Genomic DNA, 70965 nt, shown 5'->3' on the forward strand with positions numbered 1-70965 from the left:
ACACCCCGCTGTAGAATCTACGATCTGATCAATTCGTGGCAAAAGAAAGGGAACCTTCGGACATGTCTTATTTAAACTAGTGTAATCCACACACATCCTCCAGTTTCCACTCTTTTTCTTCACTAATACTGGATTAACTAGCCACTCGGGATGGAATACCTCTTTGATGAATCTGGCCGCCAGAAGTTTCTGCAACTCCTCGCCGATCGTCCGGTGCTTGAGCTCGTCGAAGCGTCACAGGCGTTGCTTCACCGGCTTGGAGTTGGGTCGGACATCAAGGGAGTGCTCGGCGACCTCCCTCGGTATGCTAGGCATATCTGAGGGGCTCCACGCGAAGATGTCAGCGTTGGCACGGAGAAAATCGACGAGCACCACTTCCTATTTGCCGTCGAGGGTGGCACTAATCTGTAACGCCTTGTCGTCGAAGTGGCTCGGATCGAGGGGCACCTTCTTGGTACCCTCGGTGGGTTCGAAGCTCCCGGCATGTCGGTGCGTGGAGTCCAAGGCCTCGTTTGCCATTTTGTCAAGGGTGGCTGCGAGGGCCTCGTCCTCCGTTTGAGCTTCCGCGCGCTCAACGCACTCAACGTCACACTCGTAGGCGTGCTCGAATGAAGAGCCGATGGTGATGACGCCCTTTAGACACGGCATCTTGAGCTTGAGGTAGGTGTAGTTGGGGACGGCCATGAACTTGGCGTAGCAAGGACGACCAAGGATGCCATGATATGATCCTCGAAACCCCACCACCTCGAAAGTGAGTACCTCCTTGCGGAAGTTGGCTACTGTGCCGAAGCACACAGGCAGATCAATCTGGCCGAGGGGTTGGACTCGCTTCCCCGGCGCAACGCCATGGAATGGCGACTTGCTGGGGCGAAGCTTGTCCAGTTCGATCCCCATGAGCTCCAAGGTGTGGGCGTACATGATGTTGAGGCTGCTGCCTCCGTCCATGAGCACCTTGGAGAAGCGGGTGTTGCCGACGATGGGGTCGACAACGAGCGGATACCGTCCCGGATGTGGGACGTAGTCGGGGTGGTCCTCGCGGCCAAAGGCGATGGTATCCTTCGACCAATCGAGGTAGGATGGTGTGGCTTGGGTAACGGAGAAAACTTTCCGGCGCTCACGCTTGCGCTGCCGAGAAGTCATGTTCGTTGTTGCTCCTCCAAAGATGAAGAAGGCGTTCTCCACTGGGGGGAACTCATCATCTCCACCTTTGTTGCCTGCATCCTTCTTCTTGTCTTCGTCGCGATGCGTGACGCGGTTGTAGTATTTCTTGAGCATTTCGCACTGCTCGAGGGTATGATTGACCGGGCCCTTGTGGTAAGGGCACGGCTTCTTAAGCATGTCGTCGAATTGGCCACCTCCACCTCGAGGGGGGCCTCGAGGTCCTTTGCTATCTGGGGCGGCAGCAAAGGCCTCCTCGGAGTCCTCTGCCTGCCCCGACCCACGCTGGTTCGGTGGGACCAGCTTCTTTCCCTTCCTCCCCCACTTCAGTTTCTTGGCGGGGCGTTGGGCTTGACGTTGCTGCCCTCCGCGGGCGCCTCGTCCTTGCGCTTGCTCGATTTGTCATCGAAGATGGCACCAACAGCCTCCTCGCTGGTGGCGTAGTTTGTGGCAGCGTCGAACAACTCATTGGTGTTGACGGGTCGGCTTCTCGCGAGCTCATGCACCAGGTTCCTGCACGTCGTACCCTCGAGGAAAGTGTTGATGACCTCGACGTGGGTGACGCTGGGGAGCTCGGTGCACTGCTTGGAGAAGCATCGCACGTAGTCACGCAGGGACTCACGGGGCTTCTGGTGACACCCTTTGAGGTCCCAGGAGTTCCCAGGGTGCACGTACGTGCCCTGAAAATTGCCCACGAAGATATGGACCAAGTCGGCCCAGTTGTGGATCTGATCCGCAGGCAGGTGCTCGAGCCATGTTCGTGTGGCGTCAGCAAGATGAAGAGGAAGGTTGCGGATGATGACCGCGTCCTCCGTCGCACCGCCTAGCTGGCACGCTACGCGGTAGTCGTTGAGCCAGACTGCAGGATCAGTCTCGCCCGAGTATTTGACGAGGGTGTTGGGTTGTCGAAAGCGCGGGGGAAAAGATGCAGTTCGGATCTCCCGGTTAAACACCTGGGTGCCCGGAGGCTCCGGTGACTCATCCCTGTCGTGCTCGGTGACGAAGCATCCACCCCGTCGGGGGGTGTACCTCCTACCGTCGATGATGCAGCGGGCGTCGCCATCGCTGGCATGCCCGCGCATGTCACGGATTCGCTCCCTTGCGGGAATTCTCCCGATGCGTTCGTGCACCGAGGGCACCTTCGCGCCGGGCGCTACGGCTGCCTTGCCCTTCCCTGCTGGTGGTGTGTGCACAGATACCTCGCGGTCCTGGTGTGCAGTCCCACCAGGCTGCTCCGGGGCTTTCGAGCGTATACGAGACGCAGAACTCTCGGCCTGCTGCACGGCAGCTTGCTCGATGAGCTCCTGTGCCTCGCGGCGCAGGTGGCGACCCGAAGGCGTCGATGGCTCGGGCATGGCTTGGAGTAGATAGGCCGCAGCGACGAGTTTTTCGCCGGCCGTCTTCAGTTCCGGAGATTTGTCGACGTCATCGGCCAGGATGCGCTCCCGGGCAACACGTCTCACCGCCTGGGCGTGTGCACCACGTGCGGTACGCTACTGCTCGAGTGTGGCGCGTAGCTCCTGGGTTTGTTGACGCTGCTCGTCGAGCTTGGCTTGAAGCTCATTGAGCTGCGCCAGCTGAGCTTGTCGCGCCGCCGAGCTTGACGAGGAAGGGGTTGCAGGCGGGACCACCGGTTGGTTTGCCTGCGCGTCCGCCCCGCCGTCCCCGCCGTCGCTTGGGGCGTTGTCGTTTTGCTCATCCGCAAGGTCCGCCATGAAGCACTCCTGGGAAGGATCGAAATCCCCCTCGCTGGAGTCTTCGGAGCAGGTGAGGCAGTAAGCCGTCGCCAGCTGGAACGAGCGAAGTGTGTCGGGGTTGCGAACACCGGAGTAGTCCTCGGCCTCCTCGGCCGTGAAGTTGTTCATGAAGAAGTTGACGTCGTCGGCGATCGAGCTCGCCGTCTCGGTGTAGGATTCGTCAGGAGACGACGCGATGAGGCTGCATATCGACAGAAGATGATGACCCGGTAGATCCTCATGCTCGATGAAGTTAGCGCTGGTTGACGAGGCGTGGGCGGCAGCATTGCGCATCCCGAAGGGGAAGAGCGACGCCGAAGTCGAGCCCTCCCTGTGAGGCACTAGTGCTGCAGCTGGCGACGATGCCGGCGCAGATGGCGCCGAGGCACGTGATGACAAAGCGGTGGCCCCGCTAGTCATGATGCTGAGTCGCGACATGCCAGCCTCGACCCACGTGGGGGAGTTGTGGCGTGCCGCGCGACGCCGCTCCGCCCGTGCCTGTCGCGAACATTGGCCCGAGCGCCTGTTGCGCCGGGCTGGTGAAGTCGGGGTGACGGGGTTGCGTCCGGGCGAGAGGAGCTGCATGATGTAACCGGTGCCGATTGCTCTAAACTGGAGACTCCCGAACCGGATCCTATGTCCCGCCGGGAGCAGATCCGAAACACCCATAGGGTACGGGTTGGATCTACTCGCCATCCCTGGAGATCAAATGGGAAAAAGAGAGAAAATGTCACGTGGCCCCCCTACCTGGCGCGCCAACTGTCGGTGTCCCGACCCGGGGGCCCGGATCCCAACTAGTAAATGCTGCGTGTTTCCTCGTCCCAGATGATGATGCAAGAGGCAACACAGTAACGCACGGTTTATCCTGGTTCCGGCCGCGGGGCCGTACGTCCAGCAAAGGGGGTGTGCGAGGGCACTGTATTATCTTGCACCCGGAGTGCTTGTAGTAGGGGATACAAGCGAGGCGAGAGAGGGAGGAAGGCTCCCAAGTCTCTGCTAGAAGTGGAGTCGGTTGAGATGAGTGCTCAGTAGTCCCTGAACATCCGCTTGGAAGTGAGAAGCTAGAGAGACCAGCCTTCCTAAAGGGAGCCCGCCTCCTCCTTTTATAGTCACAAGGAGGGGCGGGCATACATGATTGGGGGCATGTAAGTCGTCGTTTTCCCCTGAATCGCGGGGGTATAGTGGTCGGACACTGTAGGAAGTACACTGTAGGAAGGCGGCGTGCATCACAGTCGTCCTGGACATCATCCTTGGTCCTGCGAAGATCGTGCCGGTCGTCCTGCCAGCCTCTGCAGTCGGCGTGGTCGTTGTTGGTGCATGATCCTCTATATACGGTGCGGTGGCATTCGGTGGGCCCTGCGGACTAGGGTCCTGCATGCACCAGCGGTAGTGGTGGTGCGCGACGGCCCTGGACCCCTGGTCAGAGTGCGGACGTGCACACTAGAAGGTCCGGGGGACACGTGGAAGTCCCGGACTCCTAAAGGGGGGAGGTCCGGGACTCCGTCCGTGTGTGCTGGGCGCCCCTCTCGGAAGGACACGTGACGTCGCTGGACCCCTTCCCCAGTGGGAGGCGGGTCCGGATGGTCGGTGTAGGCAGAAAAGTAACAGGAGCAGTGCCGAGCGTGTCTTGTCCCGCGTCGCAGGTCCCAAAGTGCTGCTAAAGCATCCGGGATGGCGGAGCGGTGACCGGAGTCAGCGGATGGGACCCCGGTCACATCCACTGTGGGAATGGCGGCCTGACGCCGCCTGTCCTGGGCGCCGTGGTGGAGTGGCTGGCCTTTAATGCCTTCATACGGCGAGCGGTTGGGCGGCGGGGCCCTTTGTCCCTTGTGCCGAGAGATGGCCTCGAGCGAGGCGGAGATATGTTGCGCGGTCGAGGGTCCCGAGGGGAGCCCTCGAGGGAGACAAAGATGAGTCACTCACTTGAGGGTAGATCCACCACCCTCGAGCGAGGCGGAAGTTGTCCAGCGGGCCCGAGAGGGACCCTCGAGCGAGGCGGAGATCGTTCCGCGGGTTCGAGGGGGATGCGAATGGGCTGCACGCTGGGCTTCTTCGAGTCCTTTGCTTTCTTCCAGGCTAGAAGGAGACCGTGGGCCATCGTGGGCCCAGCTGCCTTAATAGGTGTTTGCGTTTTTTAAAGCGATACCCGACAACTAACACACACAATCTCACAAACACACACACACTATCTCTCAAACTCACACACTACTCATTAATATCATGAAATTGCTTAATTTTATGTAAAATTCACTTTTTAAACGTTAATATCGTGATAGAATCCACTTTCTGTTGAAAAGCAACAGTTTGAAAAAATTTGTTCACCTAATATATTTTTGCAAGGTCAAAATAATAAATATGATTTCAAAAAAGTTAGATATTTCGTTGACCCAATCACTTGAATGAAAATTAATTATTTTTGTTGCGTGTATCAAGTTTATATAGAGATAAGAAATTTTGTTCCATAATTTTTGGAATCAAAATTTATTAACTGAATTAATAAATGAAAGCCTATTTTAAAAGAGAAGTAAAAAGAAATAAAAACAAACATAAGATTTTGCGGGAACGAGGGAAAACGGGCCCCTTTTGTCCCGGGTGGTAGATCCACCTGGGAATAAAGGTGGGCCGCAGGATGGGAATTTTTCCGGCCTGCCCAAAAACTCCTTTTGTCCCGAGTGGAGCCACGACCCGGGACAAAAGGGGCCTTTTGTCCCGGTGAAGCCACCACCCGGGACAAAAGGGCCTTTTGTCCCGGGTCGTGGCTCCACCAGGGACAAAAGGCCCCCCATATATCTCCTTCCTCCTTTGCTCTTCCCCCAAACACTTGGTTTCTTGATCTGCGCCTGGTGCCCCCACCGCGCGAGCCCAACGTCCCCGAGCACCGCCGCCGTCGACGTCGCCGCCCAGAGCCCCGCCGCGCGAGCCCAATGTCCCCGAGCGCCATCATCCCTGTGAGCGCCGCCGATGTCGATGTCCGCCATCCCGGCCCGGCCCCTGCCGCACGAGCCCAACATCCCCGAGCGCCGCTGACCTCACACCGCCGCCCAGAGCCCCGCGTGCTCCCCGAGCACGCCGTCGTCCTCCTCCTCCCCGACTTCGTGTACTCCACCGCCGCACCGTCGTCCCACTCCCCGGTGTGTCGTCCTCGGCCCTCGCCTCAGGGCTCCGGCTCCGCCTCGGCGTGTCCTCGCCCCTCGCATCCGGCTCCGCCTCCCCGACGTGTGCTCCGGCTCGCCCCGCCATCGCCTGTGCATGCCCTTGCCGTACGTGCGCCGCACGCCGCCCAGGCCCTACCACTGCAGCCCCCGGCCGGTGCCGCCCTAACCCTAATGTGGATTATTTGTTTAAATTTATTTAGAAATTGGTTTAAATATGGATTATTTGTTTAACTTTAAAAATATGGATTATTTGTTTAGAAATTATGTTGTAAAATATAGATTATTTATTAATTTGTTTAATTTTGATGACAATTAGGGTGTTAATTACTTTTGAAATTATATTATTTAGAGTTCATGTTATTTAGAGTGAAATCATAATTTGTTGTTTAGAGTGAAATTATAATTTGTTGTGTAAATTAAGGTATATTTGCAAATTTTTAAATGTATGTATGTATGTATGTATGTATGTATGTATGTATGTATGTATGTATGTATGTATGTATATGTAAAGTGAGTTTAAATTTCTTTTAAATATTTCATGTATATTTCTTGAATTACTTAGAGAATATTTCTCGACTTCATCCATCGATCGTTACTTAGTGAAAAAACCGTCTAGAATATTTCATATATAGATGATTTCAAGTTTATTTCTTGAATTACTTAGAGAATATTACTCAACCACGTCCATCGATCGGTACTTAGTGAAAAAATCATCTAGAATATTTCACGGTCGAATACTTAGTGAAAAAACCATCTAGAGTATCATGTAGAATGGAGATACAAACTTGCAGGAGAAAGGGATACTCTCACCTCGGCTTCATCGACCCAATTACTTGTAATTGGTGGATTCTACGCGACACTTCCGATGAGCTATCCCAAAACTTGTTCAAGTACATAAGCATTCATCACAACAAGCAAATGATATTGTTTCCTTACAACTTTGCGTGAGTGATTCCTTCCGTCTAACTCTTTCTATTCTGTAATCGAATTGTTTAAACCTTAACTACCAAGAACTGCCTCCGTATAATCTTGCATGAACACTGGGTCCTAATTGTCAGAATTTCCGAGAAGAGCCTACTCGTGGTTATGGACTCATTGAGGAGTAATCCAGAACAATACGAAAATCTTCTTAACATGATGAAAAAGTAATTCTACCACTACTCCATCGATGACCGATAATTTGAATCACTTTGTTACTTGACTATAATTGTTCTAATCATGCACAGGATTTGGAAACAATTCGCTAAAAATCATACAGGCAAATTTGACAAGGAATTGAAGATCAAGACAGATTTTGCGGTACGCACTTGGATGATTTGTTGCACGATTCATTAGTTTTATTATATATTAATGTAAATACCTGATAATTTCTTCTCTCTTAAAGTGTATGAGGCAGAAATAAGGCACTAATTTATGCGCATACTATGTATGCGAGAACATCCATGGTCTGGTAGGTCCTCCAAGGGCCTGGACAGAATGGGAGGAGGAAGTAAGTAAAAAACTTGTTAATATTTGAACTCGTATTTTAATTAGTCGGAATTAATTATCCCTTTTTCCATAGGTCGAGGAGATGCGCGATAAACTCATGCCGGAGGAAAAGATTATGGCGATTCAAGAACAATTGTCCGGATTTATTGTTGAGCAAGTCCTCGATCCAAAAGGCGAATTCTACTATGATGGACTATCTAATATTGACAGTCGCAGCAAATATGATAATATACATATATATATAATTAAGAACGAATATACCTATGTAAATATATATGTGTGTATGTATTATATTTCTATTTATGAGTATGTATGTATTATATATTTAAGCCCTCCAATAATATATATGTGTATATATATGTTTATATATGGAAACTATCTAGGACAAATATTATATAAGTAACTATATATATGTATATATTAGTGGAGATCTTACACACTGAATTCCAATACATAAGTTTAATTGAAATGTAAAAGTATAATCGAAATAGAAAAACAATTGAGAAAAGAGGAACAGAAAAAAAATGGACCAATTACCAATCGGGACAAAAGGGTGCGCCAGGCACGTGTTACCAACCGGGACAAAAAGGGTGCTTTTTGTCCCGGTTGCCAGACCCGGGACAAAAGGGCACCCCCTTTTATCCCGGCCTGGCGTTCCCGGTTGGGAAACCGGGACAACAGAGGTTTCCCAACCGAGACAAATCAGCATTTCTGTAGTAGTGGGTGGACGTTCTATGTGCTGCCCATGCTAACATTACAGTACTAAACCCAGTAATAGCGTAATGTTGAACAATTTTGCATGCTTTCCCCATGTATCCCATTCCCAATTAACCAAGTATCCCCACTCCAACTTCCTCATCAGATCCCCCTGATCATTATGCATTCCATGCAAGAATTCCGTAAGCTTCTGTTCTCGTATGTAGCTAACCAAAACTACTCATCACTCTATTTATGAGCAAATTAAAGATATAGGTAGTGCCGAGGAGCAAGGCGCCTCGGACACTGGGGCAGCCACCTTATTTAGTGCTTCGCCGACCACGAACCAGCAGAATAACATTGCTCACAACATACAATGCATTTAACCATCTAGTAATATTTTTGCTGCACGCATTGATGCATATATGGCTGCCAGTTTGGAGTACACGCACACTTTGGGTAAACAGATTTACTTTTTTTTTTTGAACGAACAGGCACGAGATTGTGTCTATTTCATTGATAAAGAAGAAGAGTACAGCCGGCTAGCCGGAAGGGAGAAAAAATAAATTAATCTCGCATTAACAAGAACTCTAAATCTTTTGCCCCAGCTAGGGCCCAAGCACCCACCTCGTTCTGAATTTTTGCCGGTAGACCTGGGTCCGATGTCTCTCGAACTCTTGCATTTCGTTCACACCAAATCTCCCAGATTACAAGGAGAGCAAGAGATCTGATTCCTTTGTGTGGCACGTATTTACAGGAGGTGATATTAGTCCACCAGTGAAACATATGATCGCTTTGTCTCCAAACTTCAGGGCGTAAAGTGGGCTGCGCCAACCAATCCGCAATGAGGTTCCATACCCTCTGTGTATACCGGCACTCTGCAAGCAGGTGAAGCGCAGTCTCAGGAGCGTTACGGCAGAGGGGGCAAGAGGGGCTGTGTGGCAAACCTCAGCGCATCAGCCTGTCCGAAGTCCAAACCCGGTCTTGGGTTACTAACCACACAAAGAATTTGCATTTTGGCGGCGCCCAAGCTTTCCATATCGTCTGAGCCTTTGGCACTTTGACGTTCCCAAGAAACTGTGCATTATAGGTTGAGGCCGTAGTATACTCTCCTGAAGCGGTGAACTTCCATTTGATCTGATCTTCTTGGTTCTCATCCAGCTGTGTATCATACAGTAACTCCCAGAGAGTGAAAAATTCTTGGATGTGGTCAAGTGTAAGTCCTCGACTTCTTCTGATGTCACGTATCCAAGTATTTTGTTGGAGCGCAGCTGCCACTATTCTGTTTTTGTGTCGACAGATCGCGAAGAGATTAGGTGCTATATCCTTCGGCCTGCGCCCTTGTAGCCACCCTGAGTGCCAGAAGCTCGTCTTTTTGCCATTGCCAATTGAAATTGTTGTGCACGCAGCAAAAAGAAGACGGTCAGTGTCATCGCACGACATTGCAGTTCCGATCCAAGCCTTTTTCGGGGAGGTCCATTCGTGCCAAAGCCAACGCAATCTGAGAGCCCTTGCAAACCTTACCAGGTTTAGGATGCCTAAGCCACCATTCTCTTTGGGACAGCTTCATCTTGTCCAGTTGACTTTGCATTTTTCTCCTGTGAGTGTTGAGTCACCTGCCTAGAGGAATTTCTTTCATAATTTGTCGATCTCTTCAAGAATCTCAATAGGCGCTTTAAGGATAGTTAGCAGGTAGACCGGCTGTGAGGAGAGCACCGATTTTGTCAGGCAGACTCGTCCAGCCTGCGTGAGGTGTCACCTTGCCATCCCGAAATCTTGGAAGTTGCTTTTTCCACCAGAGGTTGAAAGTCAATTTTCTGTAGTCTTCTCACCGTAAGTGGTAAACCCAGATATTTAATAAGAAAGCTGGAGCGCAGCACCGGGAAGCCCGAAAGGATGGCTTCAAGGTCGATCTCATTGCAGGTGATGGGTGTGACACTTGTTTTTAACAGGTTGGTCCTTAGGCCATTGACCTCACCAAAGGAAGTTAATAGGAGCGCCAAGTTGTTGAGGTCGTTGCGGTCTGGTTTTACAAAGATCGCTGCATAATCCGCGTACATGGAAATCCTAAAACGAGCCACTCGACCTTGCAGCTTGTGCAAAAGTTTGAGGTTTGTGGCCTTTGTGAGCAGCGATCCAGAGGGTCGAAGGCAAGGATGAATAGTAGAGGTGAAAGGGGATCACCCTGTCGTAGTCCTCGACCTGCAAGATGGGGTCGATCGGAAAACCATTGACCAGGATTCTGGAAGTGGAGGTGGAAAGGGTGGTGGCAATCCAGTTTATCTAGCGCTGGGGAAGCCTCTATGTTGCATCAAGGAGAGTAGATAGTCCCAGCGTACCGAATCGAAGGCCTTTAAGATGTCGAGCTTCACAAGTAGGGAGGGTGTCCCGTTTCGGTGGAAGCGCCTTGCGGTTTCTAACGTATAAAAAATTGTCATGGACGCTTCTTCCCTTAATGAAGGCACTTTGGCAAGGGGAAATTAGTTCGTGCATTTTCGGCGCAAGTCGTAGAGCTAGGATTTTGCTGATGATTTTTGCAAAGGAGTGTATTAGACTGATCGGCTTGTAGTCTGTGACCGAGTCTGCTCCATCTTTCTTGGGAATCAGGACTATGTTTGCTTTATTCAGCAGGTTGAGATTCGCACAGCGCCCCATGTGAAAGTAGTTGGCCCAACGAAAGATAATACGTGTGTGCAGGTGCAGCATTTTGCTCAATGAGTATGAAATAATACTTGCATTTTCTTATGAAAACTTTGCTATGCACCAAGACATGCATGCGTTATATCTAGGTACATAGCAAATACTATAAAAAATCTAGAAAAGTCAAAACTTTTTGAAATGCGGGGGCCGGGGTGGGGTGGTATTATATCCAGCCACCGTGCTTGGCAACAAGTCATCAAAAAATTTCACTATTTATCAGAAATTAAGGTTTCGTAATAACTCAGTCAACAGTGTCTGATGCAACATAAGGCTAGAACAGTATACATATGAACCACACATTTCATTGAGTTGAGCGGTGAAGGTTCGTAGCACATCTCGTGGCAACGAACTACCAATTCAAAACAACTTTTTAGTCCAAAAAGAACAAAGAAGAAACAGAAAAAAAAAGATTGTCTCACATCAAAATTAATAGGAAAGACTTACTGAAATTAGCAAGATCAGAAGAAGAAAATTGATGTGATTAATACAATTATCTCCTCATGCCACATTCGGCGTGGAATACCTTGTCCCAGGAGCCCTGATACAGCATCAGATTCTAGAAGCAACAATGCCTGGCGCGCCTCCTGCCTGATACAATAAAGAAGTGACAACCAGCCATTCATATCACGCTGGTAGCCTAGCAAGACTGCTAGACTGGGCCAATTGAGGGGACTGCCACACTTAGTATAGCTGGGGTCATGACGGCTCATTGTGGTCACTTCACTCCGATGCAGAGTACGTGAACCTGAGTGAACGTGTTGATGTCATGCCAAAGTTCAGACCAGCTACATACCAGGAGAGTTGAATTTCTATTGCCCCGTTTCCAATAACTGAAATCACTTCAATAAGAAGGTTACATGATATATTATATACTAATATGGCAAATATTAGTGTTGGGTCATGCCTAGACCCTGTACTAATAATGATTGGGCGATTGTTGAGCTCAGCACCGAATCCTTCCGCAATGGCCTATATCATCCAATTCCAAGGGCTACTTCTAGCAACGTTTCAAAAAAAAAAAAACTCGTATGGGATGCTCACATGGACCGTACAATCCATACCCAGGCTGTCCTCTATTTCTCTAATGTTTTCCTTGTCCCGGTTGCTTCTTGTGTTTCTGTGATCATGCTCACTATGTTCGTGTTGTCGTGTCAGGGCTAGCCCAGGTACGGTTTAATTTGGATGCTACTGGATCTCTACTACTGAAATTTTCTGATTCATCATTAGATCCATGTACGCTCAGATATGAGTTAATTACTTGTAGAAAGATGGCCATGATCACTCCTAACGAAGCACCTATTACGTAGTCAATGTAATAGAGATATATGCAAATTGTGACACGCTGACGCTAATATAATCGATATAGATAGTAGTTGCTGAGTGAAATTTCACACCCATTCATTGTAAGGTGCCAGCCATGTGATTATTTAAGCATCAAGTACCCATACATTCGAAGGCACAACACCTAACTCATACAACCATTTCCCCCGCCACTTGGGTTTATATACCAGATACCTTATATACAATGGGCCAACACTCCTATAATAATGTGTTGGCTCAACAATCTGAATTCTCTCAACCCATTCAGCCCAAAGGCAGCCTTACATATATATAGACTCCAACTGCAGCATATTCTATGAAATATGCTCCTAGACACTTAATAGACACATAAGCAGCCACAGGAGGCTAGAAAAACCTTCAAGTGATCCCATCGATGGTCGAGATCTCCTAGGGGGGGGGCTATACCTAGCCCTATCTAGTAGTATAGATAAATACAGGGACACACTATTGTGAGACTTATCTAACAATCTCCCCCTAAGTCTCACACAGTGGTCCGAGTTACGCGGTGGTCGCCGTGGACATTGGAGAACCCGCCAGAGCTGGTGAAGAACTCCACGGCATAGATGGCGACTCGGATGTTGGAGTAGGCCGGCTCAGTGGCTAGAACAAAGCCACCTCCTCCTCCTCCTCCTCCTCAGCCTACGCGATGTGGGCCAGGCCGCGCCTCGGCTGGGGGCACTTCCTAGCCCAGTGGCTGGTCCTGCTACAGTTGAAGCACTTATTGTCCAGTTTGTCATCACCCTCATCGGCGTTGGCGTCCTCGGTGCCTCCTCGCGCCTTGGACGACTTGCGCAGCTTGTGCTTGCGGTTGCCGGTCGAGGAAGAAGACTCCCCCCTTCTTCCACTCCTTCTGGCGGGCGAGCCACTCCTTCTCGGTGAGGTGGAGCTGCCCCCCGATGGTGACCTCCCCACCGGAAAGAGGCTCATCGCGGTTGTTGACTGCCTTGGGCCGCCCCGTCACCTCCTCGATCGTCAAGGCCTGGAGATCGACGAGCGTCTCGATGGAGATGGCCAGCTGTGTGTACTTCATCTTGGGGACGATGCGCAGTAGCTTCTCAATGGCTTTCTCCTTGTTGATGTTGTCATCGCCATACCTCACCACCCTGCGTCATCAGGATCGAGAGATGGAGGGCAAAGTCGTCGATGTCCTCGCCCGGCTTGAATGCCAGACGATCCCACTCTTGTCGAAGCTTCTGCAGTGTGGACCTGCGGGCGCGGTCGCTGCCGACGCGGGCCGCCGCGATGGCGTCCCAGGTGTCCTTGGCAGTCCTCTTCCCCGAGAGGACGGGGGCCATCTCCCCCAGGACCGCGGCAAGCAGCACCTCGAGCGCTCGCCGGTCCTCGTGGAAGTCAACGTCGCCGTTCCGCACCGCGGCCCACATCTGTGGCACCTGCAGCTTCACCTCAATGATCGAAGACCACTCCGTGTAGTTTGTCTTCATTAGCATCGGCCATTGCGTGGTGCCGACGAATGTCTGGATGACGGGGGAGCCGCGGGGCCGCTCCAGGGAAGAGGAGTCGTGGCGAACCCTTGAAGTGTCCCACGTCCTCATGCTCCGCACGTCGGTGCTCGAGCCAGGATCGGAGTCGATGACGGAGGTCGGAGTCCCTGGTCGACGGTGTAACGATCCGGGTTTCCGAGAGGAGAACCCGAATCCCTGTATCGTCGTGATAGTCTCTGGATCAGTAGCTATCACATACAAAACTCATTTCAAGCAGTAAATCAGTTCATACTCACTTAAAAAGGTTCAAACATGGATTTAAATATTACAAACTCTAGTGGATTTGCAGTACGAATCTTTTATTACAAGCCCATTGGGCTAACTAAAACAAACAGAAAGCGGTAGCGGTAGCTAGTCTTCGGGCCTTCCTTCATCTTAAACTCCATCTTCACAGGCAGCGCTTGAGCCTAGCCGGCTTCTAAGCTTCAGTCGTACCATCCGTCGATGTTGGCGTCGAACTCCAGATCGGATCCTGTGTCTTGCCAAACTATCTCCAAGGACGGGACAGGTTCACGTCACCATCCGTATGCAAGCTTTGAGTGGATGCAAAGGTGTAAAAAGTAGCCAATGGATAGGCTGATGTTTCCTAAGCAAGCAAATACATATATAACCATATCATATCTCTCACCCATCCCAGGTCGGTGCAGGAACTCTCTCTCCTCTACACCTCAACTGACTCCACAGGGGGAAGTGGACTAGAGGAAGGTAGAAATGAGGGTTTACTACTCTAGATAAAGCACCAAAAGAGTAGGAAATGTACATGACCGAGTACGCGGCTATACATATAGTTTTCACCCTGCAGGGGTTGTGCACCTATACCCACTCGCCCCTTCGTTAGTCAAGGATCAGCTGACTAACTCCGAAGCACCGGCCTACCGAAGCACTCCGAAGAGCGAGACTAACCGCTACGGTACCATCCTGTCCCCCCAGGTTGGGATGCAACCCCTCGTGGTTGGGGCGCCCTGAAGTTGTGTGGCCCACCCCCTGCCATCCGGAGTTCTACCAGGGCCCATGCTACTCCCGCATCGGCCCCCCTCCGCACAATACCCTATTGCTGGCAGGTCTAGTGACGCATATAGCTAGCTCGGACCGGATCCACCATCACAGTGGGTAAGTGGCGTGCACGATAAGTCCTACAAATCTTAGTTACCGCATATGTCCATAAGAGCCCGGGCAAGCTCTCCTCACGCAGTCCTCCGCAAAGGTCCGCCAAAGGCACCCATAATAGGTATTGCCTCTCTCCTGGGGCAACCACAACAGGTACGCCCCTCCTCCTCCTGCACCCGCCATAGGTGCTTCCTTAGGATGTGCCCAATTCACATCCCCGGCCAATTGCTCGTCACTGCTAAAAAGCCCTATCTCTGGCTCCTCACAAAGTGGGTCTCACGCATGCCAGGACTATCATATCATGATTCTCATACCCATTCTCTCATAGTAGCCAAAGCATACGTGAATCAATCAAGGATTCATAGGGGAGCAAGGAATACGGTAAACAATAGGCCATGCAGGCTTATCTCACACACACAAATAGAGCAATAGCAAATTCTAGCAAGCAATGCCTAATAGAAGTTCAAGTCATAGATGGACGTGAACCTGAGGTCTCCTCATAGAACTCCTGGTCGTCGGTCTTCTCTTCAGCAGCAGGACCTATTCCTAATTACAAATTACTATAGGGACCAAAGTGCAAGAATGCACAAAACTATCCAAATAAGATCCAAATCACAACAAAACCTACTCTAACGCGTAGAGCATGATTTTAGAAGAATTATGAAACTGGTTTCTTAATTTCGGAGCTCTAGTTAATTTATTATGAATTTTTGAAGCTTAAAACAATTTCTAGAATTAATAAATAATTTTTGGAAAAAGAAAAACACACAGACTGCCATGTGGCAGCACAAGAGAGTGCCACGTGTCCTGCTGATATCAGCACGGGTCCGCGGATGCTGACGTCAGCGTTGACTTGGTCAACATTGACCAAGTCAACGGTCAACGGGGTCCACGTCTAGGTGGGGTCCAACTATCAGCGACACTGGGTCACTGACCGGTGGACCCCGCATGTCAGCTCGGGTTAAAGGAAAAAAGAAAAGGGGCGGCTGGGTAACTGGGCTCAAAGAAGGATCGGGCCGGCTCGGCTTGACTTGGTGACTGGACTGAAAGGGAAAACAGGCTGGCTTCAAGGCCCAACTGCGGCTCGGCTCGTCTTGGCTTCTGGGCTCGACGGATTGGGCCGGCGGCCCGACTCCCCTTTCTTCCCTCTTCTTCTTTTCTTTTTCTTCTCCGCCTGCTGACAGCTCTGGCCCACCCGTCATCCTCCGCGGGATCCCGTGCGGCCCCTTCCGGTTCTGGTGTGGCTCGGTCTCGTGTGACCAGGCGTCCACGCACCTCCTCTGCATCGTGCCGAGGCAGAACAGGGCAAAGCTAGGAGGTGCGGCGGCGGGTCCGGGCGACGGCGAGCAGGGGCAGACCGCGGGCATGGCCGTGGCCTCCAGCGAGCACGACGACGGCATGGTCAGGGTGGCCATGGCCGCGGCGAGGGCGAGGCGGAGACAACAGCGAGGCAAGGCGGGTCAAGGCAGGGCGGCGGCACAAGCAGCGACACGGTCCGCTGCGGCAGCTCGGCGGCAGCGCGGACAGCGCAAGGGCAACGGCGAGGCGAGGGCGCGTCCAAAGGGCACGTCGCCAGGCCTGTGCGTGCCCGGCATGGCCGGAGTGGTGTGCGCGCAGCCGAACCGAAAAGCGTGGCCTTCGGCTGGCGTGGGCGCGTGCGTGCGAGGGTGCTGTGCATGAGTGCATGTGTGAAGTCCGGCGGCGGAGCGAGCAAAGGCCGTTCTCGGGCTCGCGCGTGTATGGGAGAGCCCAGAACACGGCAGCCGGCCGGTCGTGTGCGAGCGCGCGTGTGCGTGCGTGCTCATTGTGCGTGCGAGCGCCTAGGAAGCCATTGTCGCGGCGAGGTCAAGGTAGGGCGGTACCGGGGGCGCGCGCGCAGACCCTCAGCAAGGCCGAGGCTGCGGCGCGGCGGAACGACAGAGCACGTGGGCACTCGGGAAGCCGAGGCCCGGCATGGTCGCGGCGCACACATGGCGACACCATGGCGAGAACATGGTGGCGGCGATCGAAAACGGCGGGGAATAGGGAAAGGACGGCGTTGGGCATCCTGCAAGCAAGGTTGGGATAGAGGATCCTAGGGCCGGCTAGGGAGGTCTTATCGGCGGGCAAGGCCGGACAGCAAGGAGAGGTTGGACAGCGAGGGAGGGCGGCGTCCTATCGAGTGGGTTGGGGAAGAAGGAGGCGGCACTGTGACGAGGTGTTGCCATGGCTAGGCGTCGCTGTGAAGGCCACGCAGCTACGTAGTTGTCATTGTATGGGTCGCCGGCGTGATGAAGCTCTAGAGGTGGCGGTCCTTCTTCTCCTCTCCCTCCTTCTACTCCTTCACCAGGCGGCTGTGGCGCTCGATTGGGGGAAAAGGGGAAAGTGGCTAGGGTTCAAGGATGGAGGCCGGGGTTCTTATAGGGGAGGCATTATGGTTTGGCGTGGCTTGCCGATTGGGCGCGGACGCCGAGGATGGAAAGCTCGGCATGGAGGGGGCGTGCGGGGGGGGGGTAACGTGGCGCGCATCGGGGCCTCTGCGATGGGGACTTGGCACGCAAGTGAGGGGACAAGGCAACGCGATTTGTGGAGGGCATCGTGGCGCGGAGCCGAGGCCGTTTCCTCGCTTTGTCGTGGAGCGATGAGGGGCGCGCGAGCGTGGGCGAGGCGGAGCGGAGCAGGTGAGGAGGGCTGCGCGGCGTCGTCCGCATGAGGGAGAAGAACAGGGGAGAGGGGAAAGCTGCAGGTGGGGTCTTCCTGTCAGCGGGTGAGAGAGAGCGGTGAAGGGGTGCGACGGGAAGGTGGTGATGGCCTGGGCTGCGTGGGCTGGCTCGCGCGGGTCGAGCGCGTTAGCGGGCTAGGCGGAGGCAGGCCGTAACGGGTTGGCGTGGGAGGAGCGGATCGGGCTGGCGGCAGAGGAAAAGGAAAACAGGCCGAGGTCGAGGCAGGTCGGTTTGGGCCAGTTTGAACTGGGTTGGCTGGTTGGATAGGTGGGTTTGGTTAGTGGGCTGGTTAGTTGGGTTAGCATTTGAGTTTGAATTTGATTGGCTTAAACAAATTTAACTCCACTCAATTCAATCAATCGAACTCGAAATAATTTGGATAAGATCCAACAAACAATTTTAAAACAAGATAGATTCAATAACGCCAAATAAATCCGAATAATTCACACAAACAATATTGTCCTTGTATAAATTTTTTTATTTACTAGAAATTTAGAGAGAAAAAGAAGACAACCTTAAGTCATTCCAGCTATTTTCACATCCACACAAAAAGTTTTTGAAAATTAACATTTTTTGAGTTTATAATGTTTCGTAAAAATTACGGGATGTTACAGACGGCCACCGTCCTCCCTGGGAGCCTCCGGGGCGGCCAATGCCGCGCGTAAGGCCGCCACGGCATCGGCCACCTGGCGCCGCGCCTCGGCGATGCGTGCCTCGCGTGCCTCTACCGCCTCCGCATTGCTGCCGCCTGCTCCTCCCCCGCTTCCTCCTCCTTCGCAGCCTGCTGCGTGACCCGACGCAGCTCTGCCGCTGCCTCGGCCGCCGCTGCAGCAACCCGCTCCGCATCGCGCGCCTCGCGCTTACGCTCCCAGCTTGCCGCGCGTCGCTGCTCCGCCGCCTCCATCGCCCACTCCTCCTCGCACGCAGCTTCTGCACGCCACGCCCTGCGCCGCCGTGCTGCTGCCTCATCCTCGTCTGCCACCCTATAGCGCGACGCGCTCGAGCCGTGGCAGGAGGCATGCGTGGCACGCGAGCGGCCTAAAGCTTGAGAAGCCACACACGGTGGAGGGGCACCAGGTGTCGGTGGCGCGCCGGCCGCTGCATCCGTGCCACCCGCCAGGTCGGCACCGCCCGCGCCCTGCACATCCGCGCCGCCGGCAGACCTGCGTGAGCCGACCATGGGAAGTCGAGGAAGATCGGGGAAAAAGCTGCTGACACTCGGCGCCCGCGCTGCACCTCCGCACGCCTGAGCCGAGCTGCCCTACTCCCGCTCCTCTGCTCCGCCTCCTGCGATCGGGACACCGTGAACATAGCCTGCTCGCACGCTCGCTCACACCCTGCGCGAGTGTCCTGTGTGCTGCTACCGCTCCCGCGCCGCCACCTCGGGCCCACGCATCGCCGCCACCTCAGGCCCTCGTGCGAGGGTGCTATGCATGCCAGGACTATCATATCATGATTCACATACCTATTCTCTCATAGTAGCCAAAGCATACGTGAATCAATCAAGGATTCATAGGGGAGCAAGGAATACGGTAAACAATAGGCCATGCAGACTTATCTCACACACACAAATAGAGCAATAGCAAATTCTAGCAAGTAATGCCTAATAGAAGTTCAAGTCATAGATGGGCGTGAACCTGAGGTCTCCTCGGAGAACTCCTGGTCGTCGGTCTTCTCTTCAGCAGCAGGACCTATTCCTAATTACCTATTACTATAGGGGCCAAAGTGCAAGAATGCACAAAACTATCCAAATAAGATCCAAATCACAACAAAACCTACTCTAACGCGTGGAGCATGATTTTAGAAGAATTATGAAACTGGTTTCTTAATTTCGGAGCTCTAGTTAATTTATTATGAATTTTTGAAGCTTAAAACAATTTCTAGAATTAATAAATAATTTTTGGAAAAAGAAAAACACACATACTGACATGCGGCAGCACGGGAGAGTGCCACGTGTCCTGCTGACGTTAGCACAAGGTCAACGGATACTGACGTCATCATGACGTCAGCGTTGACTTGGTCAACATTGACCAAGTCGACGGTCAACAATCACCACGTCCAGGTGGGGTCCACCTCTCAGCGACACTGGGTCACTGACCGGCGGACCCCGCATGTCAGCTCGGGTTAAAGGAAAAAAGAAAAGCGGCGGCTGGGTAACTGGGCTCAAAGAAGGATCGGGCCGGCTCGGCAGCCCATTAACGACTCGGCTTGACTTGGTGACTGGGCTAAAAGGGAAAACAGGCTGGCTTCAAGGCCCAACTGCGGCTCGACTCGTCTTGCCTTCTGGGCTCGACGGATTAGGCCAGCGGCCCGACTCCCCTTTCTTCCCTCTTCTTCTTTTCTTTTTCTTCTCCGCCTGCTGACAGCTCTGACCTACCCGTCATCCTCCGCGGGATCCCATGGGCGCCTTCCGGTTCTGGAGTGGCTCGGTCTCGTGTGACCAGGTGTGTGCGCGTCTCCTCTGCACCGTGCCGAGGCAGAACAGGGCAAAGCCAGGAGGTGCGGCGGCGGGTCCGGGCGACAGCGAGCGGCGGCGAGGCAAGGCAAGGGCGCATGGCTCCAAAGGAATGGCGGCGAGCAAGGGCAGACCACGGGCATGGCCGTGGCCTCCTACGAGCGCAACGACGGCATGGTCAGGGTGGCCATGGCCGCGGCGAGGTCGTGGCGAAGTCAACAGCGAGGCAAGGCGGGTCAAGGCAGGGCGGCAGCACAAGCAGTGACACGGTCCGCTGCGGCAGCTCGGCGGCAGCGCGGTCAGCGCCAGGGCAACAGCGAGGCGAGGGCGCGGCCAAAGGGCACGTTGCCAGGCCTGCGCGTGCCCGGCATGGCCGGGGTGGTGTGCGCGCAGCCAAACCGAAAAGCGTGGCCTTCGGCCGGTGTGGACGCGTGCGTGCGAGGGTGCTGTTCATGAGTGCATGTGTGAAGTCCGCTCGCCGCGCTGCAGGACCTGCCTCCGCACGCCTGAGCCGAGCTGCCCTACTCCCGCTCCTCTGCTCAGCATCCTGCGACCGGGACACCGCGAACACAGCTAGCTCGCGCGCTCGCTCACACCCTACGCGAGTGTCCTGCATGTGCTGCCGCTCCTGCATCGCCACCTCAGGCTCGCGCATCGCCTGCCCCGCAACCGCTGCTGGGCCCCTGGCCCACGCCACGCGCAGCCACTGGACGAGCTCCTACGCCCCCTCCCCCCCTCCGCCGTGCTACTGCCTCCTTGGCCTAGATTCGCACCGTGCAACGCCTGCTGCTGCAGCGCCTGCCTCCGGGCCCTCCACGCCACCCGCCGGAAAAGCCGTGCACGCCTTGCGCGCGAAGCTCGCCCGGCCCCACGTGAGCCGCTGTCGCGCCCATCGCCGCTGCGCAGCCACGCCGCGCCGCACGAGTAGAGGGGCCGCGCGGAGGGAGGAGAAAACAGGGGCGTCGCCGGTGGGAGGAGAAAACAGGGGCGGCGCTTTGGATCTCGTGGGGAGCAGGGGTGGCGGCGGGGGCGGGGAACACGAGATGGGGGAGACAGGGATAGGTGGGGGAGAGAAAACCCTTGATACCAATTGTTGGCCCAACAATCTGAATTCTCTCAACCCATTCAGCCAAAAGGGCAAATTCCTTTCTACACTCGCTTGTAGCTACTTCCACATGTGTATCTCATGATATATGGCGTATCTGATCTAACGAAGAGTATTTATGAAGAGTATGTGTTCATACTAGAATATATATGATGATATATATATTGGGTATGTGACCATACATAGAGTATATGGACATACTTATTTTATATACTAATACTAAGGTATAATTATAGTATATTTAAAAAAACAGAGCTGCATTTGAATTTTTTCTTGTATATACCTTTGAAATATCTTAGAATAAGTATATGAACATACTCAAAGTGATAAATGAGTATGCGGACATACATATGATGGTATGAGAGTAGCTACACGCGAGTGTAGAAAAAACTCGTAATTGCTTGCACAAGTAGTAATTGAGTAGTAACGAGTAACAACTTTCACTAAGCTTTGCAACTAGATTGTAACTAGTTGCATTAGTAGCAAACTAGATTCTAAGTGGTTGCAATAAGCGCTAACTACGCTACAGCCAAGTTGCAATTGTGTTGTAGCTGTGATTGCAACTTATAGTAGAATGAAGTTGCAATTACATACTTGAAAAAATAAGTTCATCAAATATAGTCTTCATGGATCTCGGTTTGTTAAGCATAGTTTTTCCAACAACCTGGTGCAAACGGATCCGGAAGAGAAGCTATGGTTTAGGAGATATTGCATTTTTTTTCAAAACGAATCAAGAAAAGATTCTCTGCACACATGCTTCCTGGTGGGTGGCGGAGGAATGAGCTGTGACTGGTTGTCTGCATCTAATTTTGCATGCATGAGTCTGGACCAGCAGGTAGACGGACGGAGGGCCTATGCATTTGCTATAGCAAATACACCTTATTGCATTTTAGCTATATATATATATATAGACACACACTCCAACTGAAGCATATTCTATGAAATATGCTTCTAGACACTTAATAGACACCTAAGCAGCCACAGGAGGCTAGAAAAACCTCAGTGTGATCCCATCTATGGTCGAGATCACCTGGGGGGCTATACCTAGCCCTATCTAGTAGTATAGATAGATAAATACAGAAACTTATCTAACATAATGTAGTGGTAAGCTATTTCCTGTTGAGGAAGACACCAACTGAGGTTCAAATCTTGGTGGCAGCGAAAAAAAATCGCTTCGCTGGCAACCGAAAAATTGTGGCGGGGCGCTGGCCTATGACACCTATGGTTGGTTTGGGCCCTATGACACCTATGGTTGGTTTGGGCCCTCATGCCAGTGGTAGTTGCAGTGGTCACTAACCTAGTGATTGGCCTAGGTTGCGGTGCGGCCGTATAAGGTGAGCCAGGATTCAAGACTTTTCTCGGCTGGCTTGCTGGAATTTCTTGTTAGTATAATGTTGTGAGGGCAGTCTTTCCCTCACCGGTCAAGTTTTCTTTTTACCTTATTATACACCATGACCGCTAGGACTCGGAACGTGGCTCACTTAAAACCATGGATTTTTTTTTGCGGTTTTATAACCATAGAATTTGATTACTGTGGACGTATACAGGTGGGTTGTATTTAAACTCTTGATGAATAGACCATAGGGCTCCACATGTACGAGTGCTGCAAACTGTTGGATTTTAAAATCGAAACATTGCAGGCCTATAATTTTGTAGCGTAAGAGGGTTCCAGGAAGTAGAGTGTACTGATCTGCGGTCCACCGTGTGCGGCTTAAACAATTTGCTTGCATTGCTTTGTCCTTCAGTTGTGCGTTTCAGAAGAAGTATTAATTACTTTTATACAAAATGGACGCAAACCAATGTATTACCAAAGGTGCTGCTGGCATCATTAGGGGTCAGACCACAATGCCCTCGTTGTCATTGTAGCCCATGACGCACGGTTCTTAGAATGATTGATGTGCTAGAGCCTTTCGGCTTCCAGGTATACATCATTCCAAATCGTAGCGACCATGTCAAGTGACGACAGTAAATTTTGTTTGTATTCGGAGATCTTGACTTTGAATTTTCAAAGCCATTAAATTCGTGTTGATCCAAGCCTAAACACAGCTGCAATAGAGCACATGTAAGGATCCAGCACAAGCACACGTATTTAGAGACCTTGACTTTGACTTGGAATTTTGTAAGGATCCAGAACCACGAAATTATTAGATAGATTTGCAGCAACTCCATTGCAAAATCGAATAAAAAAGGGAGTAAATCATTGACCACGCGGCAAATGATGAACTTTATAATACATAATATCCATTGAATACGGTAATATCAGTTTAACATAGCTATCCAAAAAAAAATACTAGTACAGTACAGTCCTTGAGAACAAGTTATAACACGGAAAAGGCACAAATTTCCACTTAATCCAAACAAAATGGCAATGTGTTACAGTGGACGAGACAGTTTGCCCTCTTTGAGTGACACCACTACAATACATATCACCTCCCCCCAGAGAGAACTGTTATGGTCGAGGCTCCAGATGAGCACAGTACATGGTCAATCTCTTTATCCTCGTCTGGATCAATAATGCTCAGGGAAGCTGGAGACAACTCATTTAATCTTGCGCCTCTTTCCAGGTACAGCATGACGTGACGCATAGACGGCCGCAGCTTGGGTAGTGAGTGAGAACAAAGCAAGCCAAGCTTCAGCACGAGCTCAGCATCCTCTTGGTCGTAATCTTCCAACTTTGGGTCTACAGCTCCAGTGACCGAGCCGCTTTTCCACATGCTGAGGACCCAGTCTGCAAGCACCAAAGGCTCACCTCCAGCAACAGCCATGCCAATTGGCTGTCTTCCGCAGACCACCTCGATCATGAAAATACCGAATGCAAACACGTCAGTTGCCTTGGTGGCTTTGCCAAGCCGGGCCAACTCAGGTGCAATGTATCCCCAGGTTCCTGCCACACGTGTGGTGTGTGCATCAACTCCATGGTCATGGAACCTCGCAAGGCCGAAGTGACTGAGCCTCCCGTTCATGGAGTTGTCAAGAAGCACATTGCTAGCCTTGATGTCTCTATGGATGATGACACGCTCCCAGTCCTCATGGAGGTAACAGAGCCCAGAAGCTACACCTTTGATAATGTGAAGCCTCTGTGCCCAGTCAAGGACGGGCTTGCCCTTGCCATACAAGTACTTATCAAGGCTTCCATTTGGCATGCAATCGTAGACCAACAGCAGCTCCTTCTTGTACCGGCAGTAGCCAAGCAGCTGTACAAGGTTGCGGTGGCGAACACGGCCAAGGATGGCGATCTCGGCCATGAACTCCCTCTTTCCCTGCTTTGACTCTGGAGATACCCGCTTGATCGCAATGCTATGCGCAGAGTTAGACAGCACCCCTTCGTACACCCTTCCAAATCCTCCTTTCCCAAGTAGCATCCTGTCGTTGAATCCATCAGTTGCAGTGAATAGCTCTTTGTAAGTGAAAGATGGTGGCCCACACATTATTTCGAACTCCTTATCCTCCTTTCGGTTCCTCAGATAGTGGCAAATAAGAACAGCAAGTACAATTAGAACAACAGCTGGTATAATCGTTGGGGCTCCTAAAATGGTCATTCTGCCCAAGTATTGAAAGCGGGAATGGTGTTTAAGATCCTTAAGTAATCCTAATGGCAACTGAGAGTAGTCAAGTGGTTGTGCCTCTCCATCTAGCGTGAAACTCCACCCAAGAACGTAGTGGTCGGATGTCAATTTATCACTTGCTGCAGAAAAGCCAGCATACAATGAACTGAGTGACAACAGGGAGGAGAGATTCAAGGGGGTTGATAGCAAAGGTAGTTCAGGTTTAGGCATGGAATAAAGTGCTAAGGTGACATTCAGGCGGTAAGAATTGCTATCGTACTCCACCCACACTTGCACCGGCTTTCCGCTTCTGAGCTCAATACTTTTGAAGTCACCACTGGAGTCATAGAAGCCAGCAGTATGGGATTCGACTGAGAGCAAGCTGTCAACATTGATCCCAACATGGTTGTTGTCAATGTCCTTAAACTCTGGGTTTAGGACAGTGTCAAGTTCAACTGCGAAGAAAACATGATTATCTGAGCTAGAACTGGGAAGGCCTAGGAACTGACCAGCTGAGTTGTCAGATATATCATTTGTAGAAGAAAGCATGAAGGCAAGCCCATGGCCTTTATACCGCCGAAAGCCTATGGTGGCCACAAAGGTTGTAGAGAAAGAGGAGATAGAACCACCAGGGATTTTCTGAAAACTGAGAGGGTAGCTGCAAAAGGCATGGCCGCTTGTTCCATCTGGCATATTGGTTAAACTCAGCAGATCATCATTTATCAACAAAGCACGGCCATCAAGATTTAGATCAGCCTTGAAAAAACCATTGTAGACAAGTTCATCTGTACCAGGGATGACCTCAGAAGCATGGAGGTGTGCAGCAGTAAGGCAGAGGAAGACGAGGATGGGGAGGTAAGGTCGCCATGCGAAAGGAGCCATGCTGCCAAGCAACTAAGCAAGCAAGTTAATATTGCACCATCTATAAGAGGGCAGGTCGAAATAGAAGCCAAATAAGTGCCTATAGGGAAAGTCAGTCAACTCGTGCCAAACTAGTGGAAATATCTTCTAGACAAGATGGACAGTGACAGACCTGGAAATACTCTACCACTCACTGTTACATGGCTTGGATCCCACTTCGTTGTACCTGACCTCTTTCTTTTCTGTTAGATTGGAGCTGCACTTGTTAACTTTCCTACTCCAATATTCATTTAACTCAGCTGCAGATATGAGTAACCATATGCTTCTCCTCCTCGCCATTGTTGCTAATCACTATGCTTCCACACTGAGTGCCAACACAGACCAACAAATCTTCAACGGTTTCTCCACGGCCAATCTGAAGCTTGATGGCCAAGCATCTGTCACAGGCCAAGCTATACGGCTCACCCAAGGTATTTCCAGTGAACAAGGGAGTGCTTTCTACAGCAAGCCTCTCAATTTCAGCAGTGATAACGCCAGCACTGGTGATGGTGGAGCCTCCTTCTCAACAACCTTCGTGTTTGCCATCACTGATGCCACCATGGACCTTCTGGAAACTTCTGGCATGACCTTCCTGCTCTCCTCCACCATGGAGTTGCATCATATGTACAACTCATCAGGTCAGTATATAGGACCCCCTGGCAAAGTTGGTAACAACTCTAAGCCTGATGATCAATTCTTCTTTGCCGTCGAGTTCAGTGGTATTGGCGAGAACCATATCGATATAGAGGTCAAAAGCATGGTCTTTGTTGACTCCCTGATCAAAAACTTCTACAGGTCCAATACCAGGTTTGAAAGCAGTGAACTTAGCACTGGTAAACCAATGCAAGTGTGGGTGGAATACGATAGCCAGTTGCAAAAGCTAAACATCACCCTAGAGGAATTTGACGAGTTCCACTTGACCAAACCCCAATCTCTGCCACAGTTTTCATTCAGTGTCAATCTCTCATCTTTGATATCAGACTCTGACTTAGTATATGCTGGGTTTTCTGCAATTGGTCAAACCGATTGCAGTCTTTATGTTATTGGCTGGAGTTTCATGTTAAATGGAAAAGCTCCACTACTGAACAGAACTGCTCTGAATCAAGTACTGGCAGGTCTTCCTGTAGAAAACAAACAAAAACAGGATCGCATCAGCAACAATAAGCACATGGGCATGGGCATTCATTTGAGTGTACTCCTACCAACAGCCACTTTGGTTACCGTTGCATTAGTTGTTTCCATTGTTCTAGTTTCTTACAACGTCAAGTCTTGGATGAAGGGAAACTTTGGACATGGTATGTATGAAATTGAGTGTGGGTTGCCATCTTTCACATATAAAGAGCTAAGTTCTGCCACCATCAGGTTCAACAAAAAAATGATCCTTGGGGAAGGTGGATTTGGGAAAGTCTATAAGGGTGTGCTGGGTCTCTCTAAGCAGAGCATTGCAATCAAACGGGTCTCTCCAGAGTCGAAGCAGGGTATGAAGGAGTTCATGGCTGAGATTGAAATTCTTGGTCACCTTCGCCACCGTAACCTTGTCCAATTGATCGGCTACTGTCTTCATAAGCAGGAGCTCCTTTTAGTCTATGACTATATGCCTAATGGCAGCCTTGATTCACACTTGCATAATACAGACAAACCAATTCTAGTTTGGGCTCAAAGGCTTTGCATCATCAAAGGGGTAGCATCTGGCCTGTTGTACTTGCATGAGGACTGGGAGCAGGTAGTCATCCATCGAGATGTTAAGACAAGCAATATTCTCCTTGATGATGAAATGAATGGGAGGTTAGGTGACTTTGGCCTTGCAAGACTGCACAACCATGAATCTGATGCACATACCACACATGTGGCAGGCACCTGGGGTTACATTGCTCCAGAGCTGGGTAGACATGGGAAGGCGACCAAGGCGACTGATGTGTATGCATTTGGCATATTTTTATTGGAAGTGGTAAGTGGAAAGCGGCCAATAGAGGTGAAAGCCGATGGGGAGACATTGCTACTAGCAGATTGGGTCCTCAACGCCTGGCAAAGTGGTTCAATCATTGATGCTGTCGATACAAGGTTACCAGAAGAATATGAGCCTGAGGAGCTAGAGCTAGTCCTCAAACTTGGTCTCATATGCACCCACTCATTACCCAAGAAAAGACCTTGCATGCGATTAGTAATGCAGTACCTACTAAAGGATACACCCATCCCAGACTTCCTGCCAAGTTTCTTGACCACCGATGCAAATAAAGATGAAGACTTCAATGAGCAGGTACTGCCCTGTCCCTCAGTGGCAACATCTACAACAGGTCTTTCTGGAGGAAGGTGAAATAAGAATCAGGTCATGTATTGTAAATTTAGTTAAATTGGTCATGAGCTTGATATGCAAATGCAACTATTTTGTTAAGAAACAATGTTGTACCAAAATAAATATAATCAATTTCTTGCAACGTAGTAAACAATATGTAAGTTATAGTAATTTCCAGATACAGAAACTAGAAATACTGTATGCTAGGAATCTAGTAATTTGCACTATTTGAATACTTGTCATGTGGATCTTAAATCAGGCCTATGATATAACCGTAACAGAATATATATTCTTGTACATCCAAAGCATCTGAGCTCACTATCAGACTGCTCTACTACAGTTTTTTTTTTCATTAGAAAGGATGTCACCAAACTACAGTTTTTTTTCATTAGAAAGGATGTAACCAAACAGGGACTCATCAGGCTCCAGATGTAACATTGGTCGCATGCATACACTAATTTGACTCCACATGTGCCCTAAATCAATGTGTAAGGTAAGCTTTAGTGATCTCTGACATCTAGCTAAACCGTTTTTGTTATGTTGGATTCATGTGTCGGTTCTTATCAGGTTTCATATTTGTGGCACACTGCTGCAGCTTCTTTCTGTAGAAACATAACCTCGGTCGTACCAGTGAGTAACATTACAGCTAACTATATTTAGAGGATCAGTCAGGACTACGAAACTACTTGGCTAAATACATCATAAGCCTACAAGATAGAAAAATAAAAATTAATTGCCTACAAGCTAAAAAGTTACCAGCAAAACTCTGAGCCGAATTCAGGTTACCAGCAAATGAGTTGAAGTCCATATCTGGCACGCAGTCTAGAAGCATGTCATTGACACAATGCTGGTATACAATCTTCTTCGTAACTGTCTTGTTCGTTCATTTCGTATAACAACATCCAGCATTAAGAGGAAACCCCCTCTCTACTCCTTCACAGGAAAACCAATCTTAATTTAGTTACACTGACGAAAGCTCCAAGATAATGTAGGTCTCGATAAAATTGGAGTCAACACCTGTCATAAAGAACCCAAATACCGTTCACTTCCTTCAACCCAGCGGCAAGCCTGCAATCAGCTATTCCTTAATCCTCTTTGCTTTCATAGATCATCACAACTGCTCAAAAGCACCTGATCACCGACCATAGCTTGTTTGCAAGGAACATAGTTGCCACTTGCAAGGATTCCAAGGCCTGATCATAATGAGTTCTCTTGCTGCAAACTCATTAAACATGGCAATACTTCCAACAGAAGACGGTCAAGTCGTCTATGACCAATGACCATGAGCCTTTTATTCTCTTCCATTCATGAAAAATTAATGCAGCCTGATTCCATTTCTGTCCACTAGGCAGGACTTCCGCAAATCAACCATCGCAATCTGACACTGAATCCTCTAGGTATGTTTCTACAAACAAGAAACGAGGTTCACTGACAAGGCTGCACATGGCATACATAGCTAAACATGGACCAAAGAATTCTGCACACAACAGTTCACCTCAATGCAGCAATTAAAATGCGCTTGTTGAGCAAATGACAATGATCTGAGCTTTGAGCACGCAACCGTCAACACAGTCATTGTCAGAGCGTCAGGTTGGAAACTTGGAGTCCTGCTAGCACTCAGAAACCATCTTGTTCCAGCTGCTCACAATCCTGTCCGGGCAGACCGGCTTTTCTCCAGCATCCCCTCCAGCACCTGCCCTGCAGTCACCATGCTCTGCTCCCGCTACGGAGGTCCTTGCCCGCCACAGCAGTCCCAGTCCCTAGCATCGTGTTCCTTGCAGACATTTCATCGAACAGCCTCCTGGCATCTCCCTACCCTGCAAAGATCCCCATCCGCATCAAGCAATGCAGCAGCAGCACCCAGTACCAACCTTTCCCCATAGGAAGAGAGCGCGCCTGGATCCCTTCTTCGGAGTGTTCGCGGGGTCACGCCGGACCTGACCTGCGAGGACGCCGTGAAGGCGTTCGGGAGCGGGCCGGACGACGAGACGAGGATGCAGCGGCGAGGGCAACCGCGGTGAGCGGGGCCTACCAAGGAGAAGCAGCCCATGGAGCAGCCTGGCTGCCTCGCAGCGAGGGATGCCGGCGGTCAGGAGCGCGCGGCCTGGCGGCGGCGGCGGCATGGTGGCACCGCCGCCATGTTTCATTGCTGTCGAATGAGGCGCAGCCCCCTCTCGCAGAGGTGCCACGGATCGGATCGCAGTGGATTCGCTGTGAATTCCAGTGAATTCGGATCGTCTCTTTTACCCCTTGACGCAAAATTCAAAATTTCAAAATTATCACATCAAATGAAATCTCGGAGTATTAAATCTGGACGAAATAAAAAACTAATGGCATAGTTTATCTGTAAATTACAAGACGAATTTAATGACCCTAACTAAATCATAGTCTTAGTAAATCCGTCTCGTAGTTTACAGAGGAATTTTGTAATTAATTTAAATTTAATATTTTAAATGTGAAAAAATTCTATTTAAAAAAATTTACAGGCCGCAACTAAACAAGTCCTGTTTGACTAGCAATGACTCAGAGAACATCGACATTTTTGCCTTTAAAAAAAAACATTGACATTTTTCGAGTGAGCTTGCTGGAAACATTCCTGCTGACCGAATTGATGTCGGATTGAGATTCGAAGCACCACTGCACTGATGAGAGAGGGGTTGGATTCATCAGGTGGTGGTGGTGGAGGTACATTAGTTGTTCCAGCAGCAGCTGCATCTACGCTAAGACTCGACCGGACTCACTGACCGGCTCCGAGGAGCCTGCCCGGCATTTGCTCTCCTAATCTTAGAGCATCTTCAAGAGGTTAGCTAAAAATTCTAGCTAAATGAAGATCTAAAAGACTAGCTAAAACAATAAAAGCTTTTCAAAACGGTATAGAAACCAACAGCCTCTCCAAATAGGCTCTCCAAATCACCTCCCTCCTGTTCCTCCCTCTCGTCGAGCTCCTGCTTGTGCTGTCAGTCCACGGGCCGGCACCGCGCGGAAGCCACCGCCGCCGGGCGCGAGCTCTGCTGCCACGGCCCTCCATGGCGTCCCCGTAGGAGAACACGACAGCACCTTCCAGTTCTTGGCCACGACGTCGCGCGCCGCCTCGGCAGGCTTCGCGGCACCGTGGGGCTCCACGAGCTGCACCTCCACCGTCATCTCGCCCTCGCACACGGGGCTGGCGGCGTAGTCCTAGCACCGAGGGGAGCAGGGGCAGCCCTTGCACCTGAAGAGGCGCCTGTTCGGCGCCGGCGCGGCGGCCACCAGCTAAAGGACGGTCGGTTCGAGCAGAGCGTTGGTGACCTTGTGGCGAAAATTTGATGTGATGTGGCCGGCGACGGCATCCGGTTGCCCGCCGCCACCAGCTCCGCCGGGGAGGATGCCATTCACCCTTCTCCGTGAGCTTCGGGAGCTGCGCGGGAGGGCGCGTGGGACCACAGGAGGTGGATCGCGAGCGGCGTCTGTCCGGGAAAAAAAGCAGTGCGGGGGGCTGCATACCGAGTTGGATGGCAAGGAGATGATTTTGGAGAGGCTATTGGATCCAATTTTTTTCAGCATTTTGCTATCTTAAAATAGTCAAGTCATTATAGAGATGCTCTTAATAGTCAAGTCATTATAGAGATGCTCTTACTCCTACGAACACCATTAGGCTCTGGTACAAAGCTCCCCCCCCCCCCCCCCCCCCCCCCGCGCTTACCTCGCTGGCCTCACTCGGCCGCTCGCTGCTCCCTCCACGGCAGCCAGCTAGTTTGCCTTCCTCACGCGCCACCCAAAAATTTTCGCCAATCACATCAAATGTTCAGATACATGCATAGAGTATTAAATATAATAATAAAAAATAACTAGTTACATAGATTGTGATAACTTTACGAGACGAATTTTTTGAGCCTAATTAATTTATGATTAGTCATAAGTGGTACAATAATTCACATATACTAATGACGAATTAGTTAAGCTTAAAAGATTTGTCTTATCATTTTCAGACTAGTTATGAAATTAGTTTTTTTATTAGCGTCCAAAAATTCTTTCCGACGTCCGGTCAAACATCCGATGTGAACGGCAGAAAAGAAACGGCGATCCAACTGTAACCCGGGAAGTTGCAATTTGAGTGAATGGCATTTTCGTGTTCGGTAATTTGTGAATTTGGTTTAATGTTAAAGCCTCTGGAAAAAATCGTAGTATATGTTGTATACTTGATTAAGTTCCCCTGAAAAATTGTTCCTTAGCTATTCCAGCGTGATTCGAATCAACCAAAATCCATTACAATAATACCAGAAATTTCGATGCAGTTTATTTATCACAATTTGGGCTTAATCCTACTATATGCATCTCTTCCTGTTAATGGTTGAGGATTGGAGCTGGTTGCTAGCTACTCAGACAGTCAGGGAACAGCTCGTCCTTGACGGCGGGCGCGATCCACTGGATCTGGATGTGCGTGATCTCCCAGAGCTCGTCGCCTTCCCTCGGCACCAGCACCTCCTTGGCCTTCATCTCCATGATCATCCGCTTGAGCATCCTCGGCACGAGCTCCTGCATCACCCCGGCGCCGCCGCCCGCGGCGAGGTCGCACTTGACGCACGTGTCCATCCGCCGCAGCACGCCGAGCCAGAAGGTCCGGAACCCCGGCGCCTGCGCCAACGTCGGCAGCAGCAGCACGAAGACGTCGCCCAGCAGCTCGGCGGCGGCGGCCAGCGTGCCCTCCATGCTCCGCGTCTCCCGCTCCGCGCCCTCGCGCCGCGAGTACTCGAGCGTCTTCTCCGTCAGGTCGTCCACCATGGCGAAGATGACGAGGTTGAAGCAGGCCAGGCACCCCGCCGGGCCCAGGTCGAGGTCGCCCGCCGCCGCCAGGTTGAAGGCGCGCCCGAGCTCGAACACGGACTGGCACCGGACCTCCTCGCGCCGTACCAGGCTCGTCTTGCGCAGCGCCTCCGCGAGCTTGATGAACATGTTGGCCGCCAGGTTGCCCATCCGCGACGCGTCCTCCACCGACGCCGCCGACGGCGCTCTGCTGCTGCCGCCGCCGCTGAAGCCGGCGCTGTTCCCGGGGTCGGAGTAGCCGGACTTGTGCCACTGGATGAGCCAGTTGACGGACTCGGCCATGAGCTCGAGGATCCTGGTGCTCACGTCCAGCGTAGAGCTGGGACTCGGGCCGTGCCATTTTTGGGCGGGCTGCGGCACGATCATTTGGCACAACCCAAAGCACGGCACGATACGAAATATTTTGGGCCGTGCCGTGCCTATAATTTCAGCACGACGGGCTATATGGCACGACCCGCACGGCACGAAAACAGCCCATCGGCCATTACGTAGCCCCTTGTACTATTATGACAGTTAATCTTCCTTTCTAATTAACAATAATCATGAAATAAAATATTATTCATTCAAGAAAATCATATAATTTTCATACCATGGATAGTTTATGTGCTTTTTAATTGCAATAATAATATTTCTATATCGATGCATATAAATCCAATTGTAAGTATCCGGAGGGCCGGCACGACACGAAGGCGTGCCGGCGTGCCATGGGCCATGCTTAGGCTTGATAATAGACTTATCGTGCCAGCACGGTACGGTACGATGTGCCGATCGTGTCTTAAAAATCAAAACCCGACACGGCACGAGACACGAGAGGACGGGACGGGCCGGCACGGCACGGCCAAGTCTCAGCTCTAGTCCAGCGGGCTGATCTTAGAGCGCGGCGAACCCGAAGGCGGCCTCGATGACGGCGGCGTAATTGAAGCGCGTGACGTGCGCGCCGCCGTCGCTCATGAGCTTGACCATCGCCGCCACGGACTGGTCGAACGTTTCCGGGTGGCGCCCCGTGACGGTGAGCAGGTGGAGCAGCGTCTTCCAGCCCAGCGGCGTCTGCACGCCGCCGGCGTGCTCCGTCTGTGAGCAGCCTCACTATGCTCTCCGAGATGGCCTCGCAGCAGGTGTCCAGGATCTCCTTGTCCAGCTTCCACATCATGTTAATGGACTTGAAGATGAGCTCCTCGGAGACGCGGGTGTCGACGGCGCGCGGCGGCGCCGCCGCCGCCGTCGAGAGCAGGCGCACGGCGACACGGAAGAGCGCCACGATGGCCTTCTCGGCGAAGGGGCACGACGAGAAGAGCGGCAGCTGCGACACGGCGTTGAAGCAGTCGAGGAGCGGCGGCCAGAAGGTGGCGAAGCGGTGGAGATTGGCCGATGCGAGGAGCGCCAAGAGGTCCCAGCAGAAGCCGACGGTCTCCTACTCCTCGATGGGCGTGCTGAACTTATGACCCTTGCCGCCGCCGGCGAAGATGAGCGCCCGCCCGAGGTTCTGGAGCGCCTCGTCGGGCAGCTTGCCGCTCTCTTTGAAGATGGCCCCGACCTGGCACTGCTGGATGATCTTGAGGTTGTTCTCGAACTCGCTGCCGACGGAGAGCAGCGACTCGCCGCCGGAGTCGAGCGACAGGAACTGCGAGAAGCGGCCGATCATGCCCGACACGTGCCGGCTGGTCCCGGCGCCGCGGTGCGTGGGGGGGAAGATGACGCCGCCGCCGGCGTCCGAGGTCGACGCCCGGTGGCGGTGCCCCTGCCCCCCAGGGCGCTCAGAGGAGCCGCCGCCGCCGTCCGGGTCGATCACCGCCGGCGGCAGCAGCTTGAGCCGCTTGAGCTTCAGCAAGCAGTCCACGACGTTCTTCCAGGCGCCGCGCACCAACTCGCCGAAGCGGTTGGCGATGGTGAAGAGCGCGAGCGTGGCCATCCGCGGCTTGAGCTCGTTGCTGAAGGTGAAGAGCGTCTCCTCCGTGGTGGCGTAGGGGTTGAGGCGTTGAGCAGCGTGGTGAACTTGCAGAGGCAGCAGAGGAGCTCGTCCAACACGTCCTCCAGCCCGTACCGCGCGATGCTCGCCACGGGCACGAGCCCCTCGACGCACTGGTTGAGCGTCTCCTCGTCGTCGGCGCCGTCGAAGATGGCCGCGAGCGTGGCGACGTGGGGCCCGAGACGGCGACGAACACCTCCCGGCTGAGCTTGTGCTTGAAGTCGCAGGGCGTGATGGGCTCCATGGCGCGGGAGCGCTTGACCAGGTCGGCCCAGCGGCTGGGCGTCATCTCCGCCGCCGCCGCCGCCGAGGTGCTGAAGACGGTGATGGCGTTGGTGGAGATGGAGTGGAAGAGCTACTCCCGCGGCAGGTCCTTCTTGTCGTTGATGGCGCGGTTGTTCCGGATGAAGTCCTCCTCCGACATCTTCTTCTTCACCTGCGGGTTGTGGAGGTTGGTCTGCTGCTCGAAGAAGCGCTCCGAGAAGGCCTCGAGGATGCGCTGGATCTTCTGGGACTCGCCGGGCAGCCGGAACGTCTCCAGGTATGTGCGCAGCGCCGTGTCGAGGATGGCGCCGGTGAAGTCGAACGTCTCGGTGAACTCCTTGAGGACCTTGAGGTTGAACTCGTCGGGGTCGCCCAGGAACTCGCCGATCTTGTTCTTGTCCAGCCCCGGCGAGTAGCGGAGGAAGTAGGCCATGCTCCGGGCTCCGGCGGCGTCGGCACCAGGTGGCACAGCTTCAGGAACTCCACGCCCTTCTTCTGGTCCCGGTTGTAGCGATTCGCCGCGATGGCCACCTTCTTCTTCCGCAGCTTGCGCTTGCGCACGAAGTCCACCCACGTTTCTCTCTCGATGCCGGCGCCGCCGCCGGAGGAGTCCTAGCGCTCGGTCCAGAACAGGCGGAACTCGGACACGTCGACGGCGTACGCGTCGTGGTCGGGGGCCTTGTCCACCTCGACGTTGTCGGCGATGGTGGTGATCATGCTGACGAGGCCCTCGAACGCCTGCAGCTGCACCGGCGTCATCGGGCCCGGCGCCGCCGGGAACGCCGCCTTGCACAGCAGCTTGCCGACCTCCTCGAACACGTTGCGCAGCAGCGGGTCGCAGTCGTAGTTGACGTACATCTCGATCACGAACGTCGGCTGCCGGATGAAGCTGATGAGCCCCTCCACCGCCACCTCCTGCAGCTGCGGGCCGTTGGCGCCGCCGCACATGCGGAGCAGCACGAACATGAAGAAGGCCTCAAGCTGGAGCTTCAGGAACCTGGTGGTGGTGGCGGTGGGGATTGATTCTGATGTCAACGAATTTCGACCAAAATTTCACTAAATTTTGACCAAATTGAAGAGGATTTGAATAACGGAGCAGCCAGCAAGCATAAGGTGTCTCACCGGCGGAGGAAGTGGTAGAGGTTGAGCGCCGTGCTGCAGATAATGGAGAGGACCAGCGGGCTGTACTCGGTGGCGTAGTGGATGAGGTGGTAGAAGAGGTCGTCCTGGATGAGGCGCAGGAGCTTGGCGTGCTTGCCGATGGCCTCGCCGCCGAGCTCAACGGCGGAGTTGACGAGCACCAGCGCGAAGAGCACCACGTCCTCCTCGGAGGTGAAGGCGCCCTGTCCGTCCGTCATGACCACCATGTCCGACGCGTTGAGCAGCAGCGAGCAGAGGAAGCTGAAGACGTCCACCATGCACCGCGCGCCGAAGCCGGCGCCCGAGCCGCCGCCGAGTGCCGCGGGGTCGTCGCCGTGCGCTGGAGGAGCTCGCTGCCGCGGCTGCCGGCGGCGTGCTGCACGATCTGGAAGCACGTCTGCACGTGTAGACGGCGGTGCAGACGGAGCTGTCCGACAGCAGCGGCGCAGCGCGGGCGCGGAGGAGCGCGGCGAGCACCTGCAGCACGCGCAGGAGCACGGCCTCCTCGGCGCCGGTGTCGGCGAAGCGCTCCATGCGGCAGTTGGTGAGCGCGGCGAGGATGGCGTGCACGGCCCGGGGAGCACTCGTCGAACACGTCGATGCGGAGGATCTTGAGCACGGAGGAGAGCGCCACGCCGGTGGCCGCCGGGGGCGCCTCCTCGCTCTGGACCACGTCCAGGAACGGCGTCAGGTACGTGGACGGGTCGGAGCAGCGCCACGCGCCGTGCCGGGGCTGGAAGAGGAGGCCGCGGAGGGCCTTGAGGGAGCTGATCAGGCCAGCGAAGGTGGCCTCCTCGGCGGCGGCCACGGCCGGCGGGAGGTACGAGTAGGGGTCCGGCCGGCGCCGGATCACGGCCAGCAGCGCGGCGACCTCGGTGTTGAGCATGCAGGAGATGCCAAGGTCCTTGAGCCGCGGGTCGCGCCGGGGCCCGCGCTGCGCGGCGTAGGCTGGCGGCGGGCCGTCGTCGTCGTCGCCGCCGCCCGCCGTTCTGGCCATTGCTGCTGCTTGCTTGGATGGGAGGAGGAGGATCGATCTCGTTCAGTTCAGGTGGTCGGGAGGACGGAAGCCATCTTTCTGCCACGTGACAACGCTGTCCGGGATGATCGATGTCTTCCCAGTATCAGGCCACTCACTAAAAATAGCATGGCTCGGTGTTCTACGAAATTTTGGGGGAGCCCACAAGGTTCGGCTATTACGAATTTTGAGGAGCGCGACGTACGGGAGCTCCGCTAACTAGCGAGCCCGCGCTGAGGCCCTCCACAATGAGTCTCCAAAGTGATGCCTAAATAGAAGAGAGAGTTCGAGTATCACTCCCAACACTGCAGCATGCGATGCCAATTGCAAGTGATGCTAGAAAAAAACGAGAGCGGAGCAAGTATTGGCATTGATGCCAGGTTAATTAAACATTATTCTTGCACCAAGGAAACGAGAACCGTAGGGAACGGATGGCTAATAAAAGCTAGTTATTTTATTTGCTGTGGGCCCCAAGGTTTAGATAGCAGCAGTGTCGAGAAATTTACACACCGCAGCACAGAGAATTGATGCTTGGTTTTCTTTTTGTGGGACCCGATATTTTTGTGGAGGGCCTGAGAACTCAAATTCCGACATCCTATATATATAGTAGGTTTATGATCCCCACTAGCCCCAGTGGTCCCTACCTTTTCTATATTCATTCTGACGTTCCTATCTTTTTTCTTAGACTGACTTCAACAGAAATGCATTTTACCTCTCCAATCTCTACTGTTCACGCGAGGCATCTACTCCAACAGAGAAGGCATACTTGGGAGGCAAATTGCGTTGGAGGAGAGAGACAATGCAAAATTGCAATCCCTCTCTCCTCGAACACATATGCGGCCGGCGGGGCCAAGCGAGCCTGCGGGGAGGAGCGGGGGAGGAGGAGACCGCGGCGGGGAGCGGCCGGAGTGGGGCGGCGTACCCGGTCTCCACCTCGTCGGAGTGGGCAGTAGCTGCTGCTCTGGCACCCACGGCGGCACGGGGCGGCCGCGCGGGATGGAGGTGGAGGCGCGGCGCAGGCTAGAGGCGGAGGCGTGGTGCGGCGCGGGGTGGAGGGGCGTGACGGGCAGAAGGCCGTTGATAACCGGTGGAGGCTAGGGACGGGGCGGCGGGGCGTGGTAGACCGGCGGCTCGTGGCGAGCGGCGGTCCTCACGGCGGGGCTGCCTCGTGGGATCCACGAGCAGGCCGAGCGGGCGTGGCCCTCCCCTGCTGCGGCCGTGGGCGAGCTCGGTGCCTCCTCTCGAGCGCCGGCGCAGCCCTCCCCTGCTGCGGCCGTGAGCGCAGCGGCAGGGCGGAGCAGCAGTGGAGGAGGTGGAGGAGCAGGGGCGGAGCAGCAGCGGTCGAGCTCTCGCACTGCCTTGGCCTGCGGTCGAGCTGCCGCGCTGGCCGGCCGCGCATGGATCTCCTGTGCCGGCCCGCCCGCGGAGAGGAGGCGAGGCGCGGCGGCAGGAACAGTGAGGGGAGGCGTCGGCGGCAGGATCAAGGGAGGCGAGGGGAACCGGCGGCGGACGCTAGAGCAAGGAAGGGAGGGGAACTGGCATTTTGCCTCGCGTTGTTGGAGACGACCAATTTTGCGTGGACGACGTGTCCATTATGCGCAATGCAAATGAAGGAATGCATCCCGCATTTTGCCTCGTGTTGTTCGAGTCGTCTTAATCCAAGTGACTAGACGTGGAGCGTACGGCCCAGCAAAAACTTTCTAAATTTTTTCCTTTACATTATGTGATACCTAGTATTCTGTCTTTCTTTTTAGTCTTTGTTTACCATCTTCTATATTGTGTTTCCTACATGTTATTTTGACAAATATTCTGTATTAAGTATGCTAAAAAGTTATCTCAAGAATTTATATTTTTACAATCTGGCGAACTAATATATCAAAGTTATGTGACAAGTTTTTCTGATAACATTCACATAGAAGTTATGTTTAAAATTACCCTTAAGTAAGTAGACTGAAAAAGTTATCCCTAAGAATTATACGTGTCGTGAAAGTTGTGTTAAAAATTGTCCTATAAAAAGTTGTCTGGAAAAAAATATGGGTAAAAGTTATGCATATAAAAATTTGTGCTGAAAAATTATGATTTGATAGTTATACAACTAAAAATTTATGAACATGCATGAACAAATTTTCTCATAGATAAATTTTTAGCATACTTTATACAAAATTATATACAAAAGTTTATACAATTATATAAACTTATGTAAACAGAACCATGTACAAACTTTTGGAAACACAAATTCAACCAAAAAAATTAGGAACAAAAAAATTGGAAGCCAAACTTTTTAACAAAATCTGAAGAACCAAACTTGTCCACAAAATTTATGAATATGCACGAACATGTTTTTGAAACAAAATTAGAGAAAAAAACTAAATACAAAATTCGAAGCACAAGAATTGAAAAGCAAATGTAAGTGGAACAAAAGAAAATGTTATTTCTGGTAGAAACATATAGGAGGGGGAAACGTGAAAAGAACGGAATCTAGGAGGGGTACCGACTACATGTACACATCGCGCGTTGGTTTCTCTTTTAGCGAACGAGCTAATTTAGCTTCGCGTGACGTATGGCTGCATACGGTCCAAGATTTTTAACCAAAAAACGTGCTATTCCCAATTTTTAAGGAAAACTAGGAGACGGGTATCACGCCCGTCTCTAAAGATACAATTTTATGCGCCTCTAAGTAAAACCGTTTTCATAGTAGTGTATGATTTATCATTACCACTGCCCACAAACTGGTATCGAGTGAATATCACAACCCTACTAATTAATGCCTTGTGCTAACCGTCACTAACGTACCGTAGTTTGTCCCCATTTTACAAACCAACCACTATTTTTAGATTTTTTTCTCACAAAACTACAACTTTATATATATGGATGTTTCACTTTAATGACTAATTGACCACACATGTCAATGATAGTTCATCAATGATAGTTCATCAAATTTTACATATGGGCCTTGCTCACAAACATTAACGTGTTGCTCGCATGTGGATTCGGCTGACCATTAAAGGCGGATAATCACAACTTTTTAGTTTCACGAGAACATTGTCAGACCTGGGCAGCGGGATTGCCCGTAGGTGTAAAATATTCTAAAATAAGGGTGGCACGTGGATCATACATTATTTCTATTGTAACTACTCGATCAGAGTTAGAACTAGTCGTAATAGAAGGGTACTACACGACCGTGTTCAAGTAGGACTCCTAAGTTGGTATCTTGCTTGGAGTTCCATGTAATCATGTCCCCCAAGACTATATGAGAATGGGCAGGACCCCCTCCAAAGCAAACGTAGGGTATTACCCTTTTGGCGGTCAAAATCTGTCTAAAGTTTCATGTTTCCTGCACCATCGTGTTCCTGATCTCGACGATCCCTCACCTGAAACATACCACCTCGGGGGTATCCCTCGGTAGGTGCAGAATCGCACACGTGGAGGGAAAAAAACCGCTTGGAGGGCATGCTGCGTGTGGAGTGCATCGGATGGATGCATCGGGAGCTAGGCGCCAGATGGGTGTGCTCAGGTATGGAATAACTATTCCATACCTACGCTACTAAATAGTGCTAATGTTGCAAGTACCATAAATATCGCAGTAATTAATTTTCAATGTTGTAATGGAGCGTCTCATGAAAGATTCGCTAATAGCTTTGTTTGTGAATACAGCTGAAGGAGGTTTTTGGACAACGCAGTCTCACAAAATCTAAAGCGACGAATATGACCTTGCGAAGATCTTGTTGGTGCATGTCACAAATATCGCATGTGCTTGTTACTACAGCACTATTAATTATCTTGGGCACTCGGCACTCGGTAGGACGCGAGAACTTGTTGGACCGAACCACTAGATAGGTAAACGGATTGAATACTGACATATATTACTGATATTGTATTTGTTTTATATTTTTGTTTGAATATGAAGTCGGATATGGACAATGTTAGTTTTCGTCGGATAAAATTGTAATGGATATCGATATTATAAAAATATAACTTTTAGTATCAAATACGAATCGGTCATGGATATTGAATATTCGAAATTGGATACGGACGAATAAATATCCATTCAAACCGGATCAAATTGGAATACGTTGAAAAATATCGGTAGCATTTGCATCCCAACCACGTAGCACAATAGCATGGCCGGGGCCGGACAGTGACACGGGCCGTCAGCGTCAGCCATCAGGGTCTGGGAATAGTTAGAAGGAACCAGATATTTTACTATGATAGGACCTATCTTGGCACGTTAGCAAGATTTGTTCGCACAATTGCACTGGAGAAAAAACGTAAGGTTAGGAAAAAGTTGATGTGTCAGATTTAGCACCATATACGAGGTGCTATATAATGTGGATGCCCTGATTGGGCTGTCACCTGCAAGTCAGTCAACTTAGAGGCACCACACCAGTTAATCCATCCGGAAAAGCAATCCGCCTCGCCGCCGCCGGAGAAGATGAGCGAGCGGCGGTACACCGAGCAGGAGGAGGCCCTCGAGATCAAGTCCCTCCGCCGCACCATCGCCGCCTACGCTAAGTACGTGCACCACCGACCCAATCCCCGCACCGCTCCCCCTCTTCTACCCTGCTGGCCCGTACGAATCGGCCCCGTTCATTCCCGCGGTTGATTGGAAGTTCATAAGCAGCGGAGCCCGGAGCTGGAAGCGGTTCCGCGTGCAGGTCCGAGTCGTGGACTGATGGGATGGCCTGGAGTTGAGAAATTTCAATATTTGATATTAGATACGTAATGCGTTGCATATTTTAACATTAAATTCGTAAAGTCTTTTTAAATATAACACTAAGCATGCGAATTCTTTCGAAATAAGGGATTTTGACTCCCTTCCTCAATTTCGCGATTTTCTTTTTTGTTTTTCTTTTACTGGACACAACTACTACCCGTTTTGCCCCTGACCTAATCGCTTAGAATCGATTGGATTCAGTCGATGCGTCCCTTGTTCTCTCGCCCGTGTACCTCTTTCTCTCAGTCTCTCCTCTCTCGGCGTGGCGCAGAGCGCAGCCACCCCAGCCGCGGAAAAGAGCGTCGCCAGCCGCTGCGGCTCTAGGTCGGAACGGGAGCGCTAGCAGCCGCCGCAGCTCTAGGCCGGAACGTGAGTGCCGCCGTCGTCCGCCGCCGCTCCACAGCTACTGGAATGGCACCAGTCGTACTGCATGGTTAATGGCCATGCTTTGTGCGCCCGATGCTGTCATCGCCGCGGCAACTGCAGGAAGGAGGCTCGTCTTGCAGGTCGCGGGGCTCCTCTCCACCAGTTCAAGCTACTCGCCGCTAGCCCGCTCGGCATGGCCACACTACTACAAAAACAATTTGAAGGAATGCCCCAAATTTTTTTAGGGGTGGATCAAAGTTTAAACCGTTGCTAGAAATAGAACGAAGTTACTGTAGCAATCCACCCGCCCCTACAAATTTTGAATGCAGTGAGCGGGCATTAAAGAAGCGGTGGAGTGGGAGTCTCGGCATTAAAAGACTCTGCAGTGTCTCACCTGTCCACTCTCTCTCTCACCAACCCTCTATCTCTCTCACCTTCTCACTCCTCTCTCTTCTCCAGAGGCAGCGCTAGGGGCGGGCGCGCAGCCCCACCGGCCTGGCCCGCGAAGCCGGCCGCCTGGGGGCGGCGCAGCGCCGGCGTAGTGCGGCGGTGGTCGGCAGCGGCGCGGCCGGCGGCAGCACGGCGTGCGGCGGGCGGCCTCACGGCGGCGGTGCGCGGCGCGTGCGCGTGCGGCGGCGGCGGCGGGAGGGGCGGCGTGGGCGGCGGGGCGCCCGTAGCGGCATCGGCAGCCTTTTTTTATTTTTTTATTCGATATGTAGGGACGGGTGATGCCATGACCGGCCCCTAGAAATCGATTTCTAGAAACGGGTATAACATCTGCCCCTGCAAACATCTATTTCTAGCTGTGGAAAGCAGCAACGGGTGCAGTACCCGTTCTTAAAAATAGTTTTTTACCGGTCCCTAAAGACTCTTTTTTGCAGTAGTGCCACCATCACCGACGGCATGTTGCTCCCAGCGCTCCTCTCCACCCGTTCATGGACGTCGTGAAGGTGGAGGTCGAGAACCTGGCATCTGATTTGCTAGTCGATTGCAGGCTGCTCCCTCACGAAATGTACTAGTCGATCAGTTGGGAGCACGAATCTCAAAACAACTTCATCGACCGTCCTTTGCTATGGGTAGCTGCCCCATAGGATAGCATAACATTTGCGGCACACGGAGCAGCAGCGGGCTAGCATCAGTGGTGACCGGTTTGATAAAAATTCTTGGTAATTTTGAATTCGTACTCACCCTTTACATCTTAAGCTACATATCTTCTCATTTTCTAATCATTGTGATGTCTTATTTTCTAAATTAGATTATTTGGAGATAATCTAGATTATTTTGTGTACAGTTTGAGGATTATTTTGTAAATTTTGTTTGAAAGAGAAACATCAAATCCGATAAATTTATGAGAAATCCAATAAACGCGTTTATCAGCTACCTCCGGTTTTTTTCCTTAAAGATTAAGTTAACCCTGGTAGCGGCAGCAGCTAGCTAGCAAGCAAGCTAATATAAGCCAAGCCAAGCCAAGCAGAGACCGTGTCGGGATTCGGAGTTGGCTCTCTATTCTTGGCGGATTTTGCTTGGCGGTTGGCTGCCAAGGACAATTACCTTGACGGTTTTCCTATATTCCTTGGCGGTTTTTGGCCGCCAAGGCAATTCCGTTTTCTGGTAGTGTTTTTGGAATGGGGTGATGTAGCTGGTGGCGGCGAGCCGAAAGGCGCTGGTGTACATGCCGACGAATGAGGTGGTCCGATCGGTGGAGGTGCTGGAGCGGTGGCTGAGGATGTTGGGCTGGAGCGCTACTACGAGAACCGACGCATCGTGCCACTCCACAAGCGCGATGGCGGCGTGGACCTCATCACCATCCCGCGCGACTTCGCTAGTCTCTGCTCCACCCACATGTACAACGTCGGCGACAGGGGCGGTGGCGCTGTAGTTACCCCAGGCACGAGCACGAGAGAGGAAGAGGAGAGATAGAGAGAAGGGAGAAGAAGAACACGGGAGAGGAGGGAGGCATGGACAGATCGATTTGCATCCAATCAATTTGGGTCAGGGGCAAAACGGGTAGTTCGTGTGCCTAGTAAAGAGAAAGTAAAAAGAAAATCACCAAATTGAAAAAAGGAGTTGAAATCCTCTGTTTAGAAAGAATTCGCACGTCTAGTGTCATATTTTGAAAGGCTCGCGAATTTAATGTCAAAGTACGTGAGGCATCTGATGTCAAATATCGAAATTTCTCGAGAGTTTGGACTCAGTAGTGGAGTACAACGTGTTTTGATTGTTTCGAGCGAAGTGTAGGGTTCGTGGGAGTTCGCCAGTTCTAGGGAGTGAGATGCTAGCTCGAGTTGATTCAATGGTGGCCGGGAACCAGCAGGCGGGGAAGGCGGGGAGCTGCTCTGGTTTGCCCCCCAAGAGAATAAGAGACTACGCTGTTTGGGAGTTCTCGAGTAGCACAATCATGTTTTGCCCCCCAACATGTTTAGTTTTTGTCGGCTGTTGGCTCGGTTAGAATTTTTACCTATGCAACATCGGTCACTCGGAACATGACATGATATTTATGCAATATAACTAGATGAGAAAATTCTAGCCCTACCCTTTTATCATGATCAAAGTTTAAAAATTTGTTTTTATGGTTGTAATAGCTATCAAGATGCAGCGGAAAGGGATGTCAAGAGATACGAGAGATCATTCAAAATGCTTCCTCCTGCACACAAGGTTTATATTTGTATAATCATCACATGTTTCCTTTATTTTAAACCTAGTTGCTCTTTGCTAACTACATTAGAGTTCATTTTTTCTATTTTATTAGCTCATCTAATGCTGTGTGCTCTCCCTCACTTATGCCTTTTCTGTGTAGGAACTTCTTTTCCACCTTGGTCTGAAGTACCAAAGACTCAGATGGTAACATTTTGTGCTGCATGCTTGTAATCATATAATAGTACTGATCGATAAATAGTTCTCCTGCTTTGTATATGAGATTTTCCAACATGCTCTATCTTGATGGGGCTCTTCACTGAAACATTTGAGCCTATGCTCCTCTAGTATAGTTCTCCAGTTTTTGTTGATTAACTTGTCTTTGGTTTGGTATATACTGCTGTACAACATAGAAGTATGCGCATGTGGATGGCATATAATCATTTATGTAAAAAGGCCTTTATGCTTAGTGCTGATAGATTTGCTGCTTTTATTTGACGCTTTATTGCTTGACAGGTGCATATCCATGAATGCAGCTTTTATCATGAAAATGCTTGAGGTATGACCTTTTGAGACTGCTATCTCGTGATATCTGCAATGCACATGTTTTGTCGAAAACTGCAATGCACATGATGGCATTATTAAAAATGAAAAATTGCAGACATTTGAGCCTCCTTTTGACATGAGTCAGTATGCAAATGTCGGTGGTCATGACCATCCATCAAACATGCATGGCCACAGTCATGTGGATTATTGCACCCATTCCAGTGGGAGGGGTGATTGCTCGACAGTTTCTATCTCCAGAAGCAATTCGCAATTGGATGGGCAGCATGATAACCCCAAAGAGGATGCCAAGACTCATGAATCTTCAAGACAAACTGAAAATAAAAAGGCACGACCTGTTTGAATCCTTCTTTTATATATAGATGGGTGCTTTCGTGCAGAAGTCACTTTTAGATAATTTCACTGGTGATACGTTGTTGAAGATTCCATTGTGTTGCATGTAGAATTTGACTGATTAAATATATAAATATCTAACAGGACGAGGAAGAGCATATGGCAGGCTGTTCTCAGCCTGTTGGCAGCAACTTGGGAACATCCCAAGGTGTAGATGTATCATTTAACAGTGATACAGATGTGAGCACAGCTGCTTACTGTCAAGATAAAGATGTCTCTTCATCTTCTGCTTTTGATCATGTAAGCTCCATTCGCATGATGTAAGCTGTTGATAGTTCTCAATTGCATAATGCGGGATATTATTATGCGATCATATTTGAGTTTCATTATCATGAATCTCAAGGATATAGCATACTTTCTTAATGGGAAATATTCCACTTGCAACAACAATTGTTGGAAATATTCCACGTACAATTGAAATTGGGTTCACACGTCTAGATTTCAAATTTCAGTAAGTAATCAATTGTGACAAGATACCTGCACAGAACCAAAGTTCCAAACAATAGCAAATTATAGTCTCGTCAAATCTTGTTCTGGGAACAATTTAACATCAGGGAGAAACCACTAATCATATGGGTTGGAAATCCAACAGAACCGAAACATACTACATGACCGATTTGAAGTGATAGGGCTCCAGTTCCTTATCAGAATGTAGGGATCAGAGATAGGTAAATCCATGAATTTAAGGTAGGATAGGAAGTAAATCAGCACTCCTAGATTTAATTAAAAAAAGCCTAAAATCATCAGCTAACTAATCCTAAGGTTTTAGATAGGATATCACACATCATTTTGCAAACTACTTTTGGCCTATCGAGCAGATGAACACTGACCTTTTTCTGTGCATCATGTACTGATTCAGTGACTCATATTCTAAATCCTTCTGGTATCTTCTGCTCACAGATAATTTTTTCAAATATCTATGGAATATGAATTCCTATTTCATTGTTTTAGGTAACACCACGACATTGCGAAGGTTCATTGTTCAAGTTGAATGTTCCTCCAATAGATGTTGACATGGTAAGTGGTGTTATGATTCTATCCATTTTGCATATATATATATATATATATATATATATATATATATATATATATATTGTCTCGAACGTACAGGAGAGCTGCGCATTAATATATTAAGAAGAAGAAGGGGAAAAGAACCCCTGGTACAAAATGTTACAGGGTTAGAGGGTCTGTAACACACCCTTAAAACAAACCACCAAAAGAAACTCTCCAAGAGTAGTACGTGACCAACAACACTGGACCAACGATTAAGGTGCAGGAGGGGCAAGGGCGAGGAGATGAGATATTCCAGAGCCCCTGCCAGAGTCCACTATTTCGCTTCATCATCAAAGACCGAGATGGCTGTATTCAAGCTGGGAGCAGCACCATCAAAAAACGCAATGATAGCGATGGAGCCATAACGACCAAGCGCCTACGACTAAGCACCTAGAATGATGATGGAATTTAGCCCCTTCCTAACCTGACCAGTAACTCTGTCATTTGTGTTGGCCCTGTTAGGTTGATCTCCACCGGGCCAGTCCAACGACTGGGCCGAACCTTGACTCGCGTCCTAATCGGGGACGCCCAGCCCAAGATGAGGCTGGTGGGCCTCCGTCGCACAGCCCTATAAAGAGAAGGTGGGGACTAGCGACTCGTTTAGTGAGGTTCACCGCCGCCACTGTTCCCCACCTCATCCCTAGACCGATTGAGAGGGAGGCGTGAAGCGACAGGAAGCCGCCAGCACAGCTCCACGCTGCCATGCCTCTGCGACCTTGTCGTCCATGACTTCGTCTGCAGAGCCGCCACCGCCACTGCACGTCGCCGCCCCGTCAACCATGCCGCCGCCATGCACCACTGCGTCGGCAACCCCAACGGCGGCACTATGGAAGATAGCGGCAACTACTAGCAAGGTTTTTCCCTCTGTTAAAGTTTCTACCTAAATCAATCTACTGCTAGTTGATCCTGGAAGACTAACAATGGCATCAAGAGCCGATCTATCGAGTAGATCGATTTGGGGAAGAAAGAAAGAACAGAAAATGATTTGTTCACAAATCGAATGAAAGGAAGAAGCAAGATCGATCTAGAATCGAAGTTGAAAGAAGAAAAGCAAGATCCTTACCCTAACCCTACAGAATGAAAGGACCGGCGGGACCTAGAAGGTCCTCACACCGCCGGTCGCTCGACGCCGTGCGGAAAAGAACAGAGGCGCCGACGCACCGCTCCGTTCGGCCTCGTCAATGGCGCGGACTCGAGGACCGCAGCACGGCTGCTCGACGGTGGCACGCTCGCGCGAGGGCGAAGGCGCACGCTGGCGAGTGGGCTTGCGGCGGCGCCGGCCATCTTCCTCCGCCGCCATGGGCGGCCACAGCCCTGTGCTTGCCCTTGTGCGATGCTGGGTAAGAAGAGAACAGAAAGAAAAGCGAAAGGGGGCTCAGGTCGCCGGCCATGGAGCCGGTGGCAGGACCTGGAGGCGCGCCGGCGATTTGTAGCAAAAAACTTTATGAGATTAGAAAGACAAGAAAGATTAAAATTTAAAAGAAATTTCCCCTTAAAGTTAAATGCGATGCATTTTAAAGCAAGAGTGATCTATTAAAGAAGAATTTGACCATAAAGAGAGTACAACGGTCATAACATTAATACCCCTACCATAGAAATAAGAAGAGATTCCTGAAGGTTTTCAGGTTCAACAGAAAGAAAAAAATAGTTGAGCCTCAAAGCAACCGAAAAGAAAAGATGGTGCTTAAAACACCCTATGAGGCTTGGAAAGGCTAAACCCAAACAAAAGCTAGAAGATATTTCATCTTTACAATAGATGGGATAATCTGGGGGAGTAAAGTATGTCAAGAACTAAGGCTTGACTAGTAAGATACCCGTGCTAATGCCACGGATAAATTGCAGATTAAAAAAAACATGGGCCAACTATCACCACCCACGAGTCCACAACTCCACGACTGGTAGAAATGTTAGCATTGTTACAGTTGGAAGCAATACAATAAACAAAACTGCAATGTAAGTCAGTTAGTCTAGTCCCTTTCTATAAGTGAAAATACACAGGCCATGATCAACATCACCCACAATTATTCATAACTGGAGTTTATACAAGCATCATCAAACCAGGCCGTGCACAGAAATTCTGGACATGGAGGATAATACAATCCCATATATTCTGAACCCTGGCCCAAATGTTTCTGATGGTATACACTACATGTGTTTCATACTTGCAATGGGATCTTAAGTTTATAGAACCTTCTCCACTGATTTAGTGATAACATTTTCTTTCTTGCTAGCCTCACCGGAAGGCACTGATGCTACAGGTGATGGTTCCGTCTGCAACACCCATCTCCTGGAAAACAGGATTTGACTGAACATAGAGTTCTTTCCCAAAGAAAAAAAATGTACCAGTGACACCATCCACTATGGTTAAAATAGTAGCAGAGAACAACAGCTAACAACAAAAAAGAGTGCAATTAATCTCATAACATTGCTGATCTCCCATTCCAAATGTTCACTCAAATTCTGTAGAACCTGTAGTTTTCTGTTTCAAAATTTTGTTAAACAGGCATACCTTCTCCATTTGAGCATCATCTGTACTCACTTTTCTAACTCAATCAGCTCATGCCTCAACTGTTCAAAGCGGAGTATGTCATTTGACTCCATGTCTTTCTTCTCCACATTGGCAACAGTGCCCTTTAGGAAAAAAATGGATCATCATGTCAGATTAGGAGTATGCTGCAACATCTTATGAGATAAAATTTAATGGCATTCTTCTGACGATCGATAATCCAGTCAGCAAAATCACAAATCAAGACATTACTAAATCACCTGCCAATTCCAATGAACAGTAGGAAAAATGAATCCTATCGATAGCAGGGATAAGCTCATGGTGAGGCTGTGGAGGTCTAATATAATCGTCGTTTGATATTGACCCTTTGCATTAGGCGGCTGATCTCTTCGTACTTCCTGCAAGCACCCCAACCAAACTCAATCCCCAAATCTCCAAATAGCAGAGTAGCAAAAAGACGCAATGTGGGGGCGGCACACTTATGCGGCAATGAGCATGGCAGCGACCAAATCAGAGAGAGAGAGCCTCGCAAGATGGCGGCGGAGCAGGCCACGGAGGCCACCCCCGCGGAGGGTGCGCTGCACGCCGGAGTCCCTTCCCCCGCCCCAGACGGTGGCGTGTCTGTGCCGCATGCCGCACGCCGGCCGCGTAGCCCCTTTCCCCGCCCTTGATGGCGGCGTGGGCCAATGCTGCGTGGCACGCCGGCCGCGGAGGGCGCGCCGCACGCCGTAGCCTCTTCACCCGCCCCTGCCGTAGCCCCTTCCGCCGCTCGTGCCGCGCGTCCTCGGCGTAGCTACTTGAGCCGCCCACCGGGCGCGGAGGCCGTTTTCCCGCCCCTGAGTGCGCAGCGGGCCGGACACCGGCCTCCGAGGCCGTTTTCCCGCTCCTGAGGGTAGCCGCCCGCGGCTGACAGCGGCCAGGCCGCACGCCTAGTGCGGAGTCCGTTGCCTCACCGACGCCTCGTTTCGCACCTCCTTCGCGCCTCCCCGGCGCTCGTGTCGCCATCCCCCTCCTTCGGCGATGCGGCCTCCGGCCGGCAACGGATCTGCTGCGGCCTCCCCTCCAGTGGTGGCCGCGCTGGTGGCCGAGGACCCTTCTCTGCCTGCGGGGATGGGTGGCACCTGGTCGTCCCCCGCCGGATCTGGCGTCGCCTCGACTAGGGCCCCTCGCCGCCCACCCGGCGCCAGGAGCCTGCCCGGCGTCGTGAGCCCTGGCCGGTCCCGACGGACCTCGTCGGCCATGCCACAGAGCAGCAGGTGGCGGCAGAGGCGCCTGTGGCGGCGGCGGTAGAGGGATGCGGAGGGCGCGAGGGGGAGGTGGGGAGAGGAGGCGGCAGCACGGGGAGAGGAGAGTGTCGTGGTTTTTTTACTCGACTCGAGGAGAGGAAAGGGGAGAGGTGCGGAGCATGATTCGAACGCTGGTCGCGGGGACGCGGGCTGCGGGGGCTGCAGGCTGCGAAACGGTACGCGTTGAAGCCGGCGGATATGAATCATTGGATCACGTTGAAGCTCAGTAGGTAGTGTTATGAGCCATTGATTTTGATGGAATCGTCTTTTTGGGTACAATTTCTTGGGTAGAGGTGGGCATAGCTAAATTTGTTTGGTGCTTTAGAGGGTAGAAGAGAAGTGGAACCTTACATTCACTCCAATATTTCAAGCACTACAATATGATAGAAGTTGAGGTGACAATTGTCTTTTGTCATTAAAGAGCGGCAATAGCCCCAGAAAGAAAGCATTATGTCTAGCCATCTATTGTTAAAAGATAAGAAATGTACGTGAGTGAAGAAGTGCAAATGAAGGTGATTCCACCTCATTTGGAGAAGTCATGAGAGGCGCTCATTCATCGAAGTGGCAAGAAGCCATGAAAGATTTCATGAGGCAAGTTCCAAAATTATTTTGGAACATAGAATAAGTTCCTAACGGAGCCAATACAGTAGCCTATAATGGGTCTACAAGGTTAGAATGTGACTCCAGAGGGAATTGGAAAGTTGCTGAGCACGATTTGTAGCAAAAGACTTTATGCAAAGAAAAAGAATAAGTTATGATGAGACATTCTTGTAGTCTCATGAAAGTATTCTTTTAGAATCATAATGACAATGGTAGTATACCACTCTTAGAATTGTATCAGATGGATATTGGAGCAATATCTCCCAACGGAGATTTGTACAAGAAAGTATATTCATGACATAACCAAATGGTTTTTTGTTGTGGAAAGAAAATAACATTAGGATACTACCTGATGACATCAGATCACAGAATAGTGGTATTTAAAGTTTTGTGAGAACAAAGAAAAGTTTTGGGTTTAAGTAAAGGTCAATGCAAAATGACAAATTGCAAATATGCAAACTTCAAAAAAGAAGGGCAATTCCTTTCACGCAAAGTTCAGAGAAAAAGGTTATTATGACCTTTATTTTTTATAAGAAAAATCTCGGTGAAGATCCATTCGCCCTAGGAATGGAAATTCACTGGGATAAAAGAAAAGGGGTATTAGAACTATCGCAGAGAGCATACCTAGAAAAGGGTTCTAAAGAAATATGGTATGCATGCGAGCAAAGCCTATGCCTGTCCTATTGTCTGTCAAGGGTAACAATTTTGGAATTTTCAGTATTCCAGGAACCGTTATATGATCGATCAAAAGAGAGTGAAAAAGTGGTTCCATATGCTTCAGCTATTGGAAGCAAGATTAATGCTCAAAAGAATTTACCCTGACATAGGTCAAGTATCCGGGATATGTTGGCAGAAGTTCAGTCCAGCAATAGATCACTGGAATGGAGTTATAGAGTGTTTTGCAATTTTGCAAAGTATTGTCAGCCTCATGCTAAGTAAGAAAGGAACTTGTCTCTCAAAAGATTGTGAGTATAAAAAAGTTAAGTTTTGGCGAGAAGTTTAGTGAAGCCCACAGTAGTAGCTAACACTCGCATTTGGAGTTTTATTGTGGAAAAGCTCCAAAGCAAAATAGTTGTGATATCGTGGGTCATGTATACCCAAAGTTTAGCATGATATGAGGCTACAGGACAGGCAAAATGGTTGAAGAAACCTTTGCCCGAAATTGATAATAGTAGACAACAGCAATATACCATTCGAATATTTTCACTCCTATGGCAACATAGTGTGCTGCCAAATACTTTAACGGTGATTTATATGTTGCAAAGGAGAAAATCCAGAATCATATGAAAGCATTGAGCATCAAAGTATCAAGCAAGTGCTTGCGGATCCGCTTACTAAAGGTCTACCGCCCAAGTCGACATGGGTATTACGAGAGGCCTATGATTTCTGGATTACTAAAGGGCCCAAAAAAAGATTAAGGTCTTTGTTTCAATACATAATGGTACATTGTGACTGTTAATGTGACAGTAACTAATAACTGTCATGACGAAGCACGCCCTACGTACTGATTTGCAATGAGATGAGGACCAAGAGCAAAGAAAGATAGAGAAAGTAAAAAGGTTTACGTCAAAGTATAAAGTTTTAAAAGTAAAGGTGAGATCAAGGGGGAGAATATTAGGTTGATCTCCACCGGGCCAGTCCAACGACTGGGCCGAACCTGAACTCGCGTCCTAATCGGGGACGCCCAGGCCAAGATGAGGCTGGTGGCCCCCCGTCGCGCAGCTCTATAAAGAGAAGGTGGGGACTAGCGACTCGTTTAACGAGGTTCACCGCCGCCACTGTTCCCCACCTCATCCCTAGACCGATTGAGAGGGACGCGCTGAAGCGACAGGAAGCCGCCGGCACAGCTCCACGCTGCCATGCCTCTGCGACCTTGTCGTCCACGACTTCGTCTGCAGAGCCACCACCGCCACTGCATGTCGCCGCCCCGTCGACCACGCCGCCGCCATGCACCGCTGCGTCGGCAACCCCAACGACGGCACTATGGAAGATAGCGGCAACTACTAGCAAGGTTTTTCCCTCTGTTAAAGTTTCTACCTAAATCGATCTACTGCTAGTTGATCCTGGAAGACTAACAGGCCCACCAATCTTCAAAACACAAGTCATTCAGCTGAGGGGCAAGGCCCTCCAAGCCAAAGATATGCAAGACGGTGTACCAAAATTGGCGAGAAAAAATGCATGAGACCAGCAGGTGGTTGATTGTTTCATCAGCCTGGTCACAAAGAGGGCAAGTTGTAGGGTGAGGGAGGTTTCTCCTTGCAAGACGGTCGGCAGTCCAGCATCTGTTGTGAGCCGCAGTCCACATAAAGAATTTACATTTCCCAGGGGCCCAACTCTTTCAGATTCTTTCCCATGGCTTACATTCTATGGATCCTATGAAAAGTGCTTCATATGCAGATTTTGTTGTATACTGACCAGATGCTGAAAATTGCCAAATGTGCTTGTCCTCCACCTCAGGCTGCAATTGAATTGATGAAAGAAGCTCCCATAGTTGGAGGTATTCAACCAAGACCTGTAGTGTTAATGCTCCTTTTATATCAGAAATCCAACTTCCATCCGTGAGTGCACTGTCTTCTTTCTTGCTCTGACTGCCACTGCTCTGAACAGATGTGGTAGGGACTGCTCAAAGCTTTGGCCAAGCAGACACCTATCAGTCCAGAATATAGTATTTTTTCCATTTCCAACTTCTGAGATAACCGCCATAGCAAAGAATCCATTTTGCATATAGAGTGATAATACAATGCTATAAGTGGAAGTTAGGCAAGTGTATATCATTTTGAACTGATTTACATTTTATGCCCATGACATTTTAATCGCTGAAACTGCTGTATTTTTGTGATTTCTGTGTGCACTTGTGTGTGAACTTGATGGTTTCCCCATATATGCAATTGCTCACCAGTTTTCTTGTTGTTTTGGACATATTCTATTGTTTGCTGCTTCTATTAGTCATCTTGTTATGTTTCATGCAGGTAAGATGCATCGTAAGAAATATTGTGAGAGATTGGGCTGAGGAGGTAATATTCTGTTCTACTGTAAATAACTTGAAGCAGAGTTCTTTTTCCACTGCACTGATATGAAAATACTACTGTTTTTTTTTTACAATTTATGTTGTTCCAGGGTCAAAAGGAACGTGATGAGTGCTACAAGCTCATTCTTGAGGAGCTTAATCATCTTTTTCCTAACCGGAGCAATCAGAGGTAAACCTTCCCCTTGTTGCTTCAATAATTGGTTCCCTGATCTTTCAGCAGTGGAAACTAATTAACAATGACATTTTTGTGGCATTATTTTTTTAATGTTTGTGTACATGTTGCTGTTCATTCTTTTACTTGTGGGTGTGCTAGTTTGTTATCAGTAATGAAAAAAAAAGCTGTTTTTGCTTTCAATCAGGGCCCAAAACCCTGTGAGGTTGTAACTTTGTTGTTTTCAAATTGTCCACTTAATCTAAGCATTATAAGAACAAAAATTTAGCAAAATTCTCCTCACGGGTTGCCTTAATATGTGTTTAATTATTTAGCATATCACCTATACTTATACCTTCTGCTCCCTATGGATGGTCATTGCAAGCCTCTCGACCTAAGAAATAAACAGAAGATACTTTGGTGTTCACTGTTACTCTTGTGTTGTTGATATTTATATCTGTCGAACTTCATAGGCCTCCTTCATGTCTAGTCCCTGGTGCCGGGCTTGGGAGATTGGCTCTGGAGATATCTTCTCTGGGTACGGAAATAAAATTCTCGATAAAAAATTGAGCTAAAGTTCTCTGGGAATTGTTGAGATATTTCTTGATGTTTGTTTTTTTTTGACCTTGAACAGGTTTTGCAAGCCAGGGGAATGAGTTCTCATATTACATGCTGATTTGTTCAAGTTTCATCCTGAACCAGTATGACAATATATTAAATATAAGCTACACACCAGCTATTCATTGTTCATACTTCATAATGCCAATATTTCTATTCTTACCAGCACCAAAGAGGCTAATGAATGGACTATATATCCTTGGATACACAGTAACTGCAATTCTCTTTCAGACAATGATCAACTTCGGGCTGTTTCATTTCCTGATATTCATCCCTCAAGGTACCTATTATCCCATTCCCATGTGTATCATATCAGCGTAGCTATTGACTACGAAAGATAGGTGTAGAGTACCTTTGCAATATAACGTGCTTCCTACTTTCCCTACAGAAATATGGCCTTTGGATGTTGAAATATTTGTATTTCGTAGTCAAATGTGCTTTCACATTTTGGATATCTAATTGAACTTCATTTTATCTAGAGTTTGGGTTGAACATTGGGCATGTTTCAGTCATTGGCATTATAAATAATGTATGTAAAAACTGAGTATTTGCTTGGATTGTTGCCCATATGTCTTGCAAAAAAAGAGATATGTTGATTTATTTTTTCTTTTATTTGCTTTGATACTCAGCTTACATATGTCTGAGTGCCCTTTTCTATCAATAGTGCAGGTATCACGGAGGGATTTTCAATGCGTACTGGGGATTTTGTAGAGGTCTACAGTGAGGAAAGCCAAGAATGTGAGATGACCCAATGATACGTTCATTCTTTATGAATATAGATAGTAGACAGCTTAAGCTCGTTCAAAATGTTTTTTAATTTAACATACTTTTAAATAATCTAACATTCTTTTAATAAAAGGGGTATGTTTCAGAATCAGCATAGCTCTCTGTAATGTAATACCATTTGCTACAGCTTTACAACCCTGATTCCAGGATGTACTTCAATGGTTTCACCTTTATTTCTCACTTTTGTCACTTTTATGTTTTGAATCTGTATGATGGGGCAATGCAACTTTAACATTCTTTGCAATACTGTCTATTGTTCCAGCTGCATGGGATGCTGTTGTAACTTGCTTCTTCCTGGATACGGCACACAATATTGTTGAATATATTGAGATAATATCAAAAGTTCTCAAGGATGGTGGGGTGAGTTCTTCCGCTCTAGGAATCATCACAAACTATTTATTTTTTGTAAACCAATTGCAGAGAAGTTCATAGTTCAGTGATTTTTGTAAACTTACCATTGTTAAAGCTGTTCTTCGGCTCATATTTATACTTTGTGTTAATTTCAATCAACAGGTCTGGATAAACTTGGGCCCTCTTCTATACGACTTTTCTGATATGACGCCAGATGATGTAATTAACTAACTTCCATTATGCACAATATAATTAAGCTGTATCTTTTCTTTGAAGTTGCCTGATTTATCTCCTTGAACTCAGGATATGTCTATCGAACTAAGTTTGGAAGATGTGAAAAAGGTTGCCTACCATTATGGATTTGTGATGGAGGTGAGGGTTTATGCATTAGATTTATATTTGATTGATTATGAAAAACTGTTATTGTTCTCATGGGTTACTTCGGTATATGATTTGCAGGTGGAGAAAATGATAGAAACTACTTTCAGTGCAAATATGAGAGCAATGATGCAGGTAACCTTCTAATCTTTAAGGTGATGTTTTTTTTTTCCCAATTCAGTATCTCCAAATAGCTAGGGGGTTGTTTAATTTTTGAGGTGCATTCTATGATTTCGTATTTCTGTGCTTTGATTTTAACCTCATTTCACATAATCAGCTGCTGGGCTGTGTAAGTTTTAATGACTGAAGTATTGTTATTCACATGATCAGTTGCTGGTCTTGGTGTGGATATGTTAATCTAACTTTTGAAAGCTCTAGTTCTGAAAAGTTTGGGTTATAGCTATGCTGAATTCTGTTAATTGACATCTGACATTCCAGCCGCTGCCAAATTATTGTGAATGTTTGTGAGCCTCTTGTATTTTTTTTCGAGCAATTGAGCCTCTTGTATTATCACAGTATGATAATCAAAGTCTTATTTGTACGTCAATTGAGTTGCAGAATCAATACCGTGCAGCATTCTGGACCATGAGGAAGAATGCATCTCGGGCAAAGGCTGAGAAGCGTTGTTGAAGCGAAGATCAACATCCATGCAGCTTGCAGCGTGCGTGATCTGTGGTACACGAGCTAATAGGCTGAACTTGGATCTGTCCAGTGCGTGTTTATCCAGGCTGGGGCAACTGGGATGATCAGTTAGTGCGATCATTTTTTCGCCATTGTATTCGAACTTTACACACACCGGACGACGACAAATCTAGATACTCATATCAGATTAGCTGCCTGATTCACTTAGAATATAATTGGCATCACAAAGGATAGGGCATGTCTCCGCTCGCACTGTCTTAAGTTGCATAGGAGAAAAGGATGAGCTAGCTAGCATACAAGGTGTCTGTTAATTGGTTTGGATGGAGATGCATTAATAGCACAAGACTTGTGATCTATAAGCAATGACTCCAGAGGTGTCTAATTTGTGAATTGAATACCGTCTGTTAATAGTATAATTTGTAGAGCACAGCCAGATAGACGACCCTCAATTGAGTTGTAGTGTAAAGACTTGGGAACTATATTTGTGAAAATATGTTAATATGTGTGAAAATTAATGTGTCTATATAAAAGTGTGAGATGAATTTCAGATTACCTGTTATGGATGACACGTTTTTAAGGTTTAAAGTACATACTCAGCATATAAGCTGAGAGGTTTTTGTTGTTTATAATTACAAATAATATATTGGTTGTTTGTGTTGTATTATCAAATTAAGCCATAGTGTTATCACGAGCATTCTACAATTGTGAATGATACCCTGTAAACAGTGGCAACTAAAAACTTAATCATAGTTAGAACTTAATTAGTAATAAATTCATATGAAACCTCTATGTCACACTCATGACCGCCGGCGATCGTCGTCGATGTGAGAGAACGAGAGGAATCGACTCAACTCCGGGCAGGCGAGGACCCTGACCTGGAGGTTTTTCTATTTCAGTTTTTTTTTTCAGATGTGGAATAGTGTTCCCGGTTCCTCCCGCGAGTGTATATCCCCGGTGCGGGTTACAGAACAGCTGGACCCACCGGCCAGCGAGACGGATACAAAAATACGTAAACGAAGTCTAGACACGTAAACACAGCCGACGCCATCATCTCCATCCCCCCCCCCCCCCCCCCCCCCCCCCGCCTAAGAACTTGCTGAACCACCAGGAAGCACGCCTGGACAACGCTCTTGGAGAACATACCAATCCTCGCATGTAGCCATGTGTGGAGGTAACTTTGCCCACTGGACCAATGCTTGTGGAACCGCTTTGTTGCCCTTCTTGACCAAGCGACGCTCTAGAACAGCTTCTGGGTAAAGATCCTGGCCATCAAGCTCTGCAACTTTGGGAAGGTCAGAGAAAACTGGAGTATAGTTAGGTAAAAATGACTTCAACTATGAAACATGGAAAACCGGATGGAGTTGACTGCTGGTCGGCAAATCCAATTGGTATGCTGCATGACCGATCTTGTGTGTCACTTTGTAAGGCCCAAAGTATTTGAAGGAGAGCTTAGGGAATGGTCGGTTCACCAAGGAAGATTGAGCATAGGGTTGCAACTTCAAGAGAACCATATCCCCTACTTGGTACTCTTTGTCAACTCTTTTCTTGTCAGCAGTCATCTTCATCTTGTTCTGAGCCTTGGCCAAGTGCTCTCTTAACACCTTGGCCTGAGTCTATAGAGTCTGCACCATCTCGTGCACTAAGTCACTAGAAGGATTAGTAGACTGCAAATAACCATTACTTGGGTCATACCCATACAGAGCATGAAAAGGTGAACAGTCCATTGACGAATGAAAAGAGGTGTTGTACCAATATTCAGCTTGGGACAGCATAAGTTTCCACTGCTTAGGGTCATCATAAACCACACAGCGTGAGTACATTTCTAAGCATTGGTTAACCCTCTCGGTTTGACCATCTATTTGGGGATGATAGGCTTAACTAAAAACCAATTGTGTACCCATGAGCTTGAACAACTCTTTCCAAAATGCACTTGTGAAAATCTTATCTCTATCTAAAACAATAGTCTGAGGCAAGCCATGTAACTTGATCACATTGTCAAACACACCTCTTGCAACTGTGGCAGCATTGTAAGGGGCATTGTAAGGGTGCTTGAGAGGAATGAAATGAGCATATTTGGTAAATCTATCAACCATGACTAATATGACATTATAGCCTTCAGACTTTGGTAGCCCTTCCACAAAGTCCATAGAGAGATCTTGCCAAGCACCTTGAGGAATGGGAAGGGGCTGGAGCAAACCTGCTGGATGGGTGTTCAAGTGTTTGGCTTGTTGATAGATCTGACATTGCTTAACAAAATCATCCACAGCTTGTTTCAAACCTTTTCAGTGAAACAGTCTCTTAATGCGGTGGTATGTTGCTTGGACCCCTGAGTGGCCCCCCAATAGCACTAGAATGAAAAGCAGCAATTATCTTTTTCTGCATTGCTGAATTGTGGGTGACCTATAACTTGCCTTTGTATCTGATCAACCCTTTATCCAAGCTAAACCCCAAAATGTTGGGACTGTGGATAGGCAGCTTGGCCAACAAGTATTGAGCATGAACATTAGTAGCATAGGAGTTTAGCAGCTCTTGCACCCAAATGGGTTGGAGTGTGGACACAGCCTGCAGAGCAAGAAGGTGGCCCACTCAAGACAGGGCATCATCAGCTGTATTGTCTGTGCCTTTCTTGTACACCACCTTGAATTGTAGGCCCATCAATCTATTCATGGCTTTTGTTTGCATATCTGAATGCAAGTTTTGTTCAGTCAAATAGGTGAGGCTTTTGTTATTAGTACGAATGATGAACTCTTGGTGCTGTAGATATGGTCTCCACCTCTCCACTGCCATAATAAGAGCCAAAAAAATCTTTTTCATAAATGGACAAAGTTTTGTATTGCTAAGCTAGAGCCTTATTGCTAAGCTAGAGCCTTATTCAGATATGCCACAGGCTGACCATGCTGCATGAGGACAGCCCCAGTACCTATGTTAGAGGCATCTATCTCTATGACGAATGGTTCTGCAAAAATTGGGCAAAGCAAGAACAGGTGTGGTAGTCATAGCTTGCTTGAGCTTGTCAAAAGAAAGTTGTGCTCCTTCTGACCAATGGAATTGTTTCTTCCTCAGCAACTATATCAATGGTTGGGCTATCAGGCCCTAATGCTGCACAAACTTCCTGTAATACCCAGTGAGTCCTAAGAAACCCCTCAACTCTGTAACAGTAGTAGGTACTGGCCATTTTACCATGGCTTCAATCTTGGTAGGGTCTGTGGCCAGCCTAGCATCAGAAATTATATGACCCAAGTATTCAAGTTGAGTCTGAGCAAATGAACATTTGTTAGCTTTCATATATAATTTGTGTGCTCTCAGCTTGTCCAACACCAATTGCAAGTGTTGGAGATGTGTGTCAAAATCAGGGCTATAAATCAAGTTGTCATCTAAGAAAACCTTGAAAAACTTCCTCAATAAAGGGGCGAAAACCTCATTCATGATACACTGGAATATGGTTGGTGCATTGGTCAGACCAAACGGCATCACTTTGAACTGATAATGCCCTTGATGGGTCTTAAAGGCAGTTTTATATTCATCCTCTGGCTTCATACATACTTGGTGATAGCCTGATCTCATATCCAGCTTGGTGAAATACCTAGTCCCAGCTAATTCATCCAAATCTCATCAATGACTAGTATTGGAAATCGGTTCTTCACAGTAATGGCATTCAGTTTCCTGTAATCGACATAGAAACGCCAGGAACCATCCTTTTTGAGCAACAACAGGACATGACTAGCAAAAGGACTACAACTCTGAGTAATTAATCTAGCAGTCAACAATTGTTGCACTTGCTTTCAATATCGTCTTAATGATGAGGAGAGTACTTATAGGGTTTGGAATTAACTGGTGCAGCACCTGGAAGGAGAGGTATTTGATGGTCATAAAAGCGAGAAGGAGGTAACTATTGGGGATCCTGAAAGACATCTTGATATCGGTGGAGCACATGTGAACAGCTGCTTGTGTAGGGATTGGTGGGGAGCACAGCGAGAAGGAGCCTCTACCACTGCCACTGCCCAAATATCATTTCTAGTGGCCCATTTCCTCACTTGTTGAGCTGATATTTCTTGGATATGATTAGTAGGTGACTGGACCCCTTGGAGAATAACAGACTTGCCATTTAGCTGGAATTGCATGGTCTTGGTAGCCCAATTACATTGCATAGGACTATTTTGCTGCAGCCAATCATAGCCCAGGATGGCATCATAGGCTGGCATGTCTAACACTTTCATGTCTGTGGAGACTGTGTGACCATTGCACCACCATTCAAATATGGGTATCCACTTTTTTGTGACCAATTAAACACCATTGGCCAATCTGACTTGCTGTGGAGGCATGGGGACAGTGGGAATCCCCAACATAGTGACAAAAGATCTGCTAATGAAACTATGGGAGCTGCCACTATCAACTAAAGCTCTAATCTTCATGGCACCACCTTGTTCTGTACCAGCCAAAGCATTGAGGGATAATTGACAGAAGTCAGAAGCTAAAGCATCTTCCACAGCTAGTTGGTTGAGCACTTCCTCAGTCAGTATCACATCACATCCATCATTCAAGGCCAAAGCATTGAGCTGTTGTTGAGGGCGTTTTGTGTAGGACTTGATATGATTAGCATCAAATGGTTCTCTGCAATAGAAACATAAGCCATTGGCTTTTAAATAATCTCTAGTTTGCCTTTTCTTCCACAAAGGACTGTTGTGGACTCCTCCCTTTTGTTCTTGTTTCATAGGTGGTGCACTAGGTTTAACCTTGCCTTTGTTGGTATATGTTAATGCAAACAGATAAATCCACAAGCGCACGAATACCGCTGTACCTTTCACCTGGAGTATTCCTAGGTATCGATTTCCGCAGGGAACGAGAAGTGAACTAGAGAGGGGCCAAGGTCATCCAAAGAGAAGGGAGAAAAAATGTTTTTTGTAGGAAGAGAGGGTCTCCTAAGGTACTCCTAAGATTACCAGATGCTAAAGGGTCAGGCTCACTAAACTTCACTTACTTCGGAGCGACGGTACCTTTCCGATCCTCAAAAAGACTGGGAAACGGTGATTGGGGTCAGGCAGCCAACAGCCCTATGAAAACACCAACCCGAACATGGTGGAATACAAAGGCCTGGTCGGAGCTGTCACCTCTGGGGCTACCACAACTATCCATGGGGTTGGGCGCAAACTCAGGTAATCACAAGCCTAGACACCACGTCTATGCTAGTGGTTACTACTCCAACCCGGTACTTGGACTAGAGCACTTGGTCGAGCGGAATTCCCATAAGTGAAATAAAGCAAGAACTGAATTTAGTCAAATAATAGTCTCAGAAATACCGAATGATAACCTGGATGCAAGTCGAGTTGAAGCGGATCCGTAGAGGTACAAAAGCTGGGGAGGTTCCGACAAACCCGGCTCCTCCTCCCCTCTTCTCCTCTCACTCTCCTTCTCTTTTCTAAATATTCAACTAGGTGGAGAACACCTAGAGTGACACTACTACAAGGATAGGATGGAGAAGTTGAAGCTCAAGTGTAGGAGTGTCTTTTGGGAGGAGGGAATGGCCTCTATTTATATGGGAGAGGAGGGGAGAGGTGCTAGGAATATTCCTAATTGCCATAAAAGAGTTGCCGACCTCTGCATGCAAACCGACCTCCCTGGCGTCGGTAATTTGCTCCTCCACCGACTTGTAGCAGAAACCCGAGAAGAACCGTGCTCTAGGGGCGAGAACCGGAGCTGAACCGAGAGAAATCTGCGCTGTTATGTGTTTCTAGGAAGAAAATTGGACTTATGGGCGACTGAACTGGCCGAACCGGTGGGCGAACCGCGCCTCGGGCGCCTGGAACGGCAACCGCCTCCAGCGCCCCAATTGCAGGCCGCCACGTGCCCCCTGCGGGCCGGTCGGCGGGGCAGCAGCGCGCCAGCACCTCCCGCGCGGGAGTGCCTGCCAGCTGGGCCCGCCTAGCCAGCGAGGGTGCGGCGCGCTTCGCCCGCGTGCGCGCGTTTGTAAACGTGTCGCCACGCGTCCCGCGGGGAGCGGCCGGCTCGATTTTGTGCGCGCGCTGGCGTTGCGTTAGCGATGACATCAGCACTCGTTTTTAATTTGCGAAATTCATCTCTTTTTATTGGGAGCTCCAAAAATAGTAAATTATATGTCCATTTTGATCAGCGTGACGAGCTCTTCGCAATGGTGAACTTTATTTTCCCATTTGAGATAAGTTTTACCTGTGAAAATTAGAAATTCCTGCAAAACACTTGGGAGCATGGCAACTCATAGAACTCGTTAGATAAATAATATTTTGTTATGATGTGATGAGGAATGTTGTCATTTTAGTTCACTTTGGCAGTCAAATTTTTATGTGATAATGACCATCAACAGCCTTCAGCCCTACTCCATTTGGATTTGCCTTTGTCCACTACTTGCTGCTGAATCTTGGCTAATAACATAGCCCTTTCCACTGTTTTAGGCACTTGTGATTGGACCACATTGCCCAATTCAGACTTCAATCCCTTCAGAAACTGTGTAGTAAAGAACATCTCCCCCAAGGCACTGTTGTGCATGGTTAATAAGAACATCTCCCCCAAGGCACTGTTGTGCATGGTTAATTGATATTGGAGATCCTCAAATATGTGATATGTAGTCATCTAGGGTAGAGCTTTGCTGTAAGTCCAGCATCTGATTCAGTGAATCCCTGTAATCACTGGAGCCAAATTTTTGTTCTATTTGCAGTAATAAAAGTTGTCCAATCTCCCAAACCATACTGCAGCTTGTACACCTTGAGCCATTTAGCAGCTTTCTCTTCCATGTGCATAGCAGCAATGTTGGACCACATAGTCTCAGACAGATTAAAAAGCTTGAAATAATCCTCACACTTATCTTTCCAAATACCAGGATTTGCACATTCAAAGCTAGGAAACGGCATCTTAGGCATAAAAGTTCTATGGCTACCGTGCTCTATGGGTCCTCCCCTGTCTCTATGATATGCCCTATGTGGTGGAACACCAGCACGACCTGGTCCCTGGCCTGATCTTCCTGCCACATGCTGTCTGTTCTGTGTGAACCCCAAATCGTTAGTGCCATCACCGGATGCAGGACTAGGTGGCCTCTCTTGACGAGTTCGCATCTGCTGAAGTGTCCATTGGGCCACTACATTGCCAGTAATCTCCATCTGCTTGGCGAGGGTTTGCTGATCCAGTAACATCTGCTCCATCAATTTAGTAGACACCTCAAACTGTGTTTCCATTCTCTGTTGGCGATTCTCTACAGCTCCAACCTTAGCAAACAAGACATCCAGACTTTCCATGACACTATCCCAATGGTCATCCTCTGTTCTAGCACGCTCCTCCATATGGGTGAGAAGGATTTGGGTCTGTGCGGATGGCTTAGGGGGCGCCGTGATGACTACTCCAGAAGTAAGAGACGACGATTCAAATTAACGTTACCTCCATAGGCTCAAATCACGTTAGCAAACCGATGGAATGGCGTAGTCCTTCACCGGAGCCCATGAACAGACGCCGAATGGCTCAACGTCACGCACAAAATGCAGCAGATCCCCTTCGCTCCACATGCTAACGAAAGTCCCCGAGCAAGGAAACCCACAGCGGAACACTGGATCCCGAATCTGCCGACCTAAGTGGCGCGGAAAAGGGATGTGGTTGACGGCGCCGAACAGCTAACTGTCGATTTGCGGTGGCCGCCACCGACTGGGAGTCGGTGGGTGGGGCGGGGATGCCAGAATCCGAGTGATTCACGGCGGAGCGGGTCGAATTCGCCGGAATGATGAACCGGACCAAAACGGGATCACACGACGACGTCGTAGCGGTAGCGTGCCGGGGATACTGAATCTGGTACCACTTGTCACACTTGTGACCGCCGGCGATCACCGCCGATGTGAGAGAACGAGAGGAATCGACTCAACTCCGGCCAGGCGAGGACCCTGACCCTGGAGGTTTTTCTATTTCAGTTTTTTTTCAGATGCAGAATAGTGTTCCCAGTTCCTCCCACGAGTGTACATCCCCAGTGCGGATTACATAACAGCTGGACCCACCGGCCAGCAAGACGGACACAAAAATACATAAACGAAGTCTAGACACGTAAACACAGCTGATGCCATCATCTCTTGTCTTGACGATGCAATTAGTCATGACACTCTAGCCTAGAGTAGATCATCTTATTCCATTCCATGTAGGACCAAGTTCTGCAACTAGCTGCACGGGGAAATGCAGTTTTGTTATGGCTACTCTTTTAGGTCATTAGGGTCATAAGCATTCAAGGGATGGCATCACAATTGCAGTAACAGTATTTTGCTTCATTGAAGCAAAAATCACTTCTGGGAATGCTCGGAATTGTACCTTCTATTAAGTGTCTCTGATGCCTCCCATGTCCTACATACATTTGGTCGGTGCATGGAGTTTTGCCAAACAGCAATGGAGGCATGGGGAAGGCTGCTTCTTGGTTCTTGTCTCAATCTTCCACTACTATTTGCTTCTGATGCAACATTGGAAAGGTTCCATAGCACTTTATTTATACACTTGGCCAATTTGATAGGTTATATGGCATATGGCCTGATTTTTAGAAGCAGTTCACTTCACATGGATTTTTAGAAGCAGTTAACTTCACATGGATTGGCACTAGGATCTTCAGACTGCACAGGCATTCGTGCCCTGCTATTAGAAGCAGTTACTGCATTGCGAAGGTCAGATTGCCGAGCGGCCAACCTACGCTGTTGGCGGTAGCCTCTGGCCCTGTGCCTGCTAGCGACAGGCAATGGTGCCGACGCATGAGCTGCCTCCCGTTGATCGGTTGCGGCTCGCCGGTTCGGGATTTGGAAGATTTGATTTTGATTTCACTGATTGAGGAGAATGCATGGGTAACGAACGATCGAACGAGGGCGACGGGACTTGGAGACCGAGTCACACCTATGGCCAGCGTGCAGCGAGACAGAGAGGTGACTCGGTGGAACATAGTCTGTGTGGACTTTGGACTGGCCTGCCTGTTAGGGGGACTTTGGAGTTTGGACTGCGCATGCCTCGGCTGCCTGAGAACTCAAGAATCGAACATTTATTTGCTCAAAATAGAACCCAGATTTATGCTTATGTTCCATTCGAAGAAGCTACACATTTTTCTACCAATACCCATATGAAAGACTTGACATCAATCTCAGCTGTGTGATCTGGTATCTCTCCAGTTCCTTTGGATTTTTAAAATTTCAGACTTCATAGGCATGTTCCGAGTACCTCCCAAGCCTACATATGAGTACAGGAGTAACACATCCACATCACTCTCTATGTAGACACTTCACAAAAATGGCTTCTTCACGAAAATAGATTTAAACATATCCATGTGTAGCAGTGTCTTCTCTTTTCAACGTGCATTGGGACTAGCATGTATCCATGTAGCAACTATTTAAGTATTCAAGTAAAAGTAAACTTCCGTCTCCGTATATATTTTTCATAAGTCATTTAATATTGTCAATTGGCACATGGTTTCTGTACGAAACTTTAAACCAACAACTTCATATCAATTGTACAATTTTACCAACCAATATGATCCAGTGAATAAAATCCCACTACAACACAAAAGTGGTTTGTAGGAACGCCCCGATTTTTTCTAGGGACAGGTCAAAACGTGGCCCGTTGCTACAAATGGAGCGGGGTTACTATAAAAACCGACCCGCTCCTGAAAATGCATTTTTAGGGGCAGGTCATCCCCTCACCCGCCCCTAAAGATGATTTCCAAATTTATTCGGGAAATTTGTTTAATTCAAAAACATAGCAAAACACATAAAAAAAGTTAAATTCATACCATAAGCCTATTGTGATCTATAGTTCTGGAAAAAATATTAAAAGTATATTTTATGAGTACGGAAACCACAAAGTGCGCCTTAAGTTGTATGAGATAGTAGAGTGAGTGATACATTATGGTTTTACGCTGTTAATTATTATATATGCTGAAATATGGTTTTGATATTTTTTTAGTTCCACATGCTCTGTTTGCCTAAACGGATATTTATTCCGTTTAACCAGTAAACAGAGGTCACCCGTGTCATTTAGGCCCTAAACGGTAAATTAAACAATTGGACCCATCTTAAACCGTTAAAAACCATCTAAACCATCTAAATAGAGTTGAGTTAAACATGGTTAGATGAGCTAAATGATCATTTAATTTATAATTTAATCAATAGGAGGATTACAACTACCACAATCAATATCAAACTAATTAGCATCGTAAGTACATGAAGTGTTGTGGGATTTAGATTTCTTCCAAAAAAAATTATTTGGTAGAATACTTACTTTTTACCTATGCAAATATATAGACTTTCTAGCATATTTGACATTTACGTACATAAAATTTTAGTGTTACAATGCCAAATCGTTTAGGTCGTTTAACTCTGTTTAAACACCGTTTAAATGGCCTAAACGCTAAACAAAGGGTGACTGACTGTTTATCATTTAGCGTTTAGGATAACATTGTCACAATAGGCTTATGGTAAAAATTTCACATTTTTTGGTGTGTTCCTATATATTTTTATTTATACAAAATTTTAGAATAAAAAATTATTTGTAGGGGCAGGTGGGGTGTCACCTTGAAAGGACCTTGATGTTGCCTAAGCGGGTGAATAGACGATTCTGAAATTTTTTACACAAAAACTTGCAGCGGAATTAGTCTACCGGAAATTTACGATGGTTACTGGAAATTCCACCGCAGACAGCCTCAAAAACAAATTTAGATCTAGGTACGCCTATGCACTTAGTCAAAACTATGAGTTGCAAGATGTTACTTGATATTTGTATAAGCATTCTAACTAACCATCTGCACTTAAAAGCTCACAAGAAGATAGATATGGTAAGTGCACAAAGTAGAGCAAGAACTCAAGAACAAGCAAACCAAGAACTTCAACAAACCACAAGAAATAAGCACACAGAGATTTGTTTACCAATGTTCAGATTCACCACCGTGTGAATCCTAATCTCTGTTGAGGCACCCAGGAAGAACACTTATTTCTTGAGCTATCTTGCCTCACCTTAGTAACCCGAGTTACTAGGGTTCTTACTCGATCTAGAGGTGGTACAAACTTTCCGGGGGCACACCACAATCCTTGGGTGCTCACCGGGAAACTCCTTGCCATCTAGGGGATTGAATCCCCAAGAGTAACAAATGCTTCGATGATTTCTCGCTATGAACTCGAGTGCTCAAGAATGGATTGCTCACTTTCACTCAATCTTCCTTCCCAATCTCTCTCTCAACCCCAACTCACTTCTCTTCTGAAATCTCTTGCAAATGTAGGGTGGGGAGAGCAATTTGTGGCTGTGTTCCTTTGGATTTTTAAAATTTCAGACTTCATAGGCATGTTCCGAGTACCTCCCAAGCCTACATATGAGTACAGGAGTAACACATCCACATCACTCTCTATGTAGACACTTCACAAAAATGGCTTCTTCACGAAAATAGATTTAAACATATCCATGTGTAGCAGTGTCTTCTCTTTTCAACGTGCATTGGGACTAGCATGTATCCATGTAGCAACTATTTAAGTATTCAAGTAAAAGTAAACTTCCGTCTCCGTATATATTTTTCATAAGTCATTTAATATTGTCAATTGGCACATGGTTTCTGTACGAAACTTTAAACCAACAACTTCATATCAATTGTACAATTTTACCAACCAATATGATCCAGTGAATAAAATCCCACTACAACACAAAAGTGGTTTGTAGGAACGCCCCGATTTTTTCTAGGGACAGGTCAAAACGTGGCCCGTTGCTACAAATGGAGCGGGGTTACTATAAAAACCGACCCGCTCCTGAAAATGCATTTTTAGGGGCAGGTCATCCCCTCACCCGCCCCTAAAGATGATTTCCAAATTTATTCGGGAAATTTGTTTAATTCAAAAACATAGCAAAACACATAAAAAAAGTTAAATTCATACCATAAGCCTATTGTGATCTATAGTTCTGGAAAAAATATTAAAAGTATATTTTATGAGTACGGAAACCACAAAGTGCGCCTTAAGTTGTATGAGATAGTAGAGTGAGTGATACATTATGGTTTTACGCTGTTAATTATTATATATGCTGAAATATGGTTTTGATATTTTTTTAGTTCCACATGCTCTGTTTGCCTAAACGGATATTTATTCCGTTTAACCAGTAAACAGAGGTCACCCGTGTCATTTAGGCCCTAAACGGTAAATTAAACAATTGGACCCATCTTAAACCGTTAAAAACCATCTAAACCATCTAAATAGAGTTGAGTTAAACATGGTTAGATGAGCTAAATGATCATTTAATTTATAATTTAATCAATAGGAGGATTACAACTACCACAATCAATATCAAACTAATTAGCATCGTAAGTACATGAAGTGTTGTGGGATTTAGATTTCTTCCAAAAAAAATTATTTGGTAGAATACTTACTTTTTACCTATGCAAATATATAGACTTTCTAGCATATTTGACATTTACGTACATAAAATTTTAGTGTTACAATGCCAAATCGTTTAGGTCGTTTAACTCTGTTTAAACACCGTTTAAATGGCCTAAACGCTAAACAAAGGGTGACTGACTGTTTATCATTTAGCGTTTAGGATAACATTGTCACAATAGGCTTATGGTAAAAATTTCACATTTTTTGGTGTGTTCCTATATATTTTTATTTATACAAAATTTTAGAATAAAAAATTATTTGTAGGGGCAGGTGGGGTGTCACCTTGAAAGGACCTTGATGTTGCCTAAGCGGGTGAATAGACGATTCTGAAATTTTTTACACAAAAACTTGCAGCGGAATTAGTCTACCGGAAATTTACGATGGTTACTGGAAATTCCACCGCAGACAGCCTCAAAAACAAATTTAGATCTAGGTACGCCTATGCACTTAGTCAAAACTATGAGTTGCAAGATGTTACTTGATATTTGTATAAGCATTCTAACTAACCATCTGCACTTAAAAGCTCACAAGAAGATAGATATGGTAAGTGCACAAAGTAGAGCAAGAACTCAAGAACAAGCAAACCAAGAACTTCAACAAACCACAAGAAATAAGCACACAGAGATTTGTTTACCAATGTTCAGATTCACCACCGTGTGAATCCTAATCTCTGTTGAGGCACCCAGGAAGAACACTTATTTCTTGAGCTATCTTGCCTCACCTTAGTAACCCGAGTTACTAGGGTTCTTACTCGATCTAGAGGTGGTACAAACTTTCCGGGGGCACACCACAATCCTTGGGTGCTCACCGGGAAACTCCTTGCCATCTAGGGGATTGAATCCCCAAGAGTAACAAATGCTTCGATGATTTCTCGCTATGAACTCGAGTGCTCAAGAATGGATTGCTCACTTTCACTCAATCTTCCTTCCCAATCTCTCTCTCAACCCCAACTCACTTCTCTTCTGAAATCTCTTGCAAATGTAGGGTGGGGAGAGCAATTTGTGGCTGTGGAATGTGTTCTTTGTGAGAGGAATCAGCAGCCCCAACCGAAAGGGATGTGGGGGTATACATGGAGGACCCCCCAAAACTAGCCATTGTGCCCAAAGTTAGCTTGGGTCGGAAATTTCCGCTCCGACCAGAAATTTTCCGCTCCGACCGGAAATTTTCGTCGCATGGGCCTAAAATATCCACCCCAGGTCGGAGATTTCTGCCCACACCGGAAATTTCCATCGCTCAGAGTTCGGAAATTTCCGACAGCCTCCAAAATTCCAGACAGCGACCAACTAAAACGTCCATAACTTTTTACTCCAGACTCCGAATTTGATGATCTTGGACTCTATGGAAAGCTTATTCAGAGAGCTATCCAACCCAACTAAAAACCATTCCCAAGTCCACCTAGTGCAAGTTTGGTGACAAGTGTTTCTCTCACGTTAGCACT

The 70965-nt window shown here is 48.6% G+C and overlaps 3 protein-coding genes and 1 pseudogene across 10 annotated transcripts; 2 read left to right on the top strand and 2 right to left on the bottom strand.

Annotated features, from left to right (window-relative positions):
- Positions 1-23345: 23345 nt before the first annotated feature.
- On the bottom strand, positions 23346-30035 carry LOC120666237 (L-type lectin-domain containing receptor kinase SIT2-like). 5 transcript variants are annotated; one of them, XM_039946021.1, is made up of 4 exons: positions 29379-30035; positions 28640-29288; positions 27764-27890; positions 23346-26711 (listed from the first exon to the last, which is right to left on the bottom strand). In XM_039946021.1, exon 4 carries the CDS (start codon positions 25570-25572, stop codon positions 23572-23574), a length of 2001 nt encoding a protein of 666 aa, XP_039801955.1. In that variant the 5' UTR covers positions 25573-26711; positions 27764-27890; positions 28640-29288; positions 29379-30035; the 3' UTR covers positions 23346-23571. The 5 variants fall into 5 exon arrangements, with proteins under 5 accessions (XP_039801955.1, XP_039801958.1, XP_039801957.1 ...); XM_039946024.1 differs by having other exon boundaries at positions 28640-28810; positions 28901-30035; XM_039946023.1 differs by having other exon boundaries at positions 28640-28816; positions 28901-30035.
- Positions 25824-28207, top strand: LOC120666236 (L-type lectin-domain containing receptor kinase SIT2-like). The gene has a single exon (XM_039946019.1). The coding sequence runs from the start codon at positions 25859-25861 to the stop codon at positions 27902-27904; it is 2046 nt and encodes a 681-aa protein (XP_039801953.1). The 5' UTR covers positions 25824-25858; the 3' UTR covers positions 27905-28207.
- A 2198-nt stretch (positions 30036-32233) lies between the features above and the next one.
- Positions 32234-37053, bottom strand: LOC120667910 (annotated as a pseudogene).
- Positions 37054-39383: 2330 nt separating this feature from the next.
- On the top strand, positions 39384-57688 carry LOC120666238 (carnosine N-methyltransferase-like). Of its 4 annotated transcripts, none has more exons than XM_039946028.1 (19): positions 39384-41583; positions 43033-43317; positions 44734-44806; positions 44949-44992; positions 45302-45344; positions 45447-45677; positions 45827-45982; positions 46694-46759; positions 54157-54201; positions 54305-54384; positions 54840-54904; positions 55001-55067; positions 55151-55264; positions 55649-55722; positions 56033-56130; positions 56284-56340; positions 56425-56493; positions 56581-56634; positions 57058-57688. In XM_039946028.1, exons 3-19 carry the CDS (start codon positions 44786-44788, stop codon positions 57127-57129), a joined length of 1356 nt encoding a protein of 451 aa, XP_039801962.1. In that variant the 5' UTR covers positions 39384-41583; positions 43033-43317; positions 44734-44785; the 3' UTR covers positions 57130-57688. The 4 variants fall into 4 exon arrangements, with proteins under 4 accessions (XP_039801962.1, XP_039801963.1, XP_039801960.1 ...); XM_039946029.1 differs by having other exon boundaries at positions 43036-43317; XM_039946026.1 differs by lacking the exon at positions 43033-43317.
- Positions 57689-70965: the final 13277 nt, after the last annotated feature.

Source organism: Panicum virgatum, chromosome 3N (assembly GCF_016808335.1).
Source record: "Panicum virgatum strain AP13 chromosome 3N, P.virgatum_v5, whole genome shotgun sequence".
NCBI lineage: Eukaryota > Viridiplantae > Streptophyta > Magnoliopsida > Poales > Poaceae > Panicum > Panicum virgatum.

What these genes read in the sequence shown, in the direction of transcription:
- LOC120666237 (XM_039946021.1), bottom strand. Translation starts at nt 25,572, where the DNA reads ATGGCTCCTTTCGCATGGCGACCTTACCTCCCCATCCTCGTCTTCCTC.
- LOC120666236 (XM_039946019.1), top strand. Translation starts at nt 25,859, where the DNA reads ATGAGTAACCATATGCTTCTCCTCCTCGCCATTGTTGCTAATCACTAT.
- LOC120666238 (XM_039946026.1), top strand. Translation starts at nt 41,504, where the DNA reads ATGAGCGAGCGGCGGTACACCGAGCAGGAGGAGGCCCTCGAGATCAAG. An exon ending in CTCCAATAGATGTTGACATG is followed by an intron (nt 46,760 to 54,156) that starts GTAAGTGGTGTT and finishes TGTTTCATGCAG; the next exon opens with GTAAGATGCATCGTAAGAAA. An exon ending in ATATGAGAGCAATGATGCAG is followed by an intron (nt 56,635 to 57,057) that starts GTAACCTTCTAA and finishes ATTGAGTTGCAG; the next exon opens with AATCAATACCGTGCAGCATT.